Below are 70,344 nucleotides of genomic sequence, written 5' to 3' on the forward strand. Positions count from 1 at the left end.
GCCAGAGCCGAGTTCCCCTCCAACAAACGCCAAGCACGCAGTGCAGGGGACTGCACCGTGCAGGGGACCGCGCCGTGCAGGGACCGTGCCAAGCTGACATGGGGCTGGGTGGAAGCTTTGTCAGAATCAAAACTGACTCGGGTGTGGAGAGGGCGCCAGTGTTTCCCAGAGCCCATGGCCGTCCTGTCAATCAATCCCGGCCTCCACTTGGCGTGGGCCGCACCAGCCTCTGTGGATAAATGCAAACCTAATGGGTTTTGAAACAACCAGGCTGGGAGTGATAGAGGGTGACAGTCACCAGGCTGTCCCCATGGCACGAGCCCAAGTAGCAGTGGGAAGCCTGAGGGGCACGGCGGAGGGCGGCAGAGGACAGGCAAAGGGCCATCAGTCCCTGGCCGCCAGCCACCCCTTCTCACCAGTGTTGTCCTACAGGAAATGGACAGGGAGGAGGGCCACCAGCCCGGAGCAGGAAAAGGCGGAGGACAGACGCCCTGAAACAGGAGGCGCCCTCAGCAGTGTCACACCCCTGGGCAGGCGAGGGGTGCCCAGCCCGTGCCCCATGGGCCCGTGGCCACTGCTTCTACCACCCAGACCCTGCGGGCCTGGGCCAGCACTCACACCTGCCCTCAACCTCCCCTCAGTCCTCAGACCTGCCCCCCCAGACCCACCCCTGGGCCCACCCCAGCAGGTCCCAGTCCCTCCTGGCACCACCCAGGAAACCAGGACACAGCACTGCCCCGACTGTGGTCACCACCACCCCCACGCACGAGCTCCCTACCTGCCCTGCAGGACACAGCCAGCCACTGTGTGGGGGAGCCACAGGCTCAGGTCAGGAGCAGGCCATGAGGAGGCCGCCTGGAGGACTTTCCCTTCCCTCCCATGGGTCTGGAGCTGGCTTTCTGAGAGGGGTCCTGCTGCACAGGGCCCACCCTAAGGGGGACAGCAGGAAACGCAGCAAAGCAGAGGACACTGACGGACGGAGAGGGAAGGATGAGAGCTGTGCACCCAGGCACCGGGACACAGAAGCTGAGCCCTGCTGTGGACGCAGTACCTCGGAAGGACGAGGGACCAGGAACTTGGCCTTTCTCTTTTGGGGGAAGCACAGAGCCCAGAGTGGAGCACAGCCTCTGGCCCAGGGTCCGGGGGTAGGTTCCCCTGTCCTTCCAGAGTCATTGCTGATACGGTGCAACTTTATAAAACACACCCAAGGGTCGTCCTCAACCCTCCACACAGGCAGGCAGGGCGCCAACCGGGAAATTAGAGAGCAGAGCACTGCCCCCAGGAGCCACCCCCCCCCCCGGCATGCCCCATTAGCCAGGCACTGCACGAGGTCCCCAGCACTTCCCCAGGGATGAGAGCCAGGGCAGGGCGGGGGGAGCAGGACGGGCCACGCAGGGCCCTGCCAAGTACAGTGCCAGAGACACAGAAGAGGTCATCTGCCCCAGAGGAACAGCCTGCTCCCAGCTGTTCCCCTGTCCCCACATCAATGACAGCAGCAGAAATGCCAAGTCTGTGACATCTGTACCTAAGACCTCCATGGAAAAGTCCAGAACCTTAGAACCCAGCGACCCAGGAAGACCAGGAAGGCAAGGACAAGAGCCCCCCTAGGGACAGCGGGCAGGGCTGCTCGGTCCCCTTTCTCTGGGGCAGCACTCGCAGGAGCCAGGTGGTGGGAGCAGGTCTCTCAGCAGCCCTTTCTGATGTGCCCAGACCTCACAGGCCTGTGGGCAGCATGAGGAGGGCACATGCCGGGCAGCCCTGCAGGGCGTGCAAAGGAGTCCCACCCGAGACCCCCAGCACACACCCAGCATCCCGAGGGGAGGGGGCTCCAGGCACGATGAGAACAGGTGTGACCGCAAGAACCCACCCGGGCTCAAAGAAACTCACTCTCGGTTACAAAAGAGCAAAGTCCAGCCCACGTCCAGGCCCCTCAGCTGTCTGTGTGCAAGACAGACTGGGCCAGTGCCTTCCTCGCAGAGAGCGGCCTGTGGAGACGGCCCTGAGTCTACCTGATCAACCAGCTCCCGCTTGCAGCTGGGTGGGCCCGGGTGCCTTTCGCCTCCTCCAGGAGCCCCGCCGCAGTTCAGACTCACTTCCTCCACACCGACCTCGGGAGCCGACAAGCTCTGGGGCCTCAGTTCTCCCCTGCAGGATGGTCACTGCAGGCCAGCAGCTGCCACCAGCCCCGCCAGGTCTGCAGACACCGTCACCATGGGCCCCTAGGGAGCTGGAGCAGGCCTTAGATCAGTGCCAGCTCCCACGCCCAGCCGAGATGCCCCGGCTTTCAACCTCCAGCCAGCGCTGCAGACCAGACCCAGGAGGAAGACGCCCAAGGGGGGCCAGAGGGTACACCAGCCCCACCCTCCAAAAGCACCGAGGACGGTACTTCCACTTGCCAAGATCTCTTAAATCCCAAACACAGACTCTGAATTCTGTGTGTTCACCACCAGGGATGAGCCTACCGACACCCTCCCTCCTGCTCGGCCACCGAGGCGGCACAGGCTGGTGGCCTCCTCATTCCCCTCCTTGCTCCGCCTGCACCAGCTGCACCCCCACCGTATCAGGGCCAGCCCTCTAGGATCCACAGAAGCTGTGAGGCCAGGTGACTCTGACCTGACCAACAAGGAGGAAGCAAGACAGTGAGTGGAACTTCCAGAAAGGCTGCATAATGAGTCAGCATCCCTCAGACCCCAACCCTCCCCAATACCTAGAACGGGGAGAGGTTAGGGCTGGAGCTCCTGCAGCCATTCTGGACCGAAGTCTAAAGGATGTAAGCCAATGCCAAAGAAGTAAAGCAAAAGATGGGCAGCACCTGAATCCCTGGTGTCTGCCCTAGACCGGCTTCTCTCACTGAAGGGAAGGAGCCCTCTGAGTTTGGGTGGCTGTTGTACTGAAGTTTTGTGAAAGCTGTGAAGTCTGCTCTGAATCAGCCGCAAGGCTAGGTCTTCTGCATGAAGATGCAGGACTACAGGAGCACCATGCTGTGGGCTCCCTTGCATCACTGGCCTGACCCCGCTTCACAGGGGACGCACCGAGGTTCAGTGAGCCACCTGTGCAGTTACACGGGTACCGAGAGGAAAAGCGGGGGGGCAAGAGCAAGGCCGTCCTGACGCATCTGTTTGATTACAGTCCCTGCAGCAGTGGGGCAGGCAGGAGACCACGGTCACCTGCTGTCCCAGCCCCGGGTGGTCTCTGCCACTTCAACGTTTACTGAGAGGAATGTGCCCATGTGCTCCCTGGGGACTGGAAGTACCATGCTAATAAAGGACAGCAGGCCACTGGGGACACCTGTGCCCTGGCCCCAGAGCAGCTGTCAGGAGGCCTTCGGGTGGCGGCGGCAACATGGGGCTCTGTGCCTCCGAGATGTGGCTAGTGCCACAGGGGGACTGAGCGCCCTGCTGAGTGTGACGTCCTAACAGCATGTTCAGGTCCGACCCGCATGAGGTAAGCGCGCATGTGGAGTGTGCCAGGAGCCACTCTGACGTGCGCCAGGTTTGCACCAGGCACCCAGACGCTGTGAACAGCGAAATCCCTAAAGTCCCCCAAACCCCTAAAGTCCCCAAAACAACAATCCTGAAAGTATAATTCTGGAAAAAACTTTTTTTGACTTTCATTGTTGGTGCTGGGGACTGAGCCCAGGGCCTCCAGCATGCTAGCAGGTGCTCCCCTGAGCTATGCCCAGCACTAGAAAAATGATTTAAAAACACATTCGAAGGGCATTCCCCTGTGGTTTTTAAAGGGCACTAATTGGAGAAACACTAAAGCTCGACAGAACAGTTCCCAGGCCCCTTCCCACAGCAACCCAGGCAACAGCCCTGACATTTGCGCAAGCACAGACTCGAAGGACTCCCTACGACAGTGACCCAGGTGGGACAGCTAGGAGCAGCCCAACTGCACTTAGAGAAACAGGGCAGGACAGAAGGCACAGAGCACGTCACTACAGCTGGCAACCCTGGTACTGAGCTCAGCCAAAGACAGTGACAGACACTAGAGTTTTCTAAGGAGATCCAAAGCCATGGCGAGCACCAACGCAGGCCAGCCCCAGAGCTGAGACCCTGAAATGTGATCCTCCGCCAAAGCAGGTGAGCGGGAAGGAGGCTTCGTTTATGAAGGAGTTTCCACGTGTCTATGCTCACACCAGAGTCAACATGACAGTCCTCTGTCATGGTGTCAAATTTGCAAAAGAAGAAGAAGAATTGCATAAAATGAATCAGAACTCAAAGTCTCCACACAGCTGGTGCTTCCAGGATTGAGCACGTAGTGGAAACGAAGCCCACAGCCAGGCGAGTTGCTCGCCACAGCACCAACAGTGGGACTGCGGCTTTGAAAACACGGAGAAGTGCGGTACATGGACAACATGGACAGCTGGGTGCTCCCCTCTTTCCTGAGTTTTCTGAAGCCCTGCTGGTGACTGCAGCTGCTCTTCCTGGGCCCAGCTGTTCCAAGGACGGGCAGGTTCTGCTGTCCCTGGGCAGCTCCTGGCGACCCCGTCCTCCCAGGCCTCTGTGCCCCCTGGGGGTAGGAAGCCCACTGGCAAGCCTCACTTCACACCTGGCCTTGGCAGAACCCACCAGGATGGAACGGCAACACTCTTGCCAAAGGGCCTCCCGGCTGCGGGCATCGGGCATCCTCATCTCCACCCTCAAACCTGCCAGGAGACCCCAGCTTCCCCAGGGCGGGGCTGTAAGTCCTGAGAAGCTCCCGGACCCTCTCAGCTGGAAGGGGCGGGGCCGGCAGAGGCCACGCCCTTCCCCAGAACTCGGCTCCTCCTTCCCCAGGGTGGGGCTGTAACTCCTGAGAAGCTCCTAGACCCTCTCAGGGGAAGGGGCGGGGCCGGCAGAGGCCACGCCCTTCCCCAGAAGTAGGCTCCTCCTTCAGCCTTTTCCCGTGGGAACTGTGGCTAGGGGATTTGGGCTTTGTGGATTTTGGCATTTGGGTTTTTAATCTTTGGGATCCTGCTGTTTGGGGTTTAAACCCTCGGGATTTTGATTTTTCAGGACTCCAGTACCTGGGGCGCTGTCCAGGGCTGTCTCTCTGGATGCTGGTGGGCACAGGTCTATGCCCAAGAACCCACACCACAACCCAGAGTGGCCACACCCACTGCCCCCCAAATGCTTTCCCATGCCCAGCAGTGACACTGCGCCCCATGGACGGTCTGCCTGCCACCGAGGATGCTAAGTAACACCCATGCCCACAGGCACTTTGGATGGGATCTCCACCAAGGATTTGAGCACCCACCGGCCAGCCGCCCCCACCCCCCACATAGGAGCAGGTCATCAGGTGAAGGCCACCTGGGCAGGAGGACCAGGGCCAGGAGCAAAAGCCCCAATAGAAACCCTGGGTGGCCACACACAGGCCCTCTCCAACCCCGCCCCAGTGGCCCAGTGCCCCCTGGCCAAGACTGCCCAGGCCAAGGGGAGAAGTCTGGTTTCCAAACATGGCATACATGGAGTCCAGGCCACTGATAGAACTCCTGGAGACGGTGGAAATCCACGGCCACCTACAGGGCTTCTGCTTTCGCAGTCTCTGGCTCCAGCCCTGGCAACCGGGACATGGGCAAGCCACAATCCAGAGGCTTTGGCCCCATAACAAGGCCCCAAGGGATCAAGGGGACGCCACAGATGCCCCACAGGAGCCAGGTCCAGGTAGCTGGACTCACAGGCACCCCAGAGTCATCAGAGAAGGTGGGAAGGGGTTTCCTGCCAGGGAGACGAGACAGGGGCTGGGTCTAAATGCCCAAGGCCCTGTCACACAAGCACACAGGGGACTTCTGTGGCCTGTGTCCCCCACAGTGCCTTCCCCTCTGTCCCCTAGGTCAGGAACTCCCCCACCAGGGCAGGGCTGGGCCCAGGAACTGCAGCCAAGCACAGGCTGGTACGGAGGGAGAACCCTGCTGCTCCTCTAACCCTGGCCCATTCGCTGGAGAAAGCACATCACATGTGACGGCTGCTGCATTCGTACAGTGTCCCCTCCAGGGACTATGGCACGGGAGGCTGAATCCTGGGGGAAGGACTGCTGCAGCTTCTATTCCTGCATGAAATCCGGGAAGCCTAGGGCAGTCCCTCTGGTAACCAGCCTCCTGACAGCTGCGACAGCTCCTCCCCATGGAGATGCTCTTCCCCAGAACCCAGCTCGGAACCCGGCTCAGAACCCGGCTCACTCCTGCTCCAGGCGACTCTAGGGTAGGAAATCCACTTGCAGCCCCAAAGTCCACGGGTGCGGAGACAAAGCTGTTGGAGTGAAGGACAGAGCCATTCTTGGACGGTCAGACCTGAACCCACATGGCCCAGGCTGCTGGCCAACTGCCCAAAGCCCCTGGGGTGCAGACCCTCTGCACTCTCCCTCTCCAGGACCTCACACTGCCCGGGCTCCCCTCACGCCCACCTCTGGTGACACAATCCCCAGGACCACACATTTCAGTGACTCTTTGAACTATCAGTCACGGGCAGCCTGGGACTCTGTCCTTCACTTTTAATGCACCCGGGTGCTCCTGACAGCAGTTCTCACGACTGAGGTCCTGGCACACACCGGAAGCAGGTAGGAGAGGGTGACTTTTGATCCGGAGCCACAAAATAAGGAGGGAGAGATGGAGAGGAGGACACAGGAGCTGGCTCTTCAGGCTGAAGAGGTTTGCGGCCCGGGCAAGTGGGCAGGCTGAGCTGCTGGCCACAGCACAGGAAGGGGCCTGTCTTTCCCCAGCCAGTACGGAGGCCAAGGCCCCAGGACAGCGGCCCTCTGACCCTCAGCTCCACAGGCTCCCGGCTGGAGCTGCCAATCACGGCCTCGCCAGAGGCCAGGATCACTCGCTGGGCCATTTGCTAGGTCAGTGCTCCTCACATCAAAGGCAGTGGTCACAGGGAGGGTGCGGGGCAGGCAGGGAAGCAGGGCCAGGCCGCATGCACACAGCAGGGGCTCAATCAGTGCTCGGTGGAGCCTGGCAGCTTCCTGAAGACCTGGAGGTTTGGGGCCCATTGGGGCACACAGAGCGCAGGGGACCTAAGGACCTGGAGTCCTGAAGTCCCCCATCTTGAAGGGGGGACTCCTCCCCTGAGGGCCCAGCCAGCCCAGGGCTGTGGGAAAGTGCAGGTAGCTGGCCCATGCCCTGCCCTGTGGCTGATACTGGCTGGGGGTTCACAGAGCTCCCCCACGGAGTGAGCGGCAGAGACAAACCCTCACAGCCCGTGGCTGGTGTCAGAGCTCCCCGTGGTGGGTCTCAACCCCAGTGGCCTCAACCACTGCAGGCCGAAGGTTCTGACCCTGAGTCATCCAGACCACCGCATCTGCACACCGGCAGGAGCAACCCTGCTTCCTGCTTCCCCCAGGTCCATGCAGGGTGAGGACCAGTTGGCAGCGTGCCCAGAGGAAATGCACTTGGGCCGCCCTGCAGGGACCTGTTATCCCCCACCCCAGAGGCTGTGACTGACACCTGGGGAAGGCTGGTGGCACACACACCCTTGAGGAGCACCCGGGTACAGGGCAGGTGCGCCGCCCTCGGGGACACTCTGGTCCTCCCTCACTTCTCTGTTGATAAGTGCCCCCTGGATCTGGGGCTTCCCCAGGGTGGGACACATCCTTGTGTGCTTTGGCCCCACAGCAAAGCCCCAAGGGATCCGGTGGGCACCACAGATGCCCCACAGCAGCCAGGTCCAGGTAGCTGGCTCACCAGGCTGGCAAAGCCCTCACAAGGCCCACTGGGAGGCGCACAGCATCGGGGCCACTCCACACCAGCAAGCCTTGTGGCCTCGGAGAGTCCCCAGCAGCACGTGCAACTGGTTACCAGGGCAAAGAGCAGTCCACAGGGGCTCCGAGAACACAGGAGATGCAGAGCACTCTGTGCATGATGCAGGCAGCCCGGCGACAGCTGCCCAGAGCTGCTTCATGCCTAAGCAAGTGGAAACAAGGCTCTGGGATCCCAGGGTCTCCGGGGGCCCCCACAGGCACCACGCAGCCTTCAGCAGGGCTTCGAGTGCTCCAGCAGGAAGGTCCCCACGCCACCTACCCAGGGTGGGGGCAGAAGTCAACCACAGGACCAGCCTGCGATCTTTCAGAGAGCACATTAGCACCCGGGGTCCCATGCGCCTCTCTGGGGCATGTGCGAACATTGGGGTGTCACATAACCCCCCGGAACATGAGTGAGCACCCAGGATCCTGTGTCCCCTCCCAGTACACACATGTGTAATGGGGCACATGCAAGCACTGGGGTTCCACATGACCTCCCTGGGGTACGTATGAGTCCGGGATCACACATGGCTTCCTGGGTGCACACATGAGCTCCCAAGGGGCCCCCATGTCACCCTCCTGGGCTGATGGAGCCAGGGCAAATGGCAAGGGGCGCTGTGCTCCAGAGAAGGTGGCTTCTGGAAAGGGAGGTCTTCAGCAACTGCAGAAAGCACTTCCCAGAGGCCTGTCCACCCACCCACCCAGTCACCCACCCACCCAGCCACTCACCCACTCACCCAGTCACCCACCTATTCAGTCACCCACTTACCCACCCGCTCACCACCCAGTCACCCACCCACCCAGCCACTCACCCAGTCACCCACCTACTGAGTCACCCACTTACCCACCCACTCACCACCCAGTCACCCATCCACTCAGTCACCCACTTACCCACCCATCTTCCCACCCAGTCATCCACTTGCTCAAGAATGGACAAACACTGGGGCTGTGGGCACCTGGTGAGAGCACAGCTCTCTGTCCCCCACTGCCACACCTGCCCCATGGGTGGCCTCACATCTGTGGGCCAGCGGTGGCCCTGGAGGAAGCCTCGAGGAAGCGCAGGAACAGCACTCAGCTGTTGGCCTTGGGACACTTCAGAAATGTCAGCTGAGCTGGGCGCGGTGGCCACACCTGTGGTCTCAGGAACCCGGAGGAGGAGACGCACATTGGAGGCCAGCCTCAGCTACGTAGGGAGGTCTCGTCCCAAAGCTAAAATGTTTAAAAAGGCGCTGGGATGTGGCTTAGTGGTTAAGCGCCCCTGGGCTTAATCCTCAGCACAAATTTAACAACAACAAAAAAGCGACTTAAAAGGGCCACTGCACAGAGGAACACCAGCACCTCTGGCTCTCCTGGCCCCTGGCTCAGGAAGCCCACACAGGGCTTCGGGGCCCAGGAAGCCCACACAGGGCTTCGGGGCCCAGGACAGTGCCCAGCTCTGGGACAGCAGGCAGTCCCTCTGGGGGCAGCGGAGGCCTCTTCAGGGCTCTGCTCCTCACAGGAGGCCCCACCGCTGGACTTCTCAGTCCCTGTGGCCACCACCAGCTCCCTCATCTGATCTCCAGAGGCCAGACCCCTCCTGGGACCCTGGGGATCCACAGCAACACATGTCCCCGGATGAGGGGCTCTTGCTCAGAAGTCCCCAGAGCTGGCCCAGAGAGCCCTCGCCAGCGTGCATGAGCCACCAGAGAAACCCAGGTGCAGTGCACACAGAGCACCCCCACGCACGCCATGCACACATACCCTGCCCACCCCCCCCCCCCGTGGCCTGGCAGAAATCGGGCACACGCGGCCACCCCAGGGGGCAAGTGGCAGGAGGGAGGTCCTTGCTCAAGCAGCCCCTTCCTCAGGCCTGGGCCCGCTGCTCGGGCTCCTTGGAGGAGGCCAAAAGGAGCTGGGCTGATGTCACTCAGGTGGAGGGAAGGGAGTGAGACGGGGGCCACCTGAGCCCACCCTACAAAGGGAGGCGGTGTGCTGACAGGGGCCCAGAGCAGACACCAGCCTCCCCACTGGAGCGGGAAGCAGTGGTGGGCACCGCCCCTCACAGGCAGGCCAGCACTTTGGCACGAGAGGAAGGTGAGAGGAGCCTGGATGGTGAGGCAGGAGGGGACAGGAGGGGACAGGAGGGGCAGGGACAGCCAGCCAGCCAACTCCAGAATCAGAGCTGCTGACAACTCTGTCCCCAGCCACAACTCTGCCCCCAGCCACAGCTCTGTCTTCCCTGCAGGCACCTCGGTGTCTCAGTCACACTGAGACATCCCTCCAAACCCTCCTGGAAGCAGGCCTGGGACAGGCAGGGTGTGAGTGGACAGCAAGAAGCTGACGTCACCCAGCCCGTGGCAGTGACATCCCAGCTCTGGCACCAGCCGTGTGACCCGAGACAGTTACTCTGCTTCCCTGAGCCTCCGCCTCTTTATCAAGGGACACAGGAGCAAAGACACAAAGGATGACAGAGGATGAAGTGACCCTGCAGGCAAGCCCCGCCCCCGGCTCTCCTCCCCTGGGGCACACCCTGCTCCTGACCAGAGCCTTCCTCAGGAGGGGACCCGACAAACCCTGAGCACTGAAAACTTAACGATAAAACAGGGACAGACACTCAAGTCCAAGAAATGACTCCAGGGGTGGGACGTCGGGGAGCTGGGTTCCATGGCCTATCAGAGAGCTGGGAACCAAGGGCACGTTGGGAATCTACGGGAGACAGAGCTGTCGTTTTCAGGACCTAGCAAAAACATATAAACCCAAAGCACCGTTCACAACGGGAAAACAAGGTACTTCTCCCACTGAAAGTGTCAACAGCACAGAGGAGCCTGTCTGTCCCAGGGCTGACCCAGCTGGACTCCGCGCCTGCCCCGGCCTCACGCACTCTCTGGGCCCTGAGGGGAAACAGGCTGAGGGAGGGAAGCCATCTGCCCTGTCCAACATCGGGCCACGGGACCAGGCTGGTTTCATGGACACTGAAAGGGCCCCAGAGAGCCCTGGGCATGGAAGGACTGGCTAGACCTCGCCACCTGGCAGCCAGAACAAGGAGGGCAGCACACCCAGCTGAGGCCCACTGACCTGGACCTGGCCCAGCTGCCCCTCCAGGCCCCTCCTTGGCTCCAGCCACTCACTCCTGGGCCTCAGCCTCCCTTCCTGCTCCACCCACACAGTTCCCAGTGCCTTCCCTGGTGATAGCCCACAGCACGAGGATGAGGTTCCTTGATGCAGGGAAGGGGCCTGGGGGGACCTCCTGCACCATTACCAGGGAGTCCCCAGAAATGCTGCAGGGCCTCCGACCTTGGCTGGCTGGAGACTGCCTGGACACCAGCGGAGCTGCTCTTAGCCCCAGGGAAAGCAGCGGGAAGCGAGGCTGGCGGTCAGGGCCTGGTCCCAGGTGTCCAAGGCCTTTGGACCTGACACTGCCCAATGCTACCAGCCACGGCCATCACAGGACCTCACAGCCACCCAGGCCCAAGCCCTGCACACTGGCACACCTGCCCCCAGTGCCCCTGTGGCCAAGCTCAGCACGGGCTTCCCGAGCCCCCTCCAGAGCCAGGACCACCAGGGTCCCGCGTGAGGTCACTTCACTACCTCGCAACTCCACGGGCTTGTCTCCCACTCCCGTCCTGTAGGGGAGGAAACAGAGACCGCAAGGTCACACAGCATGCCCACGGTCAGGCACTCAGGAACCCAGGCAGACCTGGAATCCCAGCTGACCTGCCTCGCAGTCCCGTCCCCATCCCCTGGAACCCGCAGCCTCCTGGGGGCACACAGACTGGGAGGGCATTCTGCTGCCCTCACCTGCTCTGCCTGGCACCGAGCATATCGGCACCCCGTCCTCTGCGCCAAGCTCATGTCTCCCCAGGGGCCTACTCACAGAGCCCCAGGAAGCCCTTCCAGACCCACAGCACAGGAGACCTGTCACCTCTGAGCTTCCTCTGCTGCCTCCCACTGCAAGCAGATACCAGCCAACCCACACGGGGACCTGGTGCCAGGATGTGCCTCCCTGGAGAAAAGGGTCAAGAGTGGCCTCCAAGGACCTTGAACATACCCCGAAGTCTAACTCCAAACTGGTGCCCACCCCCTTCCGGCTGGCCTCAGGGCCCTCTGTGGGGCACAGCTGTTGGACGTGGATCAGAAACTCTAATTGGAGATATAACTCATAATTAGTCTTTGATTAATTAAAAAACGAGAAAATTAATTACTTAATAATGTCACTGGCTTAACACGTTATCTTTGAAATTGTGCAGCCCTGAGAGAAGAAAGGGTACTTAAAAAGGTCCCCGGAGCAGGCAGAGCTGGGGGTGCACATTATGCACATCTCCCTGGGCCTCCGTCTTCAGCCTCCTGCCTCGCCCTGCTAGACACGGAGGTCCAGGAGAGCCAGGGCCCAGAGGGCCACTCCCTCATTGTCCCAGTCTCCACAGCTGGTCTTGGGCAGGGCACCCTAACCCTCTGTTGAATGAATGAACACGGAATACCCAGAAAGAGAGGGGATCTCGCTCTAGGCCGGCTCACCAGGTCTGCAGTCCAGATGTGGCCACGGGACCCACTCCCTGAACACATGGAGGCCCAGGTCTCACTGCACCCCGAAGGCTGCAGCTCAGTCCTCTTGCCGTGGTCCACTGGGCAAGGCCACACTCACAGGGCTGCTGTCCTTCGGGCTTGTCCTGCACCAGCTGCACCATGGGCTGTGCAGGCCCCTCAGACCAGCCCCGCACACAGAGGGACAGCAGCCTGGGAGGGTCAGCATCAAGGTGCAACCACCAGCGACAAGCAGCTCTGTGAGGCGGTCACAGGGCCCAGAGTCACCCCACCTCCTCCCAGGGAGGCCCTGGGTGGCACTATGGTTATGACAGTGCTCACAGTCCAGGTGAGGGCCTTCCAGCACTTGCTGGACCAGCAGACAGCCTGGACTTGACCTCTCATGGTGGTTTTTCCTCAGGAGACAGGCCCAGAACCCGCAGGCTGGGGTACCCCATGGGCCACACCCCCGTCACCAGCGCAGTCTATGCTCCGTGAAGCAGCAGATCCTCCCCAGACACTCAGTGACCTCTATTTCATCAGGGTGCCGCCCCTCTGCATCCAGAAGGCCAGCCTGAGAGGCCCGGACTCACGGCCAGCCCCACGCATTCCCACAGACTCCGCATGGTGGAGCCCGGTGAGCCCTGGCATCATCCCAGCTCAGCAGAGCCCATCTGAGAGGAGCCGCAAGGACAGATGCAAGGGCAGCTCTCCCTGTGCTGGGGGCAGTCCTGGGCCTGCACGTCTCGCAGACTCCGTGGAGACCCACAAGCAGAGTGGACTCCAGGCCCTGAGCAGAGGAATGGGAACGAGCTCCTCTGGTTTCCGCCTGCGGGGCTGGAGGCCTCCCCTGTCCTGGGAGGAGGGCACTGAGCCAACCGCTCCACCTGGCCTGGGAGGCAGGCCTGACACCCACAAAAGCAGATGTGCCCAGCGGACCAGGAGGCCTGGGGGCGACGGCACTGGGGGAAGGGCTCTTACAGGTGGGCACTGGGAGTGGCCGAGAATGGGGCCCGTAGAGCAGAGTCTCGGGAACACCAGACTCATGCACACCCTCTGCCTGGCCCACGCACGAGACCCTGACTTAAAGTGGACACCTGTCCTCACCGGCAAGTGAGGAAAGTGGGAAAGTGCCAAGGCCCTTCAGTGGGCGAAGGACAGTCTTTCCCTGCAGAAGAAGGGAGCTGGACCCTTCTCTCACCTCACAGACCCAACGAACTCAAAGTGATCAAAGGCTCGCACTCACCTGCCAGAACCGGAAGATTCGGAAACCTCTGGGTCACGGCCAGGACTATGACCCCAGAAGTTCGTCCCAACAGCAACAAGAGACAAAGGGGAAAAGGAACACTCAGCAGCGTGCAAAGGCACCTGTGGGGCGTGGAAAACACCCACAGACCACAGCGGTCCACCCCCAGAGTGCGCCAAGGACTGCAGCAACTCAACAAGCACAGGTACCCGGCCAGAAGTGACCAAGCTTGGTGAGCCACCACCTCACAGCCACAGGACGGCCAGCATCCAAATCCCAAAACAGATGCCTCGTGTGGGCCAGGGCCCTGGGAAGAAAGTGGAGCCCTGTGCACCCGTCAGGGCGTCAAACCTGCAGCTGTGTGAGGAGCAGCGCGGAGGCCCTCAGAGGAGCCAGCAAGGAGGGCCATGTGACCCACAGTCCAGCTCCTGGGCACAAACCAAAAGAACTGGAGGCAGGGTCTCAAAGAGACCATTTGTGCCCACAAGCTCACAGTGCATAGACACAGGGCCCAAGAGCCAATCCTCAAACCAAACTGCACCAAGGCAGGCCTGCCCCAGATGGGGACAGGGCCGGTGTAGTCTGCAGACCCACTCCTAAGGCCTGAGCCCTGGCAGGGGGTGCTGTGGCCAGCAGGCTCAGGACAGCCACAGAACAGAGCCTTGTCCCCAAGCCCATGGCAGCACTCTGCACGGTGGCCAGGGTGAGCTGCCCCACGCCCGTCAACACATACAGGTTAGCAATAGTGGCCCCCACACACATGGCCACTCGGCCGTGGAGAGGAAAGCGGCCCCCACCCACGCCACCCAGAGAAGCCTGATCCCTGATGCGGAGTGAAGGGGGCCGGACACCAGGGCCGCACGCTGTCCAAGTCCATTTGCACAGGACCCAGAGCAGGCAAACCCGCAAAGACAGGAAAGGACAGGAGGCCGGGGGCGGGGAGAGGAGGGGAGGAGGGGGACTGCTCCATACTGCCACATTCAGCACCACTGAAGTGTCCACTTTAAAATGGTGACAATAATGAATTTTTTTATGTTCTATTTTGTCACAATAAAAATTTTTCTTTTAAAGATTGAAAGTCTAAAAAATCCACTAGCCCAAATACCCCAGGCCTTCAGCCCCAAACTCCCTGGAGCCGAGGAGCCGCTCAGCATCAGCCCTCCCTGGGGGCTGCAGCTGGGGTCCCCCAGCCCACTGTTCACAGCCACACACCCGGGATTCCAGAGGGGCTGCCTCCCCAGCTGAGGGCGGGACCCCATGGCTGACACGGGCCGCAGATCCCTGCTCACCTTGGGGACACCCAGTCTTCCCTGGGAAGATCCAAAAATGACACATTGTTACAAGAGCTCAGTTACAGCTTGCTATTTTTTTCTTCTCTTCTTTTTGGTCTCATTCAGCTATTTTGATGCAAACATCAACTGTCAAGCTTCACCAGACACAATTAATGTTTGGGGGCGCTGGGGAGAAACAATTAGCCAATTAAAACTTAATTAACTGTGGACATACACCAAAAAGAAAAAAAAAAGTCATGCGCCAGTTGCCCAAGGACGAGTAAAGAGAATCCGAGCTCTCGGCCACCAAGCGGGAAGTGCCTGGCACAGAACTTGAGCTCCTGCCTGGGCCCATGGCAGACATCACTCAAGCAAGACCCAGGAGAGAATGAGACAGGCCGTGGGGTGATGCCCCCAGGAACAGGAAGGGCACCCATGGAAACCAGCGGGAGCCCCAGCCTCCTCATCCTGGATGGGGAAACCGTGGCACAAAGACAGAGCAGGAAGCAGCGGCTCCGGGAGGCCAAGCTGGCCTTGGGCGGGCCTCCTCCCTCCCCAGCTCCTCCACCAGGTTCCAACTACAGCACCCTCCTCCCAGAGCCAGTCCTGGGAAGGGCCTGGGACTCCCAGGCGCTCTCTAAGTCATCATCCCTGGAGGCCCTGGCTGGCCACTCTGCAGGCCGTGGTCTCCCCTCTGGAGAGCGGGGGTGTTGCCCCTGAACTCTGGGCAGGCTCCCGCCCTGTCCTCCCTCTCTGTCTCCTGGGCCTATCGACCACCAGCCTCCCACAGCCCTGGACACCCATGTGGCCTTCAGCTGGCTGCTCCAACTCAGCCCTCAGGCCCCACAACCCTCCAGCAAGCCTCCCATGACCACCTTGCTGCCTGAGGCACACAGGCCCCCCAGGTTGGTCACCTGCCCCTGAGGCTACAACCCCTGAATCTCTGTCCTTCCGGGGTTCCAGCAACGAAGGTTGTGCCTCTAGGGGTTACATGTCCTGGTGCCAGCTGAGCTGAGGACACAGAAACAGAAGGCCACCCTCTGGGCATGGGCCCACAGCAGCAGGACTAGGAGACCCAGCCTCCAGCCCTGGCCCATAACCACGTTTATGCCCAAACCTCGGCTGCCCCAAAGAAAGAGTTAAACTCAGGCACTAGGTAGCCCACCCTGGTACCTGGTACCCCCTCATGAGCCCCAAGCACCTACCCACCATGTGCTTCATCAGCACCTGCCTTCCCAGAGGCAGCAGGAACACAGTCAGCCTCTGGAGGGCACCCTCAGCCACTGGGTGAATCAGCCAGTCCAGGAGCGAGAAGTGCCTGGCAGAGAACTTGAGCTCCTGCCTGGGTCCACAGCAGACATCACTCATCAATGACCGAGCCTCAGAAACCATCTGCACTGGGCCCTCCAGTCAGCAACTACCAAGCAATCAGGACAGACACCATTCTCTGCTCGGCTCCTCCCCTGCAGATGTGGGCACAGAGAGGGTGCGGGAGAGACTCAGGGTGGGGGCCATGCTCTGATGCATTCCAGGGGAAGGGTCTTTCTGAAAAGCCACACAAGTCGCCACGGAATCTGGCACTCACTGACACCCTGTGCTTGGGCCTCAGCCACACTCTGCACCTCAGCACCCCATCTTTCCCTCTACACTCCCACCTTCACATCCAGAGCAGGTCCCGCCCCACCAGCACCGGCTCCTCCTATTTACAGCCCTTCCATCGGCTCAGTCACCAGCTCCAAGCGGGTATTGGTGTGCCACCCGGCACCATGTTCTCCAAAAAGGAGCCAGACCCCAATGTCACAGCACCACCAGGATCAAGGGATAGACTCCTCAGCCAGGACCCTCAGCCTGGGGGTCCACTGCCTCCCTGAGCCCCTGCAAGGGCCTTGAGGCAAAGCCCCAGAGAGGCCCCCCAGCCTTGAACAAAATACTAGAACACCTCCCGAGAAGTACAAGGACCAGGCCTAGGGGCCCTGCAGGGGATCAGCTCCTGCCACCAAGTCACCCTCCACCTCATCCAGCCTGAGCTAGGTCTGGCTCCGGCCTAGACCTCTGTGCTGGGACGGGGCTTGGTGGCACAGAGCTCAACCAGCCCACCAGGAGAACCTCTCCATCAGCAGTTAAAAGCGGCGGCTCAGCCCTCACTGGGCCCGTGTGACTGTGTGTGTGCACACGTGTGCCCCTCTCCAGGCTCACACACGCGTGTCTGATTATGCAGCACTTCTGAAACTGGGTGGAGCTAACGATGACCTAAAGTGACAGTGACCGACAGATAGAAGAGGAAAGGTTCTCTGCTTGGCGCTGCCAGCAGCCTCCATGCCCAGGGCCGGGGCTGCTCCCAGGACAGGGCTGTACCCACATGGGTCATGAGCACAGCGAGAGGAAACCTGGACCCGGGCGCCTCCCACAGCACAGGACAGGGCTGCCCACAGCTCAGCGCACGTCCACGGCTGGGGGCCACCGAAGGCCACAGGAGCAGCTCAGGTGAACACAAGGGTTTCCGCTCAGCAAATTTCATGTACAAATATTAAGAGGATGAGCCAATTCATGAGGCTTGGGGCCGAGTATGGAGTGGGGGGTGTCGATACCCCAGGTTAGTGCTGCTTTATCTCTGACCACACAGGGCCTGAGGAACGTTCATCCACACACATGCTAAGCTGAGAAACCAGTGACCAGGAGAAACCGCCTCTCCATAACTCACGGAGCCCCAGGAGGGATGCGTGGACCAGGGGCATGAGGTGGGGACCTGGTGGGGGGTGTGGGGAGCCATATCCGGCCCCTCCCGAGAGCTGCCCCTCAGGACCCTCTGCGGCAGAGCGGCAGCTGTTCCTTCCATCCCTCTCCAGCAGGCTCAGAGGGGCCCATCTTCAGACCCATGTCGCCGGTGGAGACCGCTGCAGGACGGAGGCAGCCTGTCACGCCCCGGGTGTTGTGCCTGCCTCCCCTCCCCGTCCTGAGCTCCCGTGGCTTCTCAACCATCCACTTTTACCTGGCCTCCCGAAGCCCCGGCAGCCCTTCCCTGGCCCTCCGACTCAGGAAGTCCAGAGGGCAATGGTGGTGGGTGTTTGTGGAAGGGGTCACAGCAGACACAGGAACAGCTGGGAGGGCTGGGAGGAACTGGCTTCCTCTCCATGCCCACTCCAGCCAGCTGTCAGGGTGCTGGGGTGCTGAGCCAACAGGCTCTGCAGGGAAGTGCTGCGATCGATTGGTGATGTCTGCCCCAGGCTTGGGAGGGGAGTGGTGTGTGCCAGACAGGCACTTCTATCCTCAGGGAAAGGGGGACACAGGCCACTGAGGAGGGTCTTGGGCAAAGAGAGGAGTGGAACACAGCTGTGAGCAAGGGCCTGCAGACACTCACCCCAGAGGAGCCAGGGCCCTGCCCCCCATCAGGACCAGTGCACAGCCAGTTCCTCATCCTCCCAGAGTTGGCACCCTAGGCTGTCCCCACCCAGGACCCCAGGTACAAGCCCAAAGGGAGGAACTTCCTCAACTGTGCAGATCCAAGGTTTCCAACTGTCTTCAGCCTCCTCAGAAAGTTCTCTTCAAGAAAATCGTCACATAAATGCCACACAGAAAACAGGAAAGAGACGCTCTGATGCAGTGGGCCCACCCTCCCGGTCTCCTCCCGGCCTCCTCCCAACTCCAAGGAGGCCAGAGGGGCTGAAATCCACACACCCTGCCAACCTCCACAGCACAGGCACAGGCCATTGCTGCCCGTGTCCTATAAAGAGACAGGGTGCAGGCCTTTCACAGCCTCTGCCCAGGCTGCCACGCCAGCCTCCACACTGACCTCCAGCCTCCAATCTGACCTCCTGGCCTCCATACTGTCTCCTGGCTGCTACCCAGCCCTCCTGGGCTCCTCACTCCTCACCTGACCTCCTCTCTGCCCACCTGGTCTCCAATCTGCCCTCCAACCTAGTTTTCCAAGTCCGCTGAAAACTACGGCAGGACTCCACACGACCAGCCGTGCCCTGTCCCACCAACAGCTGCCTCCCGTGGTGACAGCGAAGCAGGAGGAGCAGAGCTTATGGGAACAAGCCACATGACCCTCCGCTGTCAGCAAGACCAAAAGATGACCCGGGCTCCACAGTCATGTGGCGCACAAGGCACGTCCCACTCTGCCTCCATCTCCTTCTTTATTTCTTCAGGTCCCTGCAAGATGCGGCCGCTCGTGGGTATCAAGGGCTCAGCACGTGGTGCCTGGTGACCACAGCAGCGACTTCTCCCACGGCAAGAGAAGGGCAGAGGAGCTCGGGGATAGCGGGCAGAGCCTGGGCCCAGGCACCAGGTGAGCTGGTGTCACAAGCCAGCCCAACACTGCTAAACCAACCAGGGGCTGTCCCTCCAAGCCAGCCCAACACTGCTAAACCAACCAGGGGCTGTCGCTAAGGGCCGGGCTGAACCACTCAGAAGCTTCTGCGCTGAGCCCAGCCATCGGTCCTCGTGAGCACTAACCAGGGGAGACAGCTGTGGGGAGGCAGGTGCTCTGCAGAACGCAGGCAGCAGAAGTGGCAGGGCCTGGGCCAGGACCACGAGGCCCTCGCAGCTACTGGGAGAAGCTTCCAGGCCCAGGGCAGCCAGTGATGAAGGGGCGAGGCGTGGACAGCAGAGACGCGACCGTGGCGGCTGGGGTGACAAGCAGGCCAGGCAGGGTCCAGGGGGGACAGCTCGTCCTCTGCACCCAGAAGGGCCCTGGCTTCCCTCCTGCAGGCCAGAACTCCACCCGGGCTGCTTAGGAGACACCCCTGCCCTGTCCTCTGTCCTGGGGACAGACCTCCTCTCCCAGGCCCTCGCCTCAGAGCTGCAAGGGGGGGCTCTGGGCGGCGGCTACACCCTGTGGGCTCCTCCCTCAGCAGCTCATCAGACCAGGAAGTGAAGGCTTAGGGAATGTCACAGCTGGGACTGGCTTAGTGCCAGCACGTGACCAGACACTACAGTGGTGAGGCCCACCAGGGCTGCAGCACCATCCCCTGGAGCTGGCACAGCCCGGGGACAGACAGAGAGGGATTAGAGACCCAGGAAGCTCCCAGCCACGTGACCTGAGCAAGCAGTTGCCTGCCCTCTGCGGAGCTCAACTTCCGGTCTGTGACACAAAGTGAGAGGGGGGTCCTGCGGGGAGACGGAGGCGGCCTCCAGCAGTGCCCGCCTCTCAACACAGCCAAGGCCGCTGTCCTGACCAGTACCATCTGCCGAGGCAGGGACTGGGTTCCCTGAGGACAGCCACAGGAACTCTGCAGCCTCCCCAGAAGCCTCCTCTGAACTCCTGACCAGTCCCCAGAGGACCAGCCAGGGCCGCCTCCCATGAAGCCCCTGCCTGGCCCCGACCCTGGGCCCTGCAACCTGGACGGACCACCCAGCATCAAGACCCGAGGAAATGAGAAGTGCCCCCACAGCCCGCCGGCAGGGCAGGCAGGGGCGACTTCACGGCCAGTCACTGGCCAGGCGGCCACGGCAGCCAGCACAGGAAGCTCCCCGGACACCACTGATCTCGGCGAAACCTAATATCTTTAATGCAAGCCTTCGGAAAAACACCGGGGAAGGCAGCCAAGGGGACCGCTCCCAGGACCGGCTTTCTGGATCCCTCCGTGCTGCTGAGGCTCGCAGGGCAAGGAGCCAAGAGGAGAAGAAAATACCAATAAACACCACGAGGACCACGGGCACTCCTCGCCACGCCCTGAAGCAACGCACAGGAGGGCAGCGGCCTCCCCTGGGCACCCACGGGCACAGTCTCAACAGACCACATCTGGGCAGTGGAGTCACGCCCGAGCAATACAGATGGAAGCCCTGTCCCACCCCACCTGCCTCCCGGGGGGCTGCATGGGTGACAAGGGTGCCCAAAGGCAGGTACGGTGGACGGCCACCAGCTTCCCAGGGCTTGCTCGCCCCAGGTTCCCTGGCCAGGGAGCAGAGAGACCTGGACAATAGGCTGGGATAAGGAAGCCCCTGGCTTCTGCCCAGCTCGGCCCTTTGGGCCCAAACAGGACAGGGAAAGAGAAGCTGAGGGCCAAGAAGCAGGGCTGCCCACACCCTCATGTGGAGGCTCTTCTTGGTCCATAAACAGAAAAAAACACCAGAGGCCAGTCTGGACACGGGGGTGGGACTGTCAACCTTATCCCACTCTTCATGGGGCAGTGCAGGGTCATCCTACAAGTGCAGGACCCTTCCACCATGAAGCTCTGGTCATGCTGAGGTGACCACAGCCAGCCTCAGGGAGAGGCTCCAGGGTCTTCGCCCTCCCACTCTCCTGTTTACCATTAACTGCAAGGTCACAGATCTGTGTGTCCTGTCTCTCCATTTTATCTTCAGCATAGTCAGCACTTTATACATGCTTAGGACATTACACGCTTAACTAATGGTTGGTTGGTGGGTAGACGAACAGGTGAATGGATGGATGGATAAGTGGATGTTTGGAGGGTCAGTATTGGATGGATAAATGGATCAATGCATGGTTGAATGATGGATGGATGGATGATGGTGGATGGAAGATGGTGGATGAGTGAATGATTGGATGACAGTAAATAAATGCATGAAGGAATAGAAAAATGGATGGTCGAATGGATGGAGAGGTGGACAAATCAAGGAATGGACAGATGGATGATGGTCAAAAGGTGAGATTGAATGGATGAATGGATGATTGGTTGGACAGTTGGTTAGATGGATGTAACAGCTGGCTGGCTGGCTGGCTGGCTGGATGGATGGATGAGGGTGAATGGGTGGTGGCTGAATGGTTAATAGTGGATGGATGAAGGGATGGGTGGATGGATGAGTAGATGAATGGATAGTTGAATGGATAATGAGTGGATGGATAAATGGATGAAGGAATGATGGATGAACTGAGGAATGAATAGATGGGCAGATTATGAATGAATGGACAGTCGGATGGAGGAATGAAGAGGTGGATGGATGAATGAAAGTCAGAGGATGGATGGGTGGATACTTGGTTGAACAGTTGGGTGAATGGATGGATGAGTAGAGGAATAGATGAATGAGTGAATTAGTCAATTAATACATTTAGTCTTTCCAAGGAACAACTCAATCACGTAAGAAACTGGGGAAGCTCAGAATTAGCTATTTAGGAAACAAACAAGAAACCCAGAGCCTGGGCAGGACCTAAAACACGCCAAACCTTCCTAAGTAACAGAAAAGATGGTACTTTCTAAATCAGCCTGATCCTGAAGCACCAGCTCTTCTCTAAGGGTCCTTTCATGCCCCAAATCCAACAAATGTGAGTGGGAGAGGCCAGGCAAGGAGAAGTGAAGAGAGACCTCCTCCCAGTCCCGGGCCCACACCTCTCAGCAGACTGGCCAGTCGATCCCAGACGCTCACTAATCCCAGAACAAGGCCCGACACCTCAACGCAGGCCCAGGCAGGTTCCCTCGGCAGCAGAGTGGGAGGCCATGGAGACTGACCCTTTGCCTGGAGTGACATCATCACTTGCGGGCTGGAGTCCAGCCTAGCTCTGCTCTGAGAACCAAGGGATCAGAGGGAGCGCATGTGGACACTCAAGGCTGTCCCCCATCCTGTGGCTGCCATTCCTGTCCAACCATGAAGTCACAATGACTCAAGTTTCAAGTTGGGCTCCCCCTTCGCTGTGGCCTGAGGTCCAGCCCACTGTCTGCTCACAGCTCACGACAGCAGGTGCCAAGTACAGCAAAGCCCCACCACTGACCACAGTGAGGCAGGCCTGAGACCAGAGGGAGGCCCCAGGATAGACCCAGTGCAGACCAAGCCACCTCCTCAAAACCTCCGATGATGACAAAGGCGTCCCTCTGCAAGCTGTCTGGCCTCACCACTGGCCACTGCAGCAGATTAGAGCAAAATGAAATGACACACTGAAGCTGCTAGGCCAAGACCCGAGCGTGGCCAGGGGGTCCATCTACTCCTTGATGCATTTATTTTCAATGCCAGCTCTGCCTATGAGGGGCGGGCATGTCCGTGGACATGTGAACACATGAATCTGTATCTGTCTTTTTTTTGTTTGGGTACCAGGGATTGAACTCAAGGGTCCTTAACCACTGAGCCATATCCCCAGCCCTATTTTGTATTTTATTTAGAGACAGAGTCTCACTGAGTTACTTACGGCCTCGCTTTTGCTGAGGCTGGCTTTGAACTCTCGATCCTCCTGCCTCAGCCTCCCAAGCCACTAGGATTACAGGTGTGCACCACTGCACATGGCTATGAATCTGTATCTTAAATGTGTGTTTATGCACAAGTGTGTGTGCATCTGAAGACATGCAAGCTGTGTGTGTGCACAGGAGTGTGTGTGTGCACGTGTTTTGGCCTCCCCCAGTGTCCGACCATCAGCCTCTCCCTGCCCAGGGCCCTGCAGACAGCTCCGTCTCCACTCCTCACACAGCTACAGGGCAGGAGAGAATTCTCAGCCATTTCAACAGACCTGCTGGAACTGAGAAGCCACTTACAGGAAGAGAAACCAGCCTGGCGCCACCCAAGCTCTGCTGCAGCCCACTCGGTACCAAGCTCCCTGCACACATCTGTGGCCCGGGACCTCGGGGTGTCAGGCAGGAGATGGACAGAAACATCCAGGAGCTGGGGACCAGGCTCTGAGTTTTCTTACGCAGCACTGGGATGGAACCCAGGGCCTTTCGTGTGCTAGGCAAGAGCTCCCCACTGAGCCACGTCCCCAGTCCTGGAAGCAGGCTCCGAAGGGGTCCCCAAGTCTCAAGTCTAGAGAATCCCAGGACTGAGCAGGAGACACACAGGGCCCGGTGGCCCATGGGAGTCCTAGTGTCAGATGCCTGTGTGACAGGCCAGCACTGCAGGGAGGGGCTTTCTGGAGCTGACTTCTCAGATCTGCAGCCACAAACACAAAACCCACCCTGCAACTCAGAGATCACACACCCAGAGCATGTCCCAAGTCCCTGACAACAGTCCTCAAGAAAGGAGGCAAGGGGCACCTCGGCCACTTCCCACCAGCAGGTGGGAAGCGGCTCCGGGGGAGTCGGGGGAATCTGGGAGTCGGGAGAGTTGGGGGAGTCTGGGAGTCGGGGGAGTCCAGGGAGCAGCTGTATGAGAACCCGCAGCAGCAGCAAGCAGGCCAGGCTGCATATGGGCCTCCATGGGAGGCCAGGCCAGGGGACCACCTGGTTCCCGGTCACCTTCAGCTAGGCGCCATCCACCCAGAAGATGCCAGAGCCCTGACCCTACTGGGTCTGGAGTAACCGTGCTTGGACAGCAGGTCACTCTGTACCCAGGCGTGCCAGCGAGCCGCGGCCTCCACACCTCTACACCTCCCCGCTCCCACACCAGCAGTGCCCACTAAGGTGGACTCAGACACCTGAGGTCACCTGTCTGACAGGAAGGATGTCCCACCTCCCACCCGACACACAGACCTGGCATCCACACCTGGACAAGCGGGTTGGTCTCAGCTCAGATTGGAGGTGGCGGACCGTTCTGCTCACATGGCCCACCCACACTCAGCCACCACATCGCGTGCAGCGCCTGGAGGAGCCCACTCACCTTCCCGAAGTCTCGGACGTCAAAGAGGTCAAAGGGATCAAACAGCTCGCTGCTCCTCAGCCCGAACTTGTCATGGCAGACTTTAAGGAAGGTGCGGATGTTCTTCAGGCACAGGAACTAGGGGCAAGAAGAGGCACAGTGAGGCGGGCACACAGGGCACAGCACAGCAGGTCTGCCCCAGTTTGTGCTCGGGCACACCCCTGCTCCCCACACAGGACATGGGCCCGGGCAGCCGAGGAACCCCACCCCCAGGCTTGAGCAGGCGGGCCTGGCCGGAGCCACCAAAACTCCACAGCCTCAGGCTGGGCCACTGCAGGCCTCTGGCCTCCCACGCAGAGCTGCAGACCCAGAGGGCCCCTGCACTGAGCGGGGCCACCGTGTCAGCTAGGTCCAGGCCCAACAGACAACCTCTTGGCTCGTGTTAGACCCACAGCTCTGCCCAAGTGCCTCCAGCACACCGGAGGCTGCCAGTCCTGGAGGAAGAGACTCCAGTCCACAGGGGCGCAGGAGCACACTTGTACAGACACACAGGGGTGTGCACACACGCGCACACACACACATGCACAACTGCTCCCTATCTACTTCACAGGCAGCAAACCCACAGCCAGAGCCATCCCAGGAAGCCACACTGGACCCAGGGAACGGCCAGCCACAATGGGGGGTAATGGCAGCCAGAGGTGAGCATTCCCAGACAGACATCTGGGTCACCTCCTCTCCACTCACCACCCCCACAACAGAGCTCCAGGCCTGCTCTGGGCTTGACCCGGCAGGAGGTGGGGAGGGCAGTGGTGACCAGGGCGTCATCTTCCAGTTCTCACGGAGAATCCGCAGGTAGAGACCCCTATGGGGCAGCAGGCAAGGAAGCTCGGTGCAGGCCGCGTCGGGCCCTGAGTTCAAATCCTGTCTGCCATCATTAACGAGCAAGACCAGCGGGAGTGTTTCTCCTGGAGCCTGGGTTCCTGATGCACCTGCATGGCTGGGCTGGTGACAGCCCTGAGGGCACCTGGGTACATATGGAAGCCATCATCCCCTACCCAGCGGAGCACAGGCACAGGGCAAGGACCTCAGCACACAGGGCCCCCAAAAAATTCAGGACTCCAGGCCGACACCATCAGTCACCACCCCCCACCAGGGATAAACGGCCTGGTCAAGAGGACAGAAGGAAGCCTGGCCCTGCTCACCAGACATTTAGACTAACGGACAAATCTGGATGAAGGACAACCAGGAACCAGCGCCCAAGAGCTTCAGGTGTAGGTCGGCGTGAGGCCAGCCGCACTCCAGAGCCCCAGGCCACACGCAGCTCAGCCCCAGCAAATAGCCCCCCGCCCAGGCCACTCCATCCTGAGCAGGCAGGCTGTACTCACGGACGACGCTGACCCGCTCCCTTGACCACACAGTTGTTCCCAGTGTCTGTCCGTCCGTCTCTGTACATACGATTTCTTCTCAGGATCTGAGATTCACTGCAGGCACAATCCTCCATTACCCCTGCTAAGAACAAGGCCAGGCCTCCAGGGCCAGCGCCACCATCAACACCCACAGGGTGCCGGGTCCAGACCTGACCTGCACCTCTTCGCTGGGTAAAGGACAACCACGTTCCTTCCTAACAAAAAGGGTCTTTAAAAACCTGGCACAGGGTGCAACCCAGGATCACACGTGACTCCAGGGCCCACGGGCCTTCACTCTCCACACCTGAGAGCGAGGTTCTGGGCCGGACTTCCCAGCATGATGGCAGTTCCTTCTGTTCACTAGGACAGCCCCTGAACGCAAGTGCCCACTGAGCACTTGAACATGTGGCTTGTCCAGTTAGGAATGCGAACTCTATGTGATTTTAAGGAAGTTAAACTTGCAATCCGCAGTGGCTTGTCACTGTGGTGGCGACACGGTCTGAAACGACCCCGTCTCTGACCTCTGCCCTCTGATAACTCTGAGGAACACAGACACAGAAAGACAAAGAACGGGTTCCGTCACTCACCCCAGGCCATCAAAATCACAGCCACAGAGAGCAAGTGGGGTGCCGGGCGCGGGACAGGAGGCAGGTGTGGCAGGACGGACACCAGCCCGGATGACGGGAGGCTCCTGGAGGGCGAGCGGGCGGCTGAGGACAGCTGGGAATCCTGAGGACAGTCAGTGTCACCTCACCAATGTTCTATCACAACAGAGTTCAAGAGAGACACGGAGACATGGGCCCCGTGATGACAGCGACAGGGACGGGAGGGACACAGCCATGGGCTAGCATCACTGAGCGTCACCAGCAGCCACTGGAGCTGGGAGAGAGGCCCGGACACTTTCCCTCTTGGACCCCAAAAAGTATAAGCCAAAAACAGCCGACCCCTGGCCTCGCACTGGGATGGTGCGTCTGTGGCCAAGCCCAGGCCCAGGCCACCCAGCCCAGGTCCTGGGCCACTAAGCCCAGGCCCAGACCACCAAGCCTAGGCACTGGCCACCCAGCCCAGGCACAGGCCACCCAGCCTAGGCACTGGCCACCCAGCCCAGGCACAGGCCACCAAGCACAGGCCAAGGCCACCCAGCCCATGCCCAGGCCACCAAGCACAGGCACTGGCCACCCAGCCTGGATGGTGGGGCGAGGGGATGGGCTGGACCCCGGAGTACCCAGGCCAGCAGGGCTCTGTGGCTCCCAGCCGGGCTCAACCTGCCTTGCATGTGGCTCCTCTCCGACCCCCACTGCTTCCTCTGACTCCCCCTTGGCCTCCCACATTAGAGCTAAGCCCAGGTCCTGATCATGATCCCAGCCAGGCCTCCTCCAGGGTCGTGTCTGTGGCCTGGCCCGGCCCACCCTGGCCCAGCACGTGGACACTCCAGCCAACCCAGCTCTGGGAACCGCTCCCAGGGCAGTGTCCACCGGGAACCCCCATCCAGCCCCTGGAAAAGAGCTGGGCAGGCAGACGCAGGCTTCAGGGCCAGGACAGAGAGCCCTGGGACAGAGAGCCCAAGGACAGAGAGCCCACGCAGGCCACGCACGGCCTGGCCTCCTTCATGGAGCCCTCCCGACCCTGCTGCCCGGCACGGTCCCTCCTGGCCTTTCCAGGACAAGTCTCACTTTACACCGAGAGAAGTGGAAGGTGGCAGAGCCCAAAAGCCAGGCCTGCTCCAGAGCAGAGCCCCTGAGGACAGCCAGGCCTCTCCACCCTCCAAAGCACTGCTGAGAGTGGCCAAGTCCACTCCCACCAGGGCCCGTGTGGACAACGAGCTCCACGGCCACTGGCCCCTCTCTTGCTGCACCTCAGGGACGCAGAGGCCAGAGGTGGAGAGGGACCACAGAGGGCTGTGTGGCAGGGAAGGGCTAGCCGTGTCTTCATGGCTGGCCCCTTCCCTTCCCACAAAGGCGGGCAGTGGGCAGCTGTTTCTGCCACTTGGGTCCCACCTCCCCGCACCGTCCCAGGACTTGGGAGGGCAAGTGGCCAGGGCCTGGCTGGTCAGAACCCCACAGCCACAAGCAGCAGGCCCAGGCTCAGATTCTAGAACCGTCTCCTGAAGGCCTGGGAGGGACCCGGGGCGAGGCCGCCACAGGCCCGCCTCTTCCACATGGGCCTCAGGAGGACAGAGCTGAGGGGAGGGGCGGGGGAGGCCAGACCCTGCCCGGCTCAGGCCGAGGTTCCCAGTCCTTGCCCGAGCTGGGGGCTCCTTGCTGCCAGGGAAGGCCTGAGGTCAGCCCGTCCCGTGGCTCCGGGAGCAAGCAGCTCTGCTCTCGCCGGCCTATCCCAGCCTGTGGGACCCCACAGGGCCACCGCGTCACCAGCACTGTGAAGCAAGCACATCCCCAGAGCAGGCTCAGCCGAGGGCCCACAGGAGGGTCTGTCCCCAGAACACTGGCCCTGTCAAGGCCCTGGGAGGCTTTCCAGCTGGCAGACAGCAGGGCCCACTGTGTTTGTCCAGGACACTCTGAGGGGGCATGGCCACCCTGCCCCCTGCACCCACAGCCCCACCCCAGGGCAGGATTCCGCCCCAGGGCGAATGGTGCTCCACACAGGACTGTGTCCTCCGCACAGCGCTGGTGTCCTCCGCACAGGACTGTGTCCTCCGCACAGGACTGTGTACTCCGCACAGGGCTGTGTCCTCCGCACAGGGCTGTGTCCTCCGCACAGGGCTGGTGGAGAGGCGCCGCGGTCTGCACACTGGGAACGCTGCTGCTTCCCTGGCCATCCACCAGCCCCTGGAGCCCACAGGGCTGATTCAGACCAGGGCTAGGACACAGGCTCTACGCCCAGCTGCCCATCACCTCCCAGGTCAGCCAGACAATGAGCCCAGGTCGCTGTTCACTGTCATTGGTCACTGTACTCTTGATGGACCCAGGGCAGCAGGGGCGAGGATGTCAGAGGCCAGGACACCACAGCTGAGCCACACAGAGGCCACCAAGAGCAACCTTGAGGGACACTCCGTGGCCAACTCCACATGGCCTCACCACAGCTACTTCTCAGTGAGCCTCTGAACCAACTGGCCAGGATGGAGTCAGCCCTCCCTGCCCCAGAGGAGCACATAGCCACCTAACAGGGCCACCACCAGGCGAGGCACAACCTCATCACCCCGTGCTGCTGGGGACAGAAATGGCACCGGCCTGGTCCCCATCCAGAGCTCAGTCCATGTGGACGCCCTCAGGCCCCAGGGCTGCACAGACCCTGCCACGCTGTCACCCCTGTCACCCCATGCTGCTGGGACAGGAAATGGCACAGGCCTGCCCTCCCTCCAGAGCTCAGAACATGGACACCCTCAGGCCTCAGCACTGACCGTGGGTACAGACAGGAGGCTGAGGCCCAGAGAGGCAAACCCACTCACAGGCCACGTGTCCAGCTGGCTTTGGCCAGGGATCTGCAGTGTGGGCACAGGCGGCCTGGGCACTGGTCACTGGGTGGCAAAGGGCGACAATGGGGTAGCACCATGCTGTGTGGGCAGCCCAAGTCCACAGGGAAACAGTGTGCCCCCATGTGGCCGCAGGCCCGGGGGTGTGGAAGTCCTGCTCGCCAACGGAAGAGCTGCTCCTCTAAGGCCTGGACTCTGTGGCCAGCTCCCACCGTGTGGCCACCAGGGAGGAGCAAGGTGCCGAGTGCTGCTCTGGGGACACGGTCACCGCTGGTGCAGCCCTGACCTCTGGTTCCAGGCCCCTCACTGCCCACATTCAGGATTTCATCTAACAGTGAGGGTCCAGCCCAGAGCTCCAGGGGGCCCTCCCAGCGTGGACCCTCTGGGAGTCTCGAGGCACTGACTCATGACAATCACAAAAGCTCCGCTGTGGGGAGGGTTTCCCAGAACACCAGGCGCTGGGCCAGCAGCCTCACTGGGCTGCTTACAGCAACCCTGGTCATTACAGCAACTCTCTATATAGAAGAAGAAACAGAGGTTCCAAGAGCCCTCCCCCCTGCCTAAGGTCACCACCAAGGGTGTGGCAGAGCCAGCAGCAGATCTGGAATGCTTTGACCTTCAAAGCCAGATCATGACCTTCACGCTATCCTCTGTAGTTTCTGAGCAAGGGTATAACATGCTTTGTTTTCTAAGAAGAAGAAAAGAGTCCTTTCAGGAAAGTTAAGTCAGTTGGGAGGACTGGAAGACCAAGAGTAGCTCAGCCCTTGCACCCCGTAAAGAGAGCGCCCCAACGCCAGCCGTGAGTGGTCTGGACTGACCTTCTGCACCCAATGACTAATGGCCCGTACCACTCAGTCCACTGAGACCCCAGCTGTGTCTCCACGTTCTGTCATGCCCAGGCCGACTCTGAACTGACCCAGCCTGCAGATGAGGAGGGGGACCTGCGACCTGACCCAGGCCTGTGCCCCAGGTGTCCTGGCCAGCAGGGTCAGGACAGTGTTCAGCCGGGACAGGAGCCCGCGGAGGAGTCCTGGGTGGGCTCTCGAGACCTCACCCTAGCACGCCAACACACAGCTCCTCGGGGGCTCTGGCTGGTGTCTCCCGACAACCACTGCCACCTCTTACGGTCCCACCAGCCCCAGCCCCTGTGCTTGGCCACATCCAGCACAGACCAGAGTGACCTCGCCTGGCGGTGACAGCTGAGCCTACCCCTCAGTACCTCTGGTCCTCTCCGTGCCTCAGTTTCCCACCTGTTACATGGGCAATAAGACTCCACCTGTCCACACGCTGGCCTGTCGATGAAGACGGGAAGCCACAGCTGACGCTGGGCCACCTCTCTGGAGCCCAAGAGGTCCCCGAGTCACAGTGGTGGGAGGAACAGAGGCAGGGGGCTGGCCCCGCAGCCTCACAGGGCCTAGAAACCGGCACGCCCGGCTGACTCTCTCCAGTTCACCACCAGCTGCACTCAGGAGGCCACCCCCGCACGGACACGGGACCTCCATTTCCACCGTCCCCTGGCTTCTACAGCCGAGAGCTGGGAGGAAAGCTGCCAGCTCCACTGCCCTGCCCAGAGACACTGGACGCCATGCCCAGGAGGGCCACCACGGCCCGGCCCTGGAGGCCGAGGGCTCCTGGAAGACCACCCGACCTCGAGACAGGCTGCTCACTGCCGTGCTCACTGCTGCCACACGGAAACCCCAGAGCGCAGGACGCGGCCGCCTTGGCGCACGTGAACAGGTGGTCGGGCGGGCTGGGCACGCTCCACCGCACACGGCCTCTGCTTGGGCGGGAGGGAGTGGCGCGACTCCCCTGGGCCGTCTGTGAGCAGCGAGGAGACCGGAGCGGCAGCGAGGAAGTCAGATCGACAGGAAGTGGGAGAAGAGTCAGCGTCTAGTCGTACTGATCCATGCTCCCTCCAAAAAGCAACACTTCAAACAGCACCATGACCACAAAAAGGTGCCACTACGGCTGGAATGGGTTCAGCGTGACCCTGTGGCAGGCAGGCAGGTGACCCTGGGATGACAAGCTGGCCACTCATTCCACAGGACAAGCTGAGACCACGTGCTCTCTCTGGGGCCCCAGTAGCCCAGACCACAAACGGATGGCAGAGACCCAGGATCTGGTAAAGGAACAAATGAGTGAAAGTCTGCGGAGCACTCCCAGGTGTCCCCAGCACCTGTCTCTGTCCACACCTGCATTCCCCCCCCCCCCCCGCATGGTGCGTCCACGTGGCCCAGCACGGCTGCCAATCCTCCAGCAGCCGTCCCCACCTCTGGACCCTCACTTTCAGAAGCACCTCTTCCAAAAGCAAGCAGCAGGTGGACCTGGGAACTGGTCACGACCACGGCACAGCCTACGCGCCTCCTGCACGGCCAACCAGATCTCCACCTGCACCCACTCAGACAAGAAAACTGAGGCTCACGGGGACCAGATCTGACTAGCTCTGCTCCAGTCGACTCCACAGCCCTGGTCATCTCAACACCACCAGGCTCCCAAGCTGTCACCTGGGCCACCGTGATGGCACAGGGCTCCAGCACTGAATCTGCAGAGCCCCGGATAGCAGTGGGTCCCGGGGAGGCCCCAGGATCCAGCTCCTCCCCAACCCCGGGCAGAAGGGTGCAGCCAGCTGGACGATGGGGGATGCAGGGATTCCATTACCCCTGGACGACTGGAAGTGGGCACCTCCTTGGCTCAGGCCCCCTCTCTCGGCTGCACAGGCCCCGGAAAAAGGCACCAGCAGACTGAGCGATGAACAAACGCTTTTTTGCAGGGTCCCAGTGACCCTCCCTGGTGTCCAGCAGGGAGGCCACGGGCCCCTTCCTGCAGGAGCTGCAAGTGGGACCTTCCAAGGCCTCCCCCAGCCAGGGCTGGCACGGTGGGCAAGCAGAGGGGCCGCCTGCCTCAGGGAAGGGCTCTGCAGGAGCTGGCAGTTTGGCCCATGGGGCCAGGTCCTCAGGGCTGCAGAAAGCACCAGCCACGGCGGGCCTGGCTTTTGCACTCGGCCGTGCTCCCGGCACTCCACGCCCTCACCCGAGGGGGGCCAGCACGTCGGTGCCCTCCACTCTCTTCCATAACAGGGTCCGCCAAGCCGGGCATGTGCCGGTGTTGCCCAAGCCTGACATCACAGCTCTCCCGTGTCCTGGTCCTACAGGAAGAGGAACGTCTTGGGGATCACCACACTCACCTAATGGTGAGGGGAGGACCCAGGGCCAACCCACGGGCAGGAGGTGGACGGGCCACGGGTCAGGGGAGGCAGAGCAGCACAGGGTCTCCCTCTCTGACTCTGATCCAGGCTCCTGTGCCAGCCAGGCCCTCCCTCCACCCCAGGGAATGAAAAGCCCAGTCCCAGAACCAGGCGCCTGCAGACTGACCACCACAAGCCTCCTGACCTGACCATCCCAGCCCTCAGCTCTTAGCCCCCACTTCTGGACCCCTCCTCCTCCAAGAGGCCACCTTGCTGAGGCCACAGTGGGCCACCTTCCCCATGGGTTCACCCAACGCAGCTGGTGACTGGATGCCACAGACCAGCTGCTGCTCTGGCACTTTTGGGAGCTGAGCCTTGGATCACGCCGCTCCCGTGGCCTCAACGCCGCTCCCGTGGCCTGAATGCTATTCTCGTCCCCATTTCCCAAACTCTTCACTCTCCACCCAGCTCCTGAGGGGTCCTGGCCCTTCCCTCTGCCATGCCCACTCCTCCACCACCCTGCAGGACGCACCGTCACCTGAAGCCCGGCTCACCGACTCCTGGTGGGGCTGTGGACAGGAAGGGGCTTCCCAGAGAACCTGGGGAGCGGCTCCACAGGCTGGGGCAGGGCCCTGGTGGCCTGGATCTGAGGGGCCTGGTTTCTGAACCTAGACTCCAAACTCTTAACTCAAGAAAACCATGGCCAGGGTGCCTGTGACCGAGAGTCCTGCAGACCTGTGACGCAGAGCCTGCTCTGGACAGGCACCCACCATGGGCTGTGCCTGCCCTTCCCACACAGACAGAGCTCTGCGACGCCCCCACGCTGCCAAGCCATCGGAATCATCAGGACCAGCAGGAATGCAGCCCAGGAGAGCCAGTACCCAGCTCCCGGCTCCAGCCAGGGTCAGCCTGTGTCCACTCACACCCCCGACCACGGGCAGCTCATTCCAAGAGGTCGAGCAGCCCGCTCTGTGGAAAGAGCCGCCTGGCAGCCAAGCAGACAGCACATTCGCCTGGGGGTGCCACACTGTGAGGCCACCAACCCGCACCTGACCTTAAAGCACCTGCTGGTCAGCAGAGCACCCCACTCTCGGCTCTGCAGCCAGCCAGTGTGCGTACTGCAGGGCCCCAGCCCGGGGAAGGCAGGCGGGCTTATTGCAGAGCCAGAGCCTGGAAGGAAGGCATCTGCTCTCCGCCCACCACCCTCCAAGCCCCATGCTGAGGCAAATGGCTTGTTTGAGCCTCAGGGATGAAGAGTGGACCACAGTACCAGGGCTCTGAGTCAAGGTCAAAGCAAAATCGTTCTACAAAGCCAGCAGGAAATTGCTTCTCTAGAATCTCCAGTAGGGCCTCCTCCCCTGACCTGGTTCTGAACCCCACAGGAGGGAGGGCTGGAATCGCCCTCTCCCAGGCAGGCATGGCTCAGAGGGACTTCCCAGAGGCTGCCAGGGCTCCCCCCGCCGTGCCCCCATCCTCCGCACCCCCCGCTACAGCAACGCAGCCACAGGGGCAGCACAGGCTCACAAGTCATCCGTGAAATCGCCCTCTGTGCCACTGCATCCTCTCCATCTCATCTCCCCTCCAGAAAGTGGCCTCCAAGGTCACCCCAGAGCGCCCGTTCTCTTGTGCAATCGGGACGATTGCAGCACCACGCAGGGCTGAGCAGGCACTCTCGGCTATTCTGTTTCCCCGCTGCCCGCTTAAATTGAAGCCAGCGCATCCCTTAATGGCCAAACGCACCAGATTATCGCTCTCTTGTCTGAATGAAGGGGCCTCGCTGTCACCCTTCCTGCGGAGCCGAGACGTGGAAGGAAAAGTGTGATGGCAGCAACGGGGGCTCCCGAGCAGGAGGGCAGACCCAGCCTTTCCACGCTGGGAGCAGGCAACAGCCATCCTCCGTGAGCCGGAGGGCCAGCCAGGGACGCAGCAAAGCGGGACAGCTTCCCGACAGCAGCTGCAGAGGCCCAGGGCTGGCACAGCAAAGTGGGGTGGGCAGCTCTGAGCAACTTCTAACCCTGAAGGGTTGCTGCTCCCACCAGGTCCCCACGTAGAGTGTCTGCCAGGGACACGGGAGGAGCCTGGAGACCTTCCCCAGCCTCCAGGGTGCCTCCACGGCCCCAGCCCCCAGGAGCGGCCCCAGCCAGACCCCCTTGGGGGCCAGAGCCGATTCGCCAGCCTCATCTGTGCCCCCAGCAGCCGTGCACTCCAGAGTCCCCAGAGGACGACAGCCAGGCACTGGACAGCCAGGCTTGACTCCCACTCGGCCTGGACCCTGGGACCCGTCAAGTGCCCTCTTGGAGCCTCAGTGTCCTCCTGGGTCACAGCTGGCAGCACCCCACAGAGACCTCTGCCATGGCGGGGACACACTGCTGTACAGCTTGCTTCTGGACTGTCCGCAAAGGCCAGCTTGGTGAAGTCTCGGGGCAGTGGCAGAACCATCAAGAGGTGGGCCTACGCGGAGGCCTTCTGGTCACTGAGGGTGTGCCGAGGGGCCTAACGGGCCCCCAGCCCTCCTCTCCCATTTTTTCATTTCCTCATGTCCTGGCCATGAAATGAGCAACTCTGCTCCAACATACGTTCCTGCATGATGTGCTGCTCACTCAGGCCCAAAAGCAATGGGGCCCATCAACCACGGACTAAAGCCTCCAAAACTGTGAGACAAAATAAACCTTTTCCCCTAATGAGCTGATTACCTCAGGTATTTTGTTACAGTAATGGAATCTGACTCACATACTTACTGTTAGGGTGGGAAGGTGAGGTGCCCCCCAGAAGCTCCCATGTGGGACATGCAAGAAAGTTCAGAGGAGAAGTGATTGGGTTGTAAGAGTCTTAACCCAACCAAGCGAATTAATCCCCGATAGGGGTGGACCGAGTAGTAACTGAGGTGCTAGGGTGCGGCTGGGGGTGGGACCTGGGCCTGGCTTCCGTCTATATTTGTATCTGGCCAGTGGAGCTCCCCCTGCTTCCTGACCGTGATGTGAGCGGCTCCCCTCGGCCACCCTCTCCCACCATGAGGCTCTGCCCCACCTGGAGCCCTGAGGAATGGACGGCCTTCCATGGACGAAGACTCTGAGACCCTGAGCCCGCAGATAAACCTTTCCTCCTGACGTTGTTCTGGTCGGGTCCCCGCGTCACAGCAGGGAAACAGCCGACTACAATGCACACCGAGCAGGAAGACTGCACTACACACTTCAGGTGGTCAGCTCTGCCCACGGGAAAGTGACCACCAAGCGGACACCACGCCCAGCTTACAGATGAGAAGAGCGAAGCGTCTGGAGGCCCAGAGGCTCGCCCAGCTCGGTAGCGACAGCAAGGGGCCATAAACAAGGGGCTGGAGGAGCAAGAGGAGGACCCGGCAGAGTCGGCCTGGGGCGCCAGATGGCACAATGCCACTTGTTGGCACCCACTGGGCAGAGAGAGGGGCGGGCTCTTCAGGCTCCACCCCCAGGACCTCACTACCCCCAACGCCCTCCCAAGGCCTCCTACCACGTCAGGTAGGGGGCACAGTCACTGGCACCAAGGGCAGGGGCTGCTGGTGACCTGTGGGGAGAAGCCTGCAGGTACCACTAGACTAAGGCTCTCGAGGTCATCTAGGCCACCTGGTGAGGAAGAGCCCCACAGGAGAAGGGAGGAGAGGGGCCACGCGGCCACGTGAAGACGAGGCAGACACTGCAGCATGTGGCGGGAGCCAAGGAGCACCAACCCCCAGGGCACAGAGGCAGGGCGACCCCACCCCGGGCCTCGGGCAGCCTGGCCCTCCACAGCTGCACTCTGGACTTCTGGCCTCCAGAACTGTAAGAACATCAGTCCCTGTGGCCGCAAGGCCCCCGCTGTGCTCACATTAGGGCAGCGCCAGATGGCCACGGCTCTGAGCCTGGTGCCCTCGGCCCTGTGACACACATGCCCACCACCATGGGCACTGGGCAAACGCCATGGGGTGGATGGCGGAGCGGGTGAGCTGAGGCTGGGAGAGAAACTAAGGCAGAGTCCTCAGGGACTCTCCAGCTCTGCCAGCTCTCTGCACTCACACTGCGCAGGTTCCTGTGGCTCCCTGCCTGGTGCCAGACGCGGGCAGCCACTAGGGCCTCACAAGGTGGGTTCCCCAGACCCCGGGCAGCCACTAGGGCCTCACCAGGAGGGTCCCCAGACCCCGGGCAGCCACTAGGGCCTCACCAGGAGGGTCCCCAGACCCCGGGCAGCCACTAGGGCCTCACCAGGAGGGTCCCCAGACCCCGGGCAGCCACTAGGGCCTCACCAGGAGGGTCCCCAGACCCCGGGCAGCCACTAGGGCCTCACCAGGCGGGTTCCTCACCCAGGCCCCCCCCAGGTCTCTTTGGGGAAACAAGCCCCCAAGACACCCCCAGTTGGGCAGGAAGTCAAAACGGCCTATGTGGGCTGAACGCTGGACGCTGTGGTGTCCAGCTCCACCCTGAATTGGGGTTGGGGCACAGAGAGGGGGTGGGGCAGGCCCAACCAGCTTTCAGTCAGAGATTTGGGTTCACCCTGGATCCTCCCAGCCAACCTCCCTGGGAACCCTGCCTCCGACCACAGCCCCAGCTGCCCACAAGTCTCAGGCCCAGACCCATCTGGCCAGGAGCTACCTCCATACAGCCACAGGAAGGTGGCAACCCTGCTGGTCCTCATGGGCGGGCTTGGTGGGCCCAGCTGGTCCTCGTGGGGGACTTGTGTGGGCGCTGCAGGGAGTGGTGGGTGGGTCTGGGGAGCTCTGCCTTCATGCAGTTCTGAATTTCTTCTCTGGTTTGGGTTTTGGTTTCTTCCCCCATAGGCAGGTCCCAGACCTTGAACTTCTTGAACTTCTAAAAGACACCTGCCTTGGGAGCCGGGGCCAGGAGGAGAGGACCCCTGAGTGTATGACAGTGGCCACAGGCACACAGCGGGTCTCTGGGCTTCACCTTCCAGATATTCAGAACACAGGCCGGTGGCGGCGAAGCTGCACTTTCCATGAAGTCCAGTGGCACCAGTTCCAGGCCCTCAGAGGGAAGGAGCAGGGGTGGGAGGGGGCGCCACTGGTGCCCAGCGAACAGCTGGGCTGCGGGTCAGGAATGTGGGCAGCTGCAGGAGCCCAGGGTGAGAGCAGCCCTGGGCCTGGGGCCACCGCCCAGCTGTCCCCCATCAGGAAAGCTGGGCCTGGGCTGCTATTCCAGATGGAAGCCAAACGCCTGCCAAGACCCAGCAGCTGTGGGTCATCAGGCGGGCAGACTGCAGAGGGCGGGGCTCCCACCTGCAGCCTCTCCTTCCCCGGGCCCCACCTGAGCCCTGCAGTAGGCGAGGCCCCTGCCCAAGCTGCCAGGGCCTCGGCCGACCGCTTCTCACTTGACTGTCCCTCCTTGTGCACCCTAGGCCAGGACGGTCACCCGGTCTTACCAGGTGGGAAGGCCGAGGTCCAGACCAGCACTCTAGAGCACACCTTTGCTGGCTTACGGCAGGTCCTGCCTCATGTGGGCAGGGAAGAAAGGGTCTGGACACGGCTCCTGGAGAGTTTGGTTTGATAAAAATAAGGAGAGGGGGCTGGGGCTGGGGCTCAGTGGCAGAGCACTCGCCTCGCACATGAGGCACTGGGTTCCATTCTCAGCAGCACACAAAAATAAAACAGAAGTATCGTGTCCATCTACAACTAAAAAACGTATTTTAAAAAAAGTAAGAGGAGGGAAGTGGGCCTCGGGAACCTGCAAAGCCCCCACCCTGCACCGCCACTGGCCACAGGGGCTTGGCTCTGTCCAGCTGCTGACTGCTCTTTCTCCAAGGGGATGGTGGGGAATGACACACAGGAGGGACAGGAGACCCTGGGTGCTGGCACCTCCTCAGTGACATGGTGTCCCCAGCTCACCCCAGGGATGGGGAAGACCCCTGGCTGGGCCAAGCATTTCCCCTCCCACCCTCCCCCAACCCCGCCCGCTGGGCAACAGCTTCGGCGCCTCTCTTTTGTGCGGAGTGAACAGCTGTGGCCATGACAGCTTGCCCCGAGTTTGAGGGGCTTTTCCTTCAAAGCAATTCCCACAGCGGGGCCAGCGGTCCCACCCTTCCCCCCACACTCTGTATTGATGCGTCACAGTCGTTGGTGGGATCTGTTGTTGCATGTTCACACACACACACACACACACACACACACACACACACATGCACAGGGTAACAATACAATCTGGCCAGCGTCACTCCCCAGCCCTTCCCCCTCCCTCCCCACATGCCAACCCTTGGTCCTCTCCTCTAGGGGTCTCTCTCTGGTCTTTCACGAGACCCCCCCATCTTCCTCTTCCTATCTTCCACGTGAGTGAACACATATGACCCTGACCCTCTGGCTCTGACTGACTTCCCCTAACATGATGATCTCTGACTGCATCCATTTTCCTGCCAAGGACACAGTTTCGTTTCTCTTTTCGGCTGAGCCGAGCTCCAGTGTGTACACACGCCACGTTTCCTTACCCCTTCATCCGCTGACAGACACCCGGGCTGGCTCCAGCTTGCAAGGGCCCCACCTCTGTTGTAGGGGGCTCCAGGTGTGTGGCTCCCCACTGAGGGGTGGGGACAGGGGGCCCTGGGGAAGTCATCCCTGTGGCCAAAGCAAGAAAGGAAGGAACCTGTGTCCCCCAGAACACCAAATATCACAACCAGCTCGGAGGGGCCTTGGCTGTGCCCCCCTCAGCCAGGACACCCTTCCCTGCCACACTACATGACCATCCCTGTCCAAGGGTCTCTGGTTCCACCAGTGGAAAGGGCTGAGCCAACGTGGACCTTGGAGCACAAGCCCATCGCCACCTGCCTTCACCCATTCGTCCTTGAGTCCTTCGTCCATCAAACTTTGCCAAGTCCTACTTTGTGCCAGGCACCAAGAAGAAATGCGCCATCTACCAGCCGTGGGAAGGGGGCTACCCCCAGGTTCCTCAGCTGAGCCCGCGAGGCAGTCCTGCCCCGCCCTGCCCGGCCGGCCCCAGGAGTTATTTTCAGCTGGAGGGGCAGGTGGCCAAGGGAAGTGAGAGGGCAGCCGAGCAACGCAGAGGGGCGAGACAGAGCACAGCGCCAGCTGCAGCCACCAGGAGGGACGCAGAGGCCAGCCACGAGGACAGGCCCCCACCGACCGGGCTGGACGGGGGACTCCAGACCAAGCCTCGTCACCAGAGCAGCGCATGGGGAGTGTGACTCCATAGCCGGCACCCCAACCAGCCCTCCTGGTTCCTATCCACGCTTCCTCCTCCCCTCTCTACCTCCTGGGCCGTGGGGCGCCCCAAGGGGCTCCTCTCACAGCCCCTCCCCAGCCACCACCTTTCTCCCTCAGCTCTCCCGGCCTCCCCACCAAGTACTCCAAGGCAGGCCCTGAAGCCCACAGCCCCCGAGCCACAGCCCCTGAACCACAGCTCGGAAGCACCAGGCTCCGAAAGAAAGAGGGAGCCATGGAGGGGTGACCTGCACACCACTCCCACCACAAGGAAGAAGTCCACCCGCCACTCCCTGGAGCCTGCTTGGGCAGCGTCTTCGCAGGTGTAACTGTGGTCAGGATCTCAAGATGAGGTCACTGCAGGTTAGGCAGAATCTGACCCAGTGACCAGGGTCATCTTAAGAGACGGAAGAGAAGGACACAGTGAGAGGCCACTGCGGTCAGGGCTGGAGAGATGTGACCACACGCCCAGAAGCCCCTGGAGCAGCAGCAGGAAGGGCCTCCCTGAGCCTGTGGAGGGACCACGCTGGCCCACACCTCGGCTCTGGACTCCTGGTCTCCAGGACTGGGACAGAACCATCTGGTTGTTCAAGTCACCTTGACTGCAGGCACTGGCCACCAGACAAGGAGGCCGAGAAACACCGGCCCCAGCCTCTGGGCCTCACTGGTAGGCAGCACCAGTGCCGTGCCCACCAGAGGCTGCGCCTGCTGCTCCACTCTAGGGAAGAGGACCTGGCACCAGCAGCTCAGGAGCCAGGGTGATGCCAAACTCCTGTGGGCCCTGAGACTCTGAGCCCCCTGGCCAGGCCCATGCCGAACCCAGAATCCTGGCCTGCGGGAACTTAGTCACTCTGCCATCCCATTTCCAACTACAAGACTGACCGCTTGCTACCAGCCATCCACTCCCTGGTCCCTGGCAAGGCCTCCCAACCCCTGTGAACAGAGGCCCAAGCAACTGGGGAGCCACTCAGGTAGTGGTGTGTAAAAACCCGCTGGAGCCCCCACCCTAAGGGATCACCGTGAGGGCCTCCCAGGACTCCCAACAGACACCCATGCACAGGAGGTGCTGCAAACCAGGATCCACAGAGCTCCGCCCCCGAGGCCTGGCTCCACCCCACAGGCCCCGCAAGACGGGGCGTGGCTCAGCAGAGCTGGCCTGGCGAGCAGGAGACCTGGGTTCGATCCCAAGCCCTGGAAAAGAGCAGGCACTGCCCGTTATTTCTCAAGCCAGGAAGTCAGGCTCCTCTGGCGGGGACAGTGGGCAGTGAAGTGCCTTATCCCCCCTCCCCGGGAGGCAGCTCACTCGCCTGCCCGCAGGGATTGGCTGGGGAGTGCCACGAGCAGGGAGGTTCACAAGGGACCTGACGTTGTGCCAACCCCAGAGCCAGACTTCGCTCCGCCCTCTGAAGAGCACAGGGGTCCCGATCCAGAGATGGGGTCCCAGGACAGCTGCAGCTCCCCAGCAAGCCCCGCAGGAAGAAGGGCTCTTTGTCCACAAAGCCAAGCAGGGTGCCTGCTGCCTCTGGAGCCTGACAGAGAGGACCGAGAGTCCACGGTGGCCAAGGAGGCCCGGGCAGCAGGATGGATACAGCGGTGCTCTCACAGCCAGCCTCTGGGCCTAGCAGCCAGATCACCAGCCTCTGCAGGGTGGAGACCTCCCCACGGGCCTCTGGGGACCTGAAGACCAAGGCAGCCCCTCCCCCACACCCACTGGGGCAGGAGCAGCCAGGCCCCCTCCTCACACAGCCCAAGGCCTGGGTGACCCGCTGGGGGTCCAGGCAGCCAGGCAGACCACTGGCGCCCGTAGGATGCTGGGGCCAGGGTCGGGCTCATCTCCTGTTTCTAACCCACACTGGCAGGGCAGGGGGTCAGGACCGCGGCAGAGCTGTGGGGAGCAGGTGCCAAGCCCCCTGGGGTAGAGCACCGCAGTCAGTGTACCCAGGACCAGGGACAGCTGAGTGCTCAGAGCCACTCTCAAGGCCACCAGGTGCCCCTGAGACCCCCAAGAAGCCCCCCATCCAGACTCCCCAACCCAATGGGATCCATGCCTGAATCTCAGCACTGTCCTTCCCACTTTGGCCCTGGGGACACGCCATCCATTCCCACTGGATGGCTTCCTCGGGTGGAGGGCTGGATGGGCCACCCCAACTCTGAGCTCCAGCTCCTCCGTGTGACCCTCTCTAGCACTGAGGCACAGGGCCTCCAGATGTACCACCAAGCTGAGAGATGGACGCACAAGGGGCCAGCGCCACCCAAGGCCTGTCCACAGAGGCAGAGGGAGCTGGGGGCTTGGTCCTCCACCCTGCCCTGAGCTCCAGGGGTGGCCCATCCATCCCCAGGCACCTGGCCTGCCTCCCCTCCAACTCCCTGGACCACCAGACCCTGCACCACAGAGCTGGGGCACCGAGACCGGGCTGTAGTGTGGTGGCCCTCTGGAGGCTGCAGACAGGCCGGGTTTGCCAGGAGCCCTGGGGAGCCAGCTGCCCCTGGCCGGTTTCCAGAGCTCCTGGTTCAACACGGTTGGTTTCTACTTCCTGCTGCACCTGGCTACAGGCACCTTCCCCGCCTCACAGGTGCTGGGCAGGCTTTCCCCACGCCCTGGACACCTCCCTCTCCACAGCGCCCTGGTGGCCCCTGATTCTTCCAGAGAACTTTTACTTCCTCATAGAGTAGTCTGCCCTCTCACCCACCCTGGCCAATCTGGGCTGCTTCTCTCTAGCAATTCAGACTTAAAGGTGCACAATGCTCCCGTCTCAAGGCAGCGACCCTGACTGTCATGAGAAGGAGGTGACCAGGGTCCGGGATGGGGGACTTGAGGCTAGAACTGCACCCACGTGTTCACCTGGTCAGGACACCACAGGAGGAGGAGGGAGCCCAGGAATCTGCGAAGAATTCTCCCCCAAGAGGATCAGCAACCCAGCAAGGACCCAAGCCCTCCACAGCCAGCTGCCAGGGTGACCCAGGAAATGCCTCCAGCCATGCTGAGGGACAGAGGGAGGAAGGACCAGGGAGCAGGAGGGCCGGGGCTGCCTGGGGTGGACAAAGGTGGCACAGCCCAACCCTCCAGAGCCCAGGCTGCAGGGAGTCAGCCACCAATGGCCATCTCCAGGGGGCCTGGGAGCTGAGAGCCACATCCAGGGTCAGCCAGCAGGACGTGGCCCTCCCACAGGTGGCGTTCAGTAGCCTGACCTGGAACAAGAGTGCAGGGACTGGGGCTGTGGCTCAGTGGCAGGTGTGAGGCCTGGGTTCAACCCTCAGCACCGCATATAAACGAATAAGTAAATCAAATAAAAAATCCATTGGCAAATAAAAATATTTAAAAAAACAAACAAACAAGAGCGCAAGTGCCCACTGCGTCACACCAGAGTGTGGGAGAGGTAAGGCAGGCGCAACGTCACACATGCTGCCCCTGAAAGTTGGTGCAGCCCGCGGCCAAGACCCACCTGTCAGCGCGGCAGAACGAGAAAAATACACTGTTTCAGAAAATGCAAAATAAGGTGCTCAGAAAGACGGAGAGGCCAGGCCTGCCAGGGAAACTGGGGGGCACTGGCACTAGTGACCTTCCACAAGCACGCGTGTGGACGCAGGAACACACAAACACACACCCGGGGCGTGTAACTTTGAAGGTCTATATTTTATTTAAAAATACAGTTTTGTAAAGGCCATTAAACACCCCCCCCCAAGTCCAAGGGCTCAGAAAGGTAGCTCCAAAAGCTCTGCAGCCCCCACACGAAGACCTGAAGGGGAGCAGAGCACCCATAGGGCACACAGGGCCAGTCCCACAACTGGGGGTCAGCACAGGGGCCTGGACAGACTGAGACCACCCTCCAGAGGGCAGCACCCACACCACCTGGGACCAAGTCACATGGGCCAGCTGCTCCCAGGCCCTCTGCTCTGGTAGCTGTGCCACCTCCTGTCACAGACCGCTGTACCCAGAGCCTGATGTGTCAGCCACAGAGGACGGGCAGCTGCAGAGCCAGCCGCCTCGCTCTGCACGCCCCCAATGACCACGATGCTGCCTGCGCCCCTCGGCCTGGGCTCACGCCCAGGTGCACACAGCAGGACAGTGGCCTGGGCCAAACCACGAGGGCACAAGGATCCACGAGAGCGCCGAGCCGGGTGAGCAGTGGACAGCACAGCAGCCAGGTCTCCACAAGCCACTGCAAGACTGTTTCCTGATTAAAGCTTTACAGGATCAATAGCAATAAAGGAGGCCCCGAAAATCAATGGAAGGCAGCACCCTTTTTAAGAAAAACCACTTTGTCCACAGGAGAAGCCCCTGGAGAATAAGAAACATGACTGCTTGGGGATCCGCAAAGGCCACCTGGTCACCTAAGACAAATCCCCACCCTCCCCCAAGCCTAGGCTAAGGCTCCTATAGGAACAGAGGTCAGCACCTGCCTAGGGCCTCTGGATAAACTGCGCCCTGAAGGCAAAGCTGCTGGCTGGTCTGGTCACGTCCTCCCAGACAGTCCCTCCCCGAGAGTCTACAGCCCCGGCTGGAAGACTCCTGCTCCTGCAGCCCTGGGCCCCCTGCCTGCCCACCCAAGGAACCTGCAGAACCACCCGACCCCACCCTGAGGGACCATCATTCCCACCACCATTCCAGCAGCACAGAAAGCCCAGCACTCCGGTCCACCAAGAGCCCACCCGGGCCCATCATGCCACACGGTAAGGCACTGGTCGGAAACCACAGCTGGCCCCAAAACACAACTCACTCACAGAGCTCGTCTCAAAGAGGGGGACAGGAACCCAGGAACCTGCGCTTGCCCACAGCACGGGGGGGCTGCAGCCACAGTCCACGCCTGCCCCATGGCACCCCATCCCTCCCCCCACACTGCCACATCCACATGGGGCCAGGGCCCTGAACCCCACCACCCAGACAGGGCACCACTCCTCTGCCCCTGAGGTTGGGAACTGCACCGGACTCATCCAGGTTTGAGGGTCCCTTTAACAGGTGGGTGGGAGCAACAGGGGCCACTTCCTCCCTAAGCCACAGCCACAGCCCACCCCTAAGTACCCCACACCTGGAGACCCACCCCAGGTCTGGCCCAGACACAAACAAGGAAGCAGGCTGTCCCCCGGGACCCAGGAGGGCGGGTGTGAATGCTCCAGCCACCCACACCACCCATCCTGTCCCTGCACCCTGGCCCCGGTGCCAGAGGCCCCCAGAGCCACTCCTCAAGAACAGCAAACACACCGCCTCCTGCTCTCTGCTGATGTACCCGCTCTCCCCGGGCCTTGCTTGCTAACAGATGTTTCGTTTAAGCAGCCAAATTACCACAAAATACACCCAAAGAGATGACAGGCAATTCCTCCCAAGGCTTATTTGCATGAGGAAGGAGTGGTGGGCAGACATTCTATCTTCCCTTTTTTGAAAGAAAGAAAAAAAAAGATTTTTATTACACACATGAGTAAAGAAAACAGAGAGAGGTTGCCAGCACATGAATTATGGATGGCAGTGTTTAGACGGGTACAGATCCCGGCACCTTGGGAGCGCGGCGCCTGGGGAGAGGACGCCAAGGCTGGGCACGGGCTCCCGTCCCGCCTTCTACTGCTGCACGCAGATGGGCTCTTTGTGCACTGGCCTCAGTTTCCAGGGCTTTTAAATGGAACGATTGTAACTGCTCCTCCCAGGTGCTGTCGAGAGGCAGCAAGAGCCCTGTGCAGGGCCCGTCCACCATGGGGCCCCTTTGAGCTTCTGTGACCATGGGGCACTGCAGAGCCAGCCCTGGGAGCAGACCAGAGCAGGCAGTGCAGCAGGTGACTCCCTGGGGCCCAAGGACTAGAGAGGGCTGGGGACTCTTGGCCGAGCCCAAGCAGCACCAGGAACTGTCCTGGCAGGACCCGCTGCCCGCCCGCCCACTGCACTCAGCCCAGGTGCAGGCCAGCACCTCGCAGCCGCCAGACAGCAGAGCATCAGAAGGACTGAGCACCGACGCCCTGCACTGGGAAGATGAGACGTGGCTGTTACATGTTGGCTTCCTGCCCACTGTCCACTTCCCACGCCACCCAGGACAGCCAGGCCCCAGTGGGAGGAGCAGGGCAGGATGAGGACAAGAGCTGGTCCAGGATGTGGGCTCAGCCAGTCAGGGTCCCCAGCTGTCAACCCTCCCCACACTGGCTTCCTGCTCCACCTGGGCCCTGACTCTCTGTGAGGAGGTGGCCAGTCCTTTCCCCCACTGAAGGGACGGCTCCTCGTCCACCATGTCCAACAGGGCAGACAGAACCCTGCAGACAGAATAAGTCCCTCAGGCTGCGCAACTCCAGAGCTGGAGTAGACACAGTCCCAAACTGCCCAGGAGCAGGGTGCCTCGAGATGCGGGCACTGGGGGGAGGCAGAGGGGACCCCACCTCCTGACCCGGGGTCCACTCTGACTCACCCACACCCCCATGCAGCCACCACCCTCAACCCAGAAGACACTGCCAGGCGTGAAGCTAGGAGCAGCCAGAGTGCCACACAGGCGTGCACAGCCACACGCCCCTGAAAAGGGAGGCTCACAGCCCAGATTGACGGCCTCGGCCTCAGTGGTCACTCGCAGACCCTCGGCACCCACCACCTAAAGGACGAGCGCGGGCCCCCTCCAGCAGACCTTCCTGGGAGACCCCCACACTAATACCCCCTAAAACGCTGGGGGGCAGCAGCTCCACACCACTGGCTAACGCAGAAAAACAGAAAGCCACGTCATTGTTAAACCAGACTGTGCCTGACCTGCTGGTGCCCGGAGAGGACCACAGCCAGAGGGCCCTGGCTCCTGCCAGCTGAGCCAGGAACATGCCCCGCCCACAGAGGGGCTGAACAAGGACCTGTCACCAGAGCACCAAGCAAGACCCAGACAGACAGACAGACAGATGGAAGGAGGAGTCCGGGCGGGGCGGGCGGGGCGGGGCAGGGCGGCTGCCCCCAGGAGTCATTACACACACGATGTGGGCGGGTAGCGGCTCCAGTAGCCTCCAGCCTTCCTCCTGCTGCCCTGGAGGACCTCGGGTAGAAAGGACGCCCCATTTACAGCCGAGGGACGGAGGCAGCCTGGAGCACACAGCCAGGGCCTGCTGTGCAGACCAGAAGGTGGAGAGGGTGCCTCCCTCATTCTCCTGCTGCCAGCTCAGCGAGGGCTCTCAGGTGCCGCCTGCAGGTACCACAACGTCAAGGCCGGGAGGGGGGGTTTGCAGGGTCTGCCCACCCCCAGCCTCACTCCTGCAGAGAAAAGGGAAGGCTACGGGCCCCGGGCAGCTCTGACCCAGCACAGGCCTGAGTCAGCGCAGCAAGCAGTGCCAGAGGGGGCCTGAGGAGCCCGCCACAAGGAGGGCAGGAGGATGGCCATAGGGTAGACCACAGGGCGGACAGGAGGACAGCCACAGGGCAGACCACAGGGTGGACAGGAGGACAGCCACAGGGCAGACCACAGGGTACACAGGAAGATGGCCACAGGGCAGACCACAGGATGGACAGGAGGAAGGCCACAGGGCAGACCACAGGGTGGACAGGAGGAAGGCCAGAGGGCAGACCACAGGGTGGACAGGAGGAAGACACAAGCAAGCATGTAGGGAAGCATGTAGCACGGGATCTGGACAGCAGTGAAGAACGGCCTGGGGTCCATGGATGTACCACACCCACACAAGACTGACAAGTGTCCTGCCACCACGCAGCCCAAACCAGCTGGGCTCAGTTCTGGCCCTGGAGGAGGACGGCCCAGAGGCCACCCGAGGGCTGCTGCCCCGAGAGTCCCCGCAGCCCTATTGCACAGACACGCCAGGTGCCCGCTGCCACCAACAGGGAGACTGGTGCCCTCTCCAGGGCCAGAGGCAGGGGCACGGGCAGGTCTCTCCTGCGTCACCCCACTCCAGGAAGCCCCTCCCCTGCCCTGCCCTGCCCACCAACGGGACAGCCTCCTCCTGCACCCTTGGTCATCGCCTGGCAGTGTCCACCTGGGCCCTGAGCAGCAGCTAGAAGGAGCAGGGCTCAGGAAACACTGAGTGGGCAAACCAGGCCGAGAACCCCACACCCACTCCCAGGACCACGGTGCCCAGAAACGAGCTCTGTCCTCTCTGGCCCCTGGGCTAGCACAGACCATTCCCACTCCAGGAAGCAGGCAGAGATGCCAGGACGTGGGGGGACAGGGGAAGCCTCTGCTGACGTGGCAGAGGTGCTCAGAGGCAGAGCCAGCTGCCCGCAGCAGCCCACCCTTCCTCTCCTGCCGGAGCTGCGGCCCTCTGCCCCCTGGACTGCAAGCCCCTCTCCAGGCTTCCACCTCCCCTGGACACCTGCTGGACACACAGTGACGTTCTGGCCAGGGCACAAGGACAATCGTCACAGCAGAGGCAGAGTCGGGTGTCACTGGCTCCTTCATGGGGCTGTACACACACAGCGCATGTCGGGCAGGACATCTGGCATCTACAGGGACAGCAGGAGGGTGCTGGCGTGTCACAGGCAAACCGAGGCTTGGAGAGGCTGGGTGACGCCCCCCAGGGCCAACGTCCACCACAGACTCCAGAGCTGGGCTCAGAAATGACAGCTCTTCCCACCCTTCTCTCCCACTGGCCACAGGTTCACCACGGGCTGCAGCTCGCATGTGGCACTTGTCCCGCATGCATGGGGCCCTAGGTCCCCTCCTCAGCACCATGAAACAAGGACTCACGGTCACTGTGCTCCCAGGCCAGGCGCCAGGGGCTCTGCCCCTGAACCTCAGGAAGACACACCCTCTTTTCCACCCACACCAACCTTCAACAGCCCCACCTCTGGAGTCAGGAGTTTCCACCAAGGTCCACCCGACCTGGCCCGCAGGCCTCACACCCAGCCTGGCCTCTGCTGTGGACAGAACCCACAATGATGGCCAAGCTCAAGGCCCACAGCCGTCACCAGCCAAGCCGGTTACGGCCGAGCCCTGAGCACAGCACCTGAGGTCTGCAGCCAGGAGGGACAGGAGTCCAGCCTCCCTGCTGGGATGGAGGCCCAGGGAGAGTGATGGGGTGGCCAGCCAAGGCTGGGGAGCAGGGGAGCCCAGCGCACCCCGTCTCCAGGCGGCTCTTCCGGGAGGCCAGCCTCGGGCCTGCTTCCTTTGAGCTCTGGAATAAAAACAGAACTGAGAGGTTCCTCAGGCCGACCAGAGCCTGACCGGTCAGCATGCAGCAGCTGCTCAGGGTCAGTGTAGACATGGGCAAGGCAGCCCGCAGTACAGCCAGGTAATGGGGTGGGGAGAGGGGGCATGAGGGCCCACTGGGGGGACCAAGAGTAGGCAGAAAGTGAAGGAGTCTCGGGACCCAGGTGTTATGAGCTGGGGACCAGAACCAGCCTGAGACATGCATCCAGACGACTTGCCAAGCTGCTCCAGGCGGCAGCAGGCCCTGGCCAGTCGCCCGACGACCCCTCCTCGGCTGCACCTTGCCCTTAGACAGTGTAACAAACGAACAGCGCTGGGAAATGGCCACATGCAGAAGAGGGATATCAAGGCACCTGGCTCTCGGGGTAAGCAGAGCAGAGACCAAGAGGTCCACCCCGCACAGGGACGGTCCTGGCCAGGCACCCAGCACCCCGTCCGCAGAGCGCACCCTCCTGCCACCGCCCACACTCCAGCAGGAAGGACCAACAGGGCAGAGGTGACCCTCACGGAGGCAAGTTGGCATTCGGAGAAGCCCTCTGACAGCAGAAGAAAGACCCCTCCCAGCCCAATGCAGATGGCAAGGGGCATGGGGCTCAGGGGCTGTGGGACTTGGGGACAGGCTTCAAGTCCGAGAAAGGCCCCAGGAAGGCCCCAGGCTAAGGCACTGCCTCAAACCAAAAGAGTGAAGCCGAGGAGCCGGGGCCAGCGGGAGCTCCCTGGCAGCATCTGGGATGTGGGCAGAGAGCAGGGCCTGCAGAGGTCGCTGGTGGAACCCTGACACAGACTACAAGGACCCACAAGTGACCCCACAAAACACAAGCACCGCGTTGCCGGCGTCTGTTCTTGTGAATCCCGCAGCTGGCAGGCTCGGGGAACCGGACCGGCGCCTCCGCACAACCCGACTGTCTCCACCGCAGCCTATTTGTTGTTCTTGTTTACATTTTGGATTCGGAAGCCAAAGACAGCCCAGCAGCTGTAGGACATGCACAGGACACGCGGCTTCAGAAGACCCCAGTCACAGCGACAGAGCACGGGCTCCACCTGGCTGTGCCCTCAGCCTGGACCTAGGCCAGCACAGGGCTGGGTCCAGAGCCATGAGACCCCTCGGCCCCTTCAACCACTCCCCAACAGACCCCCAAGAGGTGGCTCTGGGGAAGCCCCTTCCAGGACAAGGAGGGTGGGGCCTGGAGATGCCACTCAGAGCAGCCAGGAGGCAGGGAGGCGGGGTCTGAACCCAGGCCTGGGAAGGGCCATGCCGGCAACATCAGGCACCTGCTGTCACCACCCCTGCCTAACGGCAAGGGACCAGGCCAGGTGGACAGGGGGTCCCAGGGGTCAGCACAAACATGGCTCTGTCACTGTGGGCAACTGGAGGTCCCAAGGCCCGGGGCTGGAGCGGATGCAGCGCAGTCATCGGAACTCAGCAGAGGATGTTGATGACAGGAAGGCGGCCCAGCGAGCGCAGGGGACTTCCTTTGCAGAGACCAAAGGCAGGGCCACGGCCTCCCAACAGCCACAGAGGAGCCAGGCCCAGGACCCACCCTCCCGCCCAGGCCTTGCCTCGGGACCTGCCAACTGGACTTCAACCGCCCCACCCCCCCCACCCCCCACCCCCCACCCCCTACCCCCGTAGGGTGCCTGTTTCCACTGCTGAGCTGAAAAGCACTCTCCCAGCACAGGTGCAGGAAGCCCCCAGGAGGCCGAGGGACCACCTCTCGCCAGGAAGCCCGCCTGCCAGCCTCACAGAACGAGGCCCACAGCCTCCTGCCCTGGGCTGGGTTTTGTTTTCTTTTTTTAAACTGGGGATTGAATTCAGGAGCACTCTGCCTCTGAGCCACATCCCCAGTCCTTTAAAAAAAAAAGGGCTTTGGTTTTGTTGTTGTTGTTGTTGTTGTTGTTGAGATAGGGTCTTGCTACATTACAAGACTGGCCTGAACATGCGATCCTCCTGCCTCAGCCTCCCAAGTGGCTGGAATGACACCAAGTACAGCTTGAGGGCTTTGTTCACCCTCCCTCCCACCTCCCCGTAGAAAGCCAGCAGCACAGACGGTACCCCTCTCTGTGGCCTGGCGCCCAATGGCAGGTGCTAAGGAAATGACAGAGGGAGCCCCCTCCAGCTACCTGGCAGCAGCTGAGGGGACAGGCCAGAAGGAGAGGGCAGAGCCTGCAGGTCCTGGGGCCCTCTCTGGACTCAGGCGCAGGGCTCTGTCCCCCAAGCCCCCCACCAGCTCGAGAACAATGCCAAGGGCCTAGTCTGCTGGTAGAGGGAGGCATAGAGCCCCAGGGTGAGGCCACACAGCAGGGCAAGAGGCAGGGCAAGAGGCCACTCCACAGGGAGAGGCCACACAGCAAGGCGAGAAGGCCTGGCCCCAGGCCCTGCAGCCATGGTCTCCCGCTCCTCTCCCTCCCCAGCCAGGAACTGCAAGCTGCACAGCCTGGTCCTGGCAGGGCTTCCCACCAAGGGCAGGGCTGGCCAGTCAGAAAGGAGCAGGGAGGTTCTCCCAGCCCTGAGCACCCCGGGGCCAGGCTGCGCCCAGCAACCCACATGTCCTCCCAGGAAGCCTGGGGCACTGCCCCATCCCAATACCAGAGGACAGCCACTCCCCACTACCCGCTGTCCAGCTGGCCTTGCGACACGGCTGCCATCCATGGAGCGTCCTGTCAAGCCACCCTCCAAGTCCCAGCCAGGGCAACGCCATCCCGGCCAGGCAGGGACAGCACACCACGCAGCTGGCTCCAGACCCTGTGTCACGGCCACTGCCGCTGGGACACAGACCTCCCAACACCACACCCTGGTAGCAGTGGTCTGGGGGCTGTTGGCCGCTGCCCAATGGAATCTCTCAGCCGAATGGCCATTGTCTCCACCTTTATCCCAAGTGCCCCCCCTCCAGGAAGCCTCCATACCACCCTGCTCCAGAAATCCCAGGGCAGCAAAGCCCTGGACCACACGGACATCTCTTGCCTGCCCAGCTGGACCCCTTGCCAGGGAGCAGCAGAGAGCGGGCAGCAGGCGTCCCAGCTGGCCAGCACGTGCTGGCTGCCCACCTGCAGCATGGGACCCTTGGCACACCTCCTGGGCACACGGGCTTCCCTGCGGGGGCTGGCGTCAGAGCTGCTCTGGTGGATCCAGGAGGGTCTCCTGCAGACAGAGACAGCTCTGACGCCAGCCCCCGCGGGAGCCCTCCGTGTGCACCAGGAGGTGTGCCAAGGGTCCATGCTGCAGGTGGGCAGCCAGCAGAAGGGAAGCAGGACGGCAGTCCCAGCCATCCCACTGCTGCCTGCTGGGCCTGGGTCCTGGATGCCACGGGAGGGGCACACGACCAGCCAGGGCCCCGCGCACCAGCCTTGCCTCCAGGCCCAGAGCAGGGCACCGCGTCCTGGGACCCACCAGGCCTTCTAGGAGGCACACACCAGGTCTTTCTCACCAAACCCGATAGGACAAGCTTTGGGACGGCCACTGCCACCCCCTGAAGTAAGAGGCCAAGCTGAAGAGACCTGTCACGGCCACACTGCTAAGTGGAGGACCTGCTTGGGGGCAGCCACCTGGTCAGGGGATGTGGACAAAGCCCGGCCCTCACTGCTGGGGCGAGGTCAGAGGCAGCGCTTGGCACACAGCCTGGCCTGAGTGCGGCTGCTCCTGCTTGACAGGCCCATGCCAGGGCTTGCATGGCACGCGGAGGTCGCCACAACCTGGGTGAGGAGCAGGGAAGGGGAGATCCCCGAGGAGCAGGCCCCCTCAGGTCCTGAGCTGGCGGGAGCAGGAGCAGTCCCAGGGAAGGCTGCTGGGCAGAGGCAGGGCCGGGCAGAGAGAAAGAAAGGGCACAGCCAGAGGAAGAGCAGCAGGGCCGAAGGCCCCGAGTCGCAGGCCTGGAGCCCCTGGTGACACCCTGAAGCTGGAGCCCTGGGTGCCAGAGGCCGGGCACCCAGCACAGGGCCAAGGAATGCCTCAGGTGGGGAGGGACAGCAAGGGTTGGAGCCAGACTCTGCGGCTGAACACAGAGTGGCCCAGCAGCAAGAGTGGGGTGGCCCAGGCCAGGCTCAGCGGCCCAGACGGATGCCCAGCTGTGCAGAGGGTGGACCATTGCCTGTGCCGTAGGCCCACCCCCTGGCTCTGTCGCCCTATAGGCCAAGGAAGAGCCTCACATTTTTAAATAGTTGGAGGGGAAAAGCCAAAGGAATCCTGTGACTCGGGAAACAGCCATGAAACTCAGAAGCCCCTCCACACACGCATCTCACCGGAGCCCAGCGCAGTCCAGCGTGCTGCAAGGCAGGGCTGGGCTGCCACAGAGACCCCAGCCCTCCCAGCTGGCTCTACACAGGAAACGCCGCTGCCCTGCTCCTGGAGAGACAGATGGATGGACATGGAGGAAGAAGAGGTGGGTCTGACCGCTAGGAGGAAGGGAGCAGGGGCCCAGGCATCTACCTAAAGCCAGGACCCCCACTGTACCAGCCCACCTGCCCACCAGCACTGCCCCGAGCTGGACGTCCGTTCTCAGACGGGAAGCCACAACCCACAGACATGACCTGAATATAGGGACAGGAGGAACGGACAGGGCACAAGTGTCCCCACAAGCATCCTCAAAGGAAGGTAACACGTGGCAGACTGCCCAGCCAGGGACCAGTGCTTCCCAAAGGCTGAGGAGGACTTCCTCCCAAAGGGTCACCCTCCACCACCTAAGCCTCATGGCAGCAAGGGCTCCACTGAAGCCCGGGTGGGGGACATGCACCTTTGTCAGGTCCCAAGAGAGTGGGGGTTCTCGCACTGTGCCCACCCTGCACACAGCTGGAGAACCCCGGCCCTGGTTCTCCGAGGCCCCACACTCTAGGCCCACAGCAGGGACAGGGCTGCTCACAGTGGCCTCTCCACGCACACAGCTCTTTCACCCTCACACACGCCAAGCCAGTTTCTTCAATCAACACACATCACACAAACAACTCGCTTGTGCCGATCGATGCCAGGCTGTGCCTCCCCCTGCGCCCTGCACACACTGCTCACTGGTGTCCCCTGCAGACTCAAACCCAGGCCTTGGGACCTGCTCCATGCAGCCAGTACCTGCCCCTCCACCGCCCCACGGCGCTGCCCACCCTGGCCGGGCAGAAAGGCTAACGTGGGAAATCAGGGTTTGTTGACCTTGTCTGCATTTCTGCCCCCAAGGAGCCTTTTCAGACATCCTTCCCAATCACACCCTTGCAGGAAATTTTAATTCAAGGAATGTGCTGTTCACGGGTCTCGTGATGGAGATACTCTTTTTATGGGTAAAGCACAGATGCGTAAGATCTGTGCACTCCAAGGATCTGATGTGCACCCCTCAGGGTCAATCTGTTGAGGCTGTATAAGTTAAATAAAATACATTGTTAAAATTAGTGTTTCAAGTTTCTTACTTTTAAAGCTGACATTGTGTTTCTATTTGGCAGCACTAATGTGGACAGGCATGTGGTATGTGGACACCCCTGTGTACACAGACACGCATGCACGCACACACTCACTCACCAACTCCCAGGTGGAAGCACAAAGCAGGGGCACCCTCAGCACTAAGCACACTGCCCTGGAGCCTGGCTCCTGACCCCTCACGGCAGCACCAGGGAGCCAGAGCTCAGGGAGAAGGGACAAAGGACAACAGAAGCCGGCCTGGAGCACCCTGGGCCTGGAAGCAGACGCTCGGAGGCGGATTGGGAGAGCGCCAAAAGATAGACAGGAGCCAGCCGGGGCAGGTTCCACCACTCACCCCGCGACGACACGAGCGCCAGCATGGATAATGACAGTGACAGATCATAAGGCATGGTGTAAAACAGGAAGTGGTCCAAACCAGGGGGAAAGCGAAAGCACAGAAAAAGAGAGGGGGGCAGGGGCAGGAGGCAGAGGAGGAGGGGGATGGGGACAGGGACAGTAATACATTGTCTTGAAGTATCTCCTTGAATAAGCTTTAGCCACCATGGGAGGGTAACGACGGTGGGAAACTCTGACAAGCCGCCTTCAAACCTAAACCTGTGCCCCTGATGGGACCCAAGGAGAGGGACACAGCATCTGTGTCCCTACAGACCCACCACCCAAATTTAATCATGAGGAGGCATCAGACAACCCAAAGGAGGGACAAGCTACCATCAAAGGAGGCTGTGACTTCCCAGTCAAGGTCATGAAAATCGAGGAAAGGCATCCCAGGCTGAGAGACTCAGGGGGAGTGGGGACCCCCAGGGCACCTGGCTGTGAAGGGCACTTACCAGGACAACTGGGAACTTGAACAGATTACCTAGAGCTGCCTCTTCCGGATTTAGACGGCCGTGCTGCGGTTAGGAGAATGCCCTTGTTTGCAGGAAACACACTAAATGCTCAGGGTGCAGAGCACCCAGTCACCAACTCACCCACAAACACGTCAAGAGAAAGTTATTTGTACTAAACTCATAGCTCGCCAAAAATCTGAGCTACTTTCAAAATGGAACCAAATAAAAGGCTTCCTCGTTCCCTTGGAATCAGCCTTCCCTTCCCTGCCCTGAGACCCAGGCTCTTGCACCTCGACCTCCAACAGGGCCATCCTGGTTGCACTCCTGAACACGTGGGGTACCACATGAGGGTTCTTCCAGTCCAGGGCATCTCATCCTGGACTTCACGGCAGCAGGGACAGCCCAGCCTGCTGCCCTCCCACCCTCGCATGGGGTAGGGGCTTGGGACTTATTCTCCAAATGAAGGAACAGAGGGATGACACCCCATCCCTCTGCAAGGGGGCCATGCCTGGATGGGCTCAAGCCTGGAGGACACAGATGGCAGCACCTTCACGCTCTCCATGTACCCACTGCCCAAGTTAGGGAGAGGAGGCAGGAAGTGGTGCCTATAATAAAACAGAGTGTGGCAGTGCAAACTTGAGAACCACACTACAAACACTGGGAGCCCAGACCAAGGCTGGTGTGGCCCAGGCAAGAGAGAAATCGAGGGGCTTCCTGGAGGAGGGGGCCCAAACCAGCTCCCACAAGAAGAACCAGGCTGCAAGGAAGGAGGTCTTTTGGCAAGGACACAGCATGTGATGGGCACCAGCTGAAAAGCCATGGGGATGGGGACGCAAAATGCATGGTGAGGGGAGAGGCCAGGGGCAGAGTGAGGTGCGGGTGGTGACAAGCCCCGGGGGCCCACTCCGGAGCCTTCTCTCTGCCATGTCCCTGCAGACAGACAAGCCACCGATGTTCAGTGGGGAGGAGGCCTGGACGGTGATGTGGGCATGACAGAGCCGGGTGGGTGGCCTTCCAAACACACGGCTGCCTGCTGACCCAGCACCCTGCAGACCTCACAGCCACAGCTGCTGCAGAAGTGCTGTGCCCTCGTAGGATCAGCAGATTGTGGCCTTCGCTAATTAGTTTAATTAAGCCCAGGGGGGCTTCCAGGCATTTTGGATGATGTAGAGAGCATCCTGCCCACACAAGGAGGGCACCGTTAAGTGGGCAGCGGGGATTCTCTGTGACCATCTCCTAGACCTGGCTCCATATGCAGCATAGGCTCAATAGATGCATGCTGCTCTCGGGTTTCTCTGGGGCCCGTCACCCAGCTAAGGTAACTCAGTGAGAGGGGAACTCCAGATCCTCTCACCACAGGATGTCACCCCTAGAAGCCACGTGGCACTCTAGGAGACAGCCGCACAGCAGGCTTTGAGCTGGACAGGTCCTGGCACACCACGGCAAGCATTTGCCCTACAGAGGGTCCCTGCTGACTCCCTGGCAGAGTACCCAGATGCCCAGTGTAATACAGGCACTCCTACCCTACCCACTCCTAAAAACAGACACCCATGAGGCCAAGAACGTCCCCAGAACCTCAGCAACGGCAGGACAGGCGGGAGGTCCTGTGACGTCACAGTTTATTTAAACAGTCCTGGGAGGGAGACCTGACTTCACGTGTCAGTTCTGCCACTCACTATCAGAGTGATCTGAGGCTAGTCACTCCAACTCTCTGACCTCCAACTGCCTCATCTGAGTCAGGGTGACCGACCCTCCAGCATCCTGCCTGGCCCAGGGCAGCATGGGTAAGAAAGGGCAGCTGTCATTTTTCTTGTGATTCAATCACTGCAGAGAGAGACAACACCTTCTGTCCCCCTCTCCCCACAAGAAATGTTTGCCAGACAGCAAAGAGCAACCACCCAGAGAGTATGAAGTCCCTATCCACAAGCACAGGTGCCCATGGCTTAAAAAAAAAAAAAAAACAGCATTTCTGTATTGATGAATATACAGATGGGGCCATCTGGTCAACCCCAATCCCACAGCATGCAGGTTAGAACACCTGCAGCGACAGACATGCAAAGACCAGTGTGACCACCCCATCCTCCAGGAGAAGACACGCGGCGGACAAGAGGACAGGCTGGGCCACAAAGGACAGTGCAGAGTCCAGATGCTGCCTAATGTTGCTAGCACTTACTGAACAAGTGTTAAGGACCCTCTGCACCCCCCCCAATCCTCACGTCAAGGCTAGGAGGTGGCTACTATGACTATATTCATTAGGGAAACTGAGGTCCTGAAGGTGATCATTTTCCTGGGAGGTGACAGTACCATAAATCAATCAGAGCACATGGCCACGTGGAGATACACTCATCTGATTCTCTAACCACCCAGAACCTCTTAACACCCCTCTACCAGGGCAAGGGCAAGGGGGCTCAAAAGGACCTTTGGGGTCCATAGTGTTGCCCAGCTGATGACCCTTGGGACCCCAGGAAGTCTGACTTGAACTTCCAGCACAGGGGCTGTGCCTGCTGCCTGCCTCACCACTGCCCCCTCCTCCTCCCACCCTGCCCAAACCACAGCTGGGAGGGAGAACCCAGGCCCTGCCCGGCCAGGCAGAGCTCCACCAGCCTCCACTGAGCTGAGCCACGCAGCGGGTGTCCCTGGCAGCCTGAGCCTCCCTGCCAGTCAGCACTAACAACCCAGAGCCGCCAGCATGGACAGCTCAGTCAAAGGCCGGCACCAGGTCAAGGCCCAGCTCTTTGAGGGCAGCAACTCTTCCTCTGTTTCTCCAACCATAAAATGGGGTAAGTACTCCTCCCCAGCTCCCAAGGGGATGAAGGCAGAGTAGAGTACAGAACCTATGAAAGTACTCTGGGTGCCACCTGGGGCCCCCATCTTGGACACATGGTCATTGAGAGGGTGCAGTGCCTGGCACCAGCTGCTGGGGAGGTGCTGAGGGCTCCCTCTCTGGGCTGTGGGCCTCAGTCCCTGGGTATCATCACTAGAAGCAGGGTGGACCCCCACCCTTCCTTTGTCATTCACCCTGGAAAGGGGCCCCATCTTCTCAGAAAGGCAGTCACTGCCAAAGGGCAGAGGCCGCAGCCGGCTGGAATGTTACCAGAGTGACTCACTGCACCCTCCCTCCCAGACACTGCATTTCCCCAAGTACCCTGGTGAATGGCCACTGTCCACGGACTTGCCCAGCCAGCTGGGACAGGGGCTGCTGGGCTGGCCAGTAGGTCACGCCTGGGCAGTCCTGGCTGGACGCAGGCCACCCATTAGGTCCACGTTGCCTCCCAGGATCCCTTCAAAGCCCTCTTGGGTAGGGGATCCACGATTCTGCTTAACTCTCTGCCAAGTTCCCTTTAAGGGGGCAAGAAAAGCTGCTAGGACCATGGGAGCGGACATTTTTCTGCCCAGCCCTGCAGCCACACGGGTGCCTCCGCAGCCGCAGCGACAAAGGCCACACTTGAGGGCCCAAGGGGAGACGGTGAAGAAATGATGTGGTCTCAGCCACTGCATTGAGGGCCCCAGAGGCTCGATCCCGGCTCAGGTCTTGAAGGAGGCCTAGGGGGCGGCGCCCAGTCCACCCGCTGGGTCCGTCCGGGGGGGCCCCCCGCCCCGTCGCGTACCGTGAGCTCCCCGCTCGCCCTCCACTGGCCCCAGCTCCAAGCGCGAAGCCCAAACCGCAGCCCAGGCGCAGCCACCGGTGCGGCAGCCTCCCCGAGGGCGGCAGGGACACTCGCAGGGCCAGAGTGCCCAGGCCCCAGAGCGGGGCGGCAGTGCTTGGCGCCCCACGGGACTGGAGATTCCCTCCAGCCTGGGAAGCGGAGAGGGAAACCGGCTCAGCGGGGGAGCAGTATCCGCCCGCGGCGGAGACGCGCCCCAGGCTTGGGGGGACTTTGGCCAACTTCGTGCCTCCGGGGGTCGTCGCTCGAAGCCGGCTTGAAGGCCGGGGACGCGCCCCCTCTTCACCAGCCCTCCCGCCGCCCACCGACGTCCCCAGCCCAGCGCCCCGACCAATGTGCCCGGCCTCGCGTAGCCGCGACCTCGGCGTTCCGTTGTGCGCGTCACCGGAGCCCAGAGCCCCTCCCGCCGCGTCCAGACCCTCACCTGGGACATCTGCGGCCGGAAGTTGATGTCCTTGAGGTCGATGGAGCCGGGGGAGAGGTTGTGCAGTAGCTGGCACAGGAGGACGCCGTCGCGCAGCGCCTGCGCCAGGTCGAAGACCACGGCCGAGGGCCACACCACCCGGTGGTTGGGCGGCAGGACCTTGCAGTCGATCAGCCAGCGGCCGCATTGCCGCCACTGCTCCATGGCGCCCGGGCGCCCGCGGCTCGCGGCGGCCGCTGGGCCGGCTCTCTCAGGGCAGCGCTCGGGCCAAAGTGCGGCGGCCGCGGGGCATCCCGCCCGCCCGCACGGGGCTCAGCGGCCGGGGCGGGGCTTCGCGCAGGCGGCCCCGGGTCCCCGCAGCGCCGCCGCGCGTCCCTCCTCTTCCTCTTCTTCCTCCTCCTTCTCCTCCTCCTCCTCCTCGGGTTCCTCGCGGGCCGCTGCTCCCACCCACGTGCGGGCACCCGGCAGCGCGTGGGATCCCCCTTCACACACACAAGTCCGCTCGGGCCCCGGGCCGGGCTCCACGCCGCCCGCCGCCGCAGCGCTCCGCGATCCACCCGGCCAGGCGCCGCATTCTGCGCTCCGGGCGCCCCGCGGCGTCCGCCGCTCCTGCCCCGCCCGAGACAAAGGCCCGCGGGTCGCTCGCTCCGCGTGTCCCGCGCCTGAGCCGCCCGCGCCGCCGCCGCTTTGTTCGCCCCGCCCGCGGGCTCCGCGCTCCGCGCCCGGCGATCGGACTCCGCGGCTCGGCTGCTCCGGGACGCGAGGGGCGCGGGGGCGCGGCCACGCCGGGCGGGGTCGGGGGCGGGGCCGGCACCCTCGCCTGGCGCCTCCCCGCCGCCCAAGCGCCGCCCCCGCCCCCCCACTTCCTGCCCCGCCGCCAGCGGCGAAAGTTGCGGAGAGAGAGGGCTACGGCGCAAGCACCAGGCCCGCACTTTGTCCGATTGGTACCGGGACGTTTGGGGAGCTCCTCACCCAGCTGGAGCGACCTCGCCTGAGGAGTGATGGTCCGGTCGCAGAGCCTGCGCCCCCCGTGTGCCTCTGGACCTTCGTGGAGGTCAGGAAGGCGGGGCGCCCTCGCACGGCCTTTCGGAAAGTACAGACCCGCGAGGGCGCACCAGCTGGGCGCACCGGCTGGGCAGAGGCTTCTCGCCGGTGGGCATGACAAGCTGCCTCGGCGGGATAATTCAAGGCTAGGATCACATGCGCCCAGGTCTCCTCAAAGCCTCCTTCCTGTCCTCCGCCCTAGCCAGAGCCCAAGGACGGCCCTGAGGAGCAGGCAACCGAGAAAATAGTGTCACGAGTAAGCCGCAGAGGGAAGAAGACCGGCACACGAGGTGCAGGTAGCCCCTGGGGTTGGGCGGGACAACAGTGTTCCATCCCCGCTGGCGTCGTGTGACAGTGGGAGGAGCGTCAAGAACGTAAACAGCATGTTCTGCGGCTGAAATTATGAGGACCAGGGTTCAGCTTTCCAGAGCACTGGTTCTTCTTGATGTGCTGCGGAGCCCTGAGCAAGTCTGAACCCTTCTTTGAGAATGGTTTCACCAACAGAGTGACCAGGCTGAACCTTGGGTCTGTATTAGCTGGGCAACCACTCTGAGGCCCAGCCCCCCTCTCCCTTGGCTGGACTGGACAGGGTCAGAACAGGGTGGCCCCCTTCTCACTGCAAGTCCAGAGAGGGGCTCTTGCACCCAGGGAACCTCCACCAGGTCCTGTCCTGTGAATGGCCTCTGCAGAGTCAGACTTGCCTTCCCACCTGAGGAGGAAGCATGAGGGTCAGGCCAGAGACCTGGCCTATGGGAAGGTCAAGAAGAAACCCACCCCCACCAAGTCAAATGACAGGTGAGCTGCAGCTGTCCCACAGGGCATCTGCCTCTGAGTGAACGGAGGCACCTGTGTGAACAGCTACAGGGAAGCCACCTCCCTCAGGGAGGAGGGTTCAGTTGTCCTCAGCCAAGGCACTGGGCTGCTGGGGAACAGACAGACCCCTCCAACCTGTCCCTGAGAAACTGCAAATACTAGAGCCAGGCCAGAGCTTCAGTCTCATCCAACAGTCTGGCAGAGGCCCTCTAGGGGGAAATTCCTGCCTCCCCTTCAACAGTGAGGGGGACCCCCACTCACTCCCTCACACTTGCTCATGAGGAATGAACTGTATAAATTATCCAGAGGCCTGGCCCAGTGCCAGAGGAGTAGGGGCTTCTCTCATAGCCCCTCTCCTAGGCTCCAGGCTAGCACTGCCCCATTCAGGTCTCCAGGTAGCTCTCTCAGCAAGAAATGGGCTTCTGTCCTCCTCCCTTGGCTTTCCTGCTTGGGCAGAGAACTAAGGCCACACCGGGTCTGGGACAGAAAGGCACCATGGACAGTGCAGATGTTCTTCTGCTGCCCCCTGGTGGTGCTGAGGATGGAGCCACCGCAGGCCACCCAGGGGCTCCCAGGAGAGGCGGTCTTGAGGAGCCATGATCTGCAGGTTAACCTGGAGAATAGCCAAGTCAGGAGACCAGGCCTCGCTGCTGGGCCATTCACAAGACCTCCCTGGTTCCCAGTTCCTGACCTGGACAGGAGGTTCTGCTGGGGATGGACGAGAATGAAGGAATGGAAACTACTCCCAGTGTTTGCCCTGGGAGCAAGGAGCAGGTCGAAATTGCAGACTCAAAGCTCTGTAGGGAAGGCTAACAAGTGAATACTGTTTCAGAAACCCCACCCCACCTGCATCTTCCACCGTCAGCCTGTTTGCAGGCCTTCCCCAGGGCACAGGGCCTCCAGGGGGCAAGAGTCCTCCCGGACCCCTGCACCTTTGAGATGGACTCCCGGGGAGCCACATACACAGACTACCAATGAAGACTCCCAGCCAGGTTGAGCAGATGAAACCCTGGGGGGACGCCAGCCCAGTTCCCCAAATGTGAAGGAGGGCTGCAGGCCACAGAAGAGGTGGCAAGAAGGAGCACACATAGGAGCAGGTGGCCTGGCTTCCAGAAAGAACCTAAGCTTGATCTGACAATTCAAGATGACACCTGCCTATGGCAAAGAGAGATGATGTGGAGGAGAGGTCCACCTAGGGGACCTAAGTGTACCTGGAGCACACGTCGGCCCTAAACACCAAGGAGACCTGGGGTTTGGTTGGGGAATCCTGGGCATTGAGCCACAACAGCAACATTGTCCTGGGTACTGTCACTCTCCCCAACATCAACCCATCAGCAAGTCCCAGTGACCACTTTTCCATCTTGCCTAGTTCCTGACCACTCCTGGCCCCTCCACCGCCAAGGTCTAGGCCCCCCTCCTTAGGTTCCTCAACAGAAATCACTTGCTTCCACGTCATAGGGCATTTGCACCTGCTATCCCTCTGCCTGGGACTCTTCCCCTGAGAGTAGCCTGGACAGGGTTACAGCTGGCAGAACCAGAATTGGGTCCCAGGTCTGAACATGAAGCCCATCCTCTCCAAGACCTCCAGCTGAGAGACTGGCTTTTGTTTTAGCAATGATATGGTTTCAAGGGAGTCAGCACAAGAGAAATCCAAGTGCATGCTGGCCAGCTCTGCCCCTGGACTTCTGCAGAGAGTCGTCTAACCCGAGGGCAGCACGGGGACCAGTTTCTGAGCAGGAATGCAATAGAGCCTGTCTTCATGTATCACAGGGGATGGGGCTTCAGCAAGGGCTCGGACACTCTCCAGGCACACCTGCCCATCCACACTGTGCCTCTCTGGCTCCTCAGAGAACCAGGCGCTTTTTCAACCCAGGATTCCCCAATCAAACCCCAGCACTCACTGAAGGGCTCAGTCCTTTTCATCAAAAGGGCCACAGCTGAGGGATCCCTCGTCCCACAACCAGATCCGAGGAGCAAAGGAAGCTTGTCCTTCAGAGGAGCTCTACCAAGGTCAGGGTCTTACCCTCCACTCACCCACCACCCTCCCCTGCACCATCCCTCCATATCCTTCCACCTCTTCTCCCACCTCTCTCTACCCATCCCTCAGCTCATCCCTCCCTCCAGCCCACTCTCCATCCCTCTTCCTCCCTCCATCAATCCTCCTATCCCTGAATTTATCCATCCTTCCATCCACCCCTCCAACCCACGTCCCTCCATTCATCCTCCGTCTACAAAATATTTACTGAGCCTCAGCGTTGCTGTGTGGAAAGGGAAGTGAGTATTTTCACTCTTCCCACCATGACTGGGGGAAGGAATTTTTCTCGCGTCCAAACCACATGAACACACACATTTTGCAAATTCTGTTTGAAGCTACATCATGCATGGTTACAGCTACATCAGCTGTCACAATTTCCCGGGAAATTATAGGTGTAGAAAAAGACCATCTGGCCCACCATGCCGTCAGTGTGCCTGGTTGGGATGGTGGGTATGCGGTTTCTTACATTTCATTTGAAAATGCAAAATATAGACTTTTTACTGCTAGTCACATCACCTTTCAAAATTAAGTCAAATGCCACCATCCATGCCTTGTACCCTCAACTGTGGCCTCTGAGGTCTTTGCTGCCATATACCATTGCTTGGGACTACCTGAGGCTTTCCTTGCTTCTGAGAGGGCCTGGTCCTTGATCCAGGCTGTAGGGAAGGGAGGACGGGTCTCCAGGGTGACACTCACTGGGTCAGCATGAGGCCCAGTGGCAAGGAGCAGAGAGACTGCAATTTCTACAGGAGCCCTCTGGTCACAACACCTAACAAGTGTCAGGTAAAGAGGGAGGAGGACCAAGCCTGGGTCAGCTGCTGCCAAGCATGACAGGCAGCTCAGCTGAGCCTACTCTGACTGATGGAAGTGCTGGCTTGATTGTCAGAGAGGCAGCACTGATGGGAACACAGGCAGGGAGAGCCTGGCCCTGAGCCTCACCCTGGTGTCGTGTGTCCAGGGCCGCTCTCCAACCCAGCAAGGAGGTGCCCAGTCCTGGGCCCTTCTAGGTCTCCTCTAACCATTGCCACCTTTAGGGCAGTAAGTTGGCAAACCAAAGAGATGTGCCAACCTCACCTGCTGGACCACCGCCCTGATGGACCACAGTGCTGCGACATTTTTGTCACCCAATACCCCTGAACCACCACCCAGCCCCACCACCCCCGCCCTGGCAACCACTAATCTGTTCTCCACCCCCCATGCCATGCCCATCCAGGGCACTTCGCATCAATGGAGTCACCATGTGTAGCCGGTGGGTGGCTCTTCACCCAACACAATGCCATGCTTCACTCAGGCTGTAGCAAATACCAGTAGGAACGTCCTTAATTCATCCTAAGTGCAATCAACTCTGATAATACATATTTTAATCCAAATATTCAACTATTTTCATTTTAATGTGTAAACAATAAAAAATTATCAAGAGACTCTTTACATCCCTTCTTCAGTCATCAAAATGTATTCAGTGTTTATACTACAGTACTTTTAAATTGAACCCTAAAGCATGAGATCTATATTTAGGTTGCATAAAGCTCACAGTTAAAAAAAAATAGATTCTCATGCCCAAATTGTTTAAAATATACATAAAAGTTTGCCAAAAATGAAATTGAATATTGATTTTTCTCAATTAATTAAACTGAGCAGTGAGTCTACTCAGGAAACATGTGTCTCCCAAAACCCAGCTTGATCACGGCCTCTTGAGGAAACCATCTCCTGGCCTCCTAAGTGTCCTCTACACCTTGCTTGGAGACTCTGTGCTGTCCACTTGGGTGTCAGGTGACCTCCTCCCTGACTCCCCAGCACCTAGCACAATGTGCAGCATGAGTCCATACCTCCACCCACTCACCCACCATCCATCCATCCACCCACCCATCTATCTACCCACCCATCTATCCATCCACTCACCCATCATCCACCCTCCATGTGTCCATCCATCATCCATCTACCCACCCATCCACCCACTGCTCATTCATTTACCCACCTGCCCATCCATCCACCCACCTGCCTATCCATCTACCCACCATGTGTCCACCCACTCATCCATCTACTCACTTGCCCACCTACCCATCCATCTACCTACCCTCCTATGCACCCTCCTACCCGCCCACTTACCTTCACACGTATCCACACATCCATCTATCCATGTACCCACCCATTCATCCATCCACCATGCATCTATCTATCCTTCTATCCCTCTAGCCCATCCATCAAGAAAATGCTTCCTGAGCACCTACCATGGGGAGACTGGGGACAACACAGAGCTGGCTCAGGATTGCCCGAGTCAGGAAGGAGGTGTCAGATGTGTAGGGACAGCAGAGACTGCAGGTCCTGGCCAATTGCCTCCTGGGTGGCCTAGAGAGCACCATGTTGTTTCTGAGCGGAACCCAGCCCCTGCAACACCCACCCTCCCCCCTACATATCCTGAGCTTCATCCTGATGCCACATGTCAACCTCCACAAACCTAGCAGAGGCCCCTATGAATGAGCCACACAGGGCCACCAGCTGGCTGGCACTGGGGGAGGGAGCTGCCAGGGCCACCGCGGGTTTCTTGGCTCCACCTGGTGGGAGAAGATGAGGCTCCAACTGCAGCTTCTGTTGGGCCCAGGGCCAGCTCAAGCCCCTTCAAGGTGGGAGTGGCCTGGTCAGGATGGAGAGGCCAGCAGGGGAGTTCTTCTGGGACTTGGAACCTCTCAGGAGTAACCTCCAAGGTCTGGCATCTCTAGCCTGTGCTTGGGGCTGGCACTAGGAGGGTAGGGGCTCCCTCAGAGGGAAAAGACCACGGAGGGCTCTCCTGCGCACTCTGGGCCCTTGGGTGGGTGGCCTGTGCCCAGCCTCAACATCACCTGTGTGTAAATGGCTGGCAGTGTGCCCAGGGCAGAGGCTGCATGGCTCATGTCCTGAGACGATGCCCTACCCCAGCACTTAGGGAGTCCTGGTTCTGGGCGTTTCCTAGGAAAAAATCTCACGGTCTCCTGTTTGATCCCAGGGAGCCCAGGGCACCCTCCAGCAGAACTTTTTTCCTTATTTTCTTGCACTTCCCCAGCTGTCCAAGCCCCCGTGGGTCGACTGGCAGAAGGTAGACTGTTTCTCATGGAAATCAGTGGAGGTCCGTGGGACCGCTGTGCCCTGCCACAGGGGTGGATGGTTGGGAAGTGCTTGTCCCAGGCACTCTGCCCTGCTCCCCGCCGCTCCTCACCAGGGACCTTTGACTAAGCCTGACCCAGCTGGCGTGGGTCCTCCAGCCCGTCACTGCCTCGTGCAAGCTTGGGGGTGACCCTCAGTGGTTCCCACTCACACACCCAACCCTGGGACCCAGCACAAGTCAGCCCCATGGTGGCACGCACATCCTCCAACACCAACAGGAGCCAGCGCCCCCACCGGAGGGACATTTTAACTTGAGTCTCGCCAGGCCACACATCATTATTATTTCTCCTTCCCCTGACCTCCTGCCTCTTGATCTGTCTGGTGCCTATCACATGCCTATAATCCCAGTGACTCGGGAGGCAGAGGCAGGAGGATTGCAAATTTGAGGACAGCCTCAGCAACTTAGCAAGACCCTGTCTCAAAGATAAATTTAAAGAAGAAAAGAAAGAAAAAAATCTACCCACCCTCCTATGCACCCTCCTACCCGCCCACTTACCTCCCCACGCATCCACACATCCATCTATCCATGTACCCTCCCACTCATCCATCCACCATGTGTCTATCCTTCTATCCCTCTAGCCCATCCATCAAGAAAATGCTTCCTGAGCACCTACCATGGGGAGACTGGGAACATATCTTCTGGTAGTCCTATCACATAAACCCCAAACATCTGTTTCCAGGGCTGGACACTCAGTGATCTTTGCTGACAGCTAATGGCACCAGACACCTACAACCCAACGGTACCAACACCTCCTGCCATATTAGCCAAAGAAAGGCAAGGAACCCCTTCAAGCCACAGTCCAGGAGGGGCCTGACACCTGCTAGCCACCCCGATCACCTCTCCTTCCAACAAAGCTGATCCTGGCTGGGCCCCCAGTGTCCAGTGCTGTCCTGCCCAGTCCTCTCTCTGAGCAGTTGGTGCCCAGAGGGCTCAGGGAAGTCATCTTTGGCCAGCTCTCACGGACTGGCCACCCTTTGCCCAGCTGGTTGCTGGCCGTGGGCAGAGGGCTGGATCCTTGGCAAGAGACAGCAACCATCCCTGCCTCCCCAAGGTGGGAAGATGAGCTACCTCAGAGAAGAACATTGCGGTGGCTGTGTATTTCAGATGTTCCTACGGTTGGGCAGGGAGCGGGGTGGCCCTAAGAACCCTAGAAATGCATGGCGTCTGCAGGGAGCGCCAATACACCCAAGGACAAGGACAGCAGCAGACTGCAGAGGGTGACCCAGCCCCCTTCCAGGCAGAGGAAGGAAAGCTAGGTGGCCCCGAGGCAGGCACAGAGGGACACTTCATTTGTCCTGGCTCTAGCTGCGAGAAGCCGGCCCACACCACAACTGCGGGGCCTGAGCTCTCCAACCCAGCACCAGGCCTGACTGGGGAGGCTGGACCCCAAGACCCGGACGGGACGCCAAGGCAGCACCCTGGGAAATCCTAAGTGCTGATCCCCTGAAATAGGCAGAGCCCACACAGCCCTGCCTGGAGGCCACCCAGAGCTCAGGCCACAGAACCTATGCCCAGAACTAAACTTCAGGACATCTTAGGTTTTATTCTCCTTCTGGAGCCATTTTTTAAAATCCCACTACAGAGCCGTATCAGAATTCTCAGGCCCCTTATTCTTCTCCTCCTGTACTATTCCTCTTCCTCCTTCCCTCACTTCTTCTTCTTTCCCCCCATTTCTGGGTTCTCCAGAGACTGTGATTGAGCTCAACTTCCCAGATGACCAGAGGGGAAATTTTAATTCAATATTTTGCCTTTTTTCCTCATTCCCTGAACAAGCAGTATTTTCATTGCTTTTAGTCATGACCGAGCCAAATAATCGATCCCAGAATCACCCCCAAACCATCGACCCCAGAATCACCCCCAAACCATCGACCCCAGAATCACCAATTTCTATGTTAAGGTTTACAGTGGAGTGAATGTTGGACCCCAAAAAGATATGCCTCATCATATCCCTGACCTCTCAGAGTGTGATCTTATTTGGAAAAAGGGTCTTGGCTGATGTAATTAACCTAGGATTTTTTTTGAGATGAAAGGATCATCCTAGATTATCTGAATAAGCTGGAAATCCAATGATGCATCCTTACTAGGGACACATGGAGGCTGGGGTGCGGCTCAGAAAAGAAGGAGCCGTGGGACCCTGAGGCCGAGGCAGAGAAGAAGCCACAAGCCCAGGAAGTCCAGCCATCCCAGCAACCGCCAGCAGCCAGGAGGGAGGCCAGAACAAAATCCCCCCCAGGCCTTGCCAGCATATTTAAGGCCCAGGTTTGATCCCCGTCACTGAAAAAGAATCCCCCGGAACCTCAGCAGGGAGGGAGACCCTGCCTGCAAATTAATTTTAGACTTCTTATAACAATGGCCCCTTTCATGCTGCTGGGCCCTTGGCAGCTTACTTTAAAACTAACCTCTTTTCCCTTCCTCTTCCCCCTCTTCCCCTCCCCAACCACGGCAGAAGCATGATGGACATTCTCCTGTGCCGAGTCCAGTTATCTGCCCTTCCACTCACTGTCCACGGGAATAAAGGGACTCCAGACCTGGAGACTGGAACAACAGCTCTTTCAAGGACACAAGTTAAACATTAATCAGATCCACCGATAATGCCACCTGGAAAACAGACCTTGCGTCCCTCTTTGTAAAAGGCGCCTGTCCCCTGGCAGTCAGACAGCAGCCTCTGTGACACCAGTCCCTGTTGCCCTTCTCCTTGGCTAGCAAAGTGAAAAAATCTTCATATTTCTTCTTCCTTTTTCTAAAAACTCCTTATTATTCCCAGACACTTGGAAAACTGAGGCAGTAGGATCACAAATTCAAAGCCAGCCGCAGCAACTTAGCAAGGCCCTCAGAAGCTTAGGAGACCCTGTCTAAAAAAAAAAAAGGCTGGGTATGTGGCTCGGTGATAGAGCATCCCTGAATTCAATCCCCAATACCAAAACAAAAACCTGTGGACTGACAGGCAGGTTCTCTGTCCCTTGCACACACCTCCATGACATTAGGGCAGAACGGGCCTTGAGCTAACTGGGATAGACCCTCCTGCTCTACAGGAAAAACGCTCTCTCTGCAGGGAGTGTGAGACAGGCCTGGGGACACTGAATACCATAAAGTTTGCTATTTTTAACAAGAATCAGATGGGTTTGGGTTTGTTTTGTCTTTGGTTCTGGGAATTGGTTCCAGGGATGCTGAACCACTGAGCCACATCCTCAGCCCTTTTTTAATATATTTTATTTAGAGACAGAGTCTTGCTGAGTTGCTAAGTACCTTGTGAAGTTGCTGAGGCTGGCTTTGAACTCAAGATCCTCCTGCCTCAGCCTCCCAAGCTGCTGGGATCACAGGCATGTGCCACCGCACCTGGCTTCAGCTACAAGCCATTGGATACTCTCCTGAACTGCAAAATAGTTTATTCTGACAGTTTCTGTCCATTTTTCCTTTGCCTTTACAAAAGGAGCAGAGCTGGAAGTCCTTGCTCACGGTACCCACTGGTGTCCCTGTGCATGCAAGGCGAGCACTCTACCAGCTGAGCTGTGACCCCAGCCCAAGCACACTTTTTTGTTTGTAGGTTTCAGTGCTGGGGATCACGCCAGGCCCCTGAACGTGCTTGGCTAGTGCTCCACCACCGTCCAGAGCTCTCTTTTAAAAACTGCTATGTTGGACTGGGGTTGTGGCTCAGTGGTAGAGCGTTCACCTAGCATGTGAGAGACCCTGGGTTCGATCCTCAGCACCACATAAAAATAAATAAATAAATAATATTTAAACTACACCTAAAAAAATGTAAAAAAAAGAAAAACACACTGTGTTGAGATGTGACTCACATACCCTGTGATCCGCCTGTTTGTACAACCCAAGGCTCTGCAGTAGAGTCACGGGCCGTATGACATCTCGTCTGATTTCAGAGCCTGACTGAGCCTCCCAGAGCCCTATCCCCTTGCTCTCGTTCTCCTCCACGCTCTCTCGCAGCCTAAGCTGCCACTAAGCCCTCCGCCTCCGCCTCGGAGAGCTCTTTGCCTCTTCTCCTAAAGAGTTCACGCGTGCTTAACAGGTCATGGGTACCCTGGGAGGGGGAGATGCAAGCTCAGCCCCGACAACAACACGGACTCCCTGGTCACTGCCTGACCGACCACCACTGAGCGCCAGCGTGGCGCCATTGCCTGTGGAAGCAGCCCACAGGGGCAGCCGCCAGAGGCACAGACTTCGCCCACATGGAGGGATGACGAGCATTCTCACTGGAATAGCCGTGCAGCCATCCCTGCCCTGGACTCCTCCATCCTGTGCTCAGGAATGTCTGCTGACCACCACGGTCATCCTCTGTGACATGGATCCACAAGGATCTCACTCTTGAGCAAGATGTGCCACAATGGCCTCTGCCCAGGGAAGTCGCCAGCCTCTCCAGAGGCCCTGCCACCCAGAAGAGCCTTGCAGTAGGCTGACCCCTGGGGGGCACCAGTGTGAGGCTGGAGGTCCTCTTTCCTGGATGAAGCTCATGCTTGAACCAGAGGTGAACCGGAGCCAGCTGCAGTGAGCTCTGCCCGTGACAGC

At 60.5% G+C, this 70,344-nt stretch overlaps 1 protein-coding gene across 1 annotated transcript; it reads right to left on the bottom strand.

Annotated features, from left to right (window-relative positions):
• Window positions 1-24,108: 24,108 nt before the first annotated feature.
• LOC144377408 (guanine nucleotide exchange factor VAV2-like) lies at window positions 24,109-59,582 on the bottom strand. Its single transcript, XM_078048614.1, has 2 exons — window positions 58,793-59,582; window positions 24,109-24,330 (listed from the first exon to the last, which is right to left on the bottom strand). The coding sequence occupies exons 1-2, from the start codon at window positions 58,994-58,996 to the stop codon at window positions 24,124-24,126; spliced, it is 411 nt and encodes a 136-aa protein (XP_077904740.1). The 5' UTR covers window positions 58,997-59,582; the 3' UTR covers window positions 24,109-24,123.
• Between the last annotated feature and the right edge of the window lie 10,762 nt (window positions 59,583-70,344).

Source organism: Ictidomys tridecemlineatus, chromosome 4, assembly GCF_052094955.1.
Source record: "Ictidomys tridecemlineatus isolate mIctTri1 chromosome 4, mIctTri1.hap1, whole genome shotgun sequence".
Taxonomy (NCBI): domain Eukaryota; kingdom Metazoa; phylum Chordata; class Mammalia; order Rodentia; family Sciuridae; genus Ictidomys; species Ictidomys tridecemlineatus.

Excerpts from the sequence above, each read along its gene's own strand:
- LOC144377408 (XM_078048614.1), bottom strand. The coding sequence starts at position 58,996 with ATGGAGCAGTGGCGGCAATGCGGCCGCTGGCTGATCGACTGCAAGGTC. Across the intron at positions 24,331-58,792 it reads TCCGGCCGCAGATGTCCCAG|TTCCTGTGCCTGAAGAACAT; the intron begins GTGAGGGTCTGG and ends TCTTGCCCCTAG.